Source organism: Lycium barbarum, chromosome 5 (assembly GCF_019175385.1).
Source record: "Lycium barbarum isolate Lr01 chromosome 5, ASM1917538v2, whole genome shotgun sequence".
Taxonomy (NCBI): domain Eukaryota; kingdom Viridiplantae; phylum Streptophyta; class Magnoliopsida; order Solanales; family Solanaceae; genus Lycium; species Lycium barbarum.
Window position 1 is genome coordinate 26469 of NC_083341.1, and position 51012 is coordinate 77480.

Sequence of the window (51012 nt, forward strand, 5' to 3'; positions counted from 1 at the left end):
ACCCATCGTGTGTATTAGCTCATTGACTTTTTGAGATCTGATGGGCCGGCTCCGTTTGCCCTGAAATTCCACCGGTCCGCACCAAACGGGCTGAGGACCTATGCGGATTGCTTACTCGGGGCAGGAGGTATCTTATTTTTTCATTTATTTGGTGTAAACACCGAGGACCCTCTTTTTAGACCATCGTGTGTATTAGCTCATTGACTATTCGAGATCTGATGGGCCGGCTCCGTTTGCCCTGAAATTCCACCGGGCCCGCGACCAAACGGGCTGGGGACCTATGCGGATTGCTTACGCGGGCACGAGGTATCTTATTGTTTCATTTATTTGGTGTAAACACCGAGGACTCCTCTTTTAGAGTACCAATCGTGTTATTAGCTCATTGACTATTCGAGATCTGATGGGCCGGCTCCGTTTGCCCTGAAATTTCCACCGGGCCGCACCAAACGGGCTGGGGAACCTATGCTGATTGCTTACGCGGGCACGAAGGTATCTTATTTTTTCATTTATTTGGTGTAAACACCGAGGACCCTCTTTTTGAGAACCGTCGTGTGTATTAGCTCATTGACTATTCGAGATCTGATGGGCCGGCTCTATTTGCCCTGAAATTCCACCGGGCCGCACAAAACGGGCTGTGGACCTATGCTGATTGCTTACGCGGGCACGAAGTATCTTATTTTTCATTTATTTGGTGTAAAACACCGAGGACCCTCTTTTTGAGACACGTCGTGTGTATTAGCTCATTGAGTTATTCGAGATCTGATGGGTCGGCTCTGTTTGCCCTGAAATTTCATCGGTCTGCGCCAAACGGGCTGAGGACCTATGCGGATTGCTTACGCGGGCACGAGGTATTTTATTTTTTCATTTATTTGGTGTAAACACCAAGGACCCTCTTTTTGAGACCCGTCGTGTGTATTAGCTCATTGACTTTTTAAGATCTGATGGGCCGGCTCCGTTTGTTCTGAAATTCCACCGGGCCGCACCAAACGGGCTGAGGACCTATGCGGATGGCTTACGCGGGCACGAAGTATCTTATTTTTTCATTTATTTGGTGTAAACACCGAGGACCCTCTTTTTGAGACACATCGTGTGTATTAGCTCATTGATTTTTTGAGATCTGATGGGCCTGCTCCGTTTGCCCTGAAATTCCACCGGGCTGCACCAAGCGGGCTGGGACCTATGCGGATTACTTACGCGGGCACGAAGTATCTTATCTTTTCGTTTATTTGGTGTAAACCATGAGTACCCTCTTTTTGAGACCCATCATGTGTATTAGCTCATTGACTTTTTAAGATCTGATGGGCCGGCTCCGTTTGCTCTGAAATTCCACCGGGCCGCACCAAACGGGTTGAGGACCTTTGCGATTGCTTACGCGGGCACGACGTATCTTATTTTTTCATTTATTTGGTGTAAACACCGAGGACCCTCTTTTTGAGACACATCGTGTGTATTAGCTCATTGAATTTTTGAGATCTGATGGGCCGGCTCCGTTTGCCCTGAAATTTCACCGGGTCGGACCAAACAGGCTGGGGACCTATGCGGATTGCTTACGCGGGCACGATGTATCTTATTTTTTCATTTATTTGGTGTAAACACCGAGGACCCTCTTTTTGAGACCCGTCGTGTGTATTAGCTCATTGACTATTCGAGATCTGATGGGCCAGCTCCGTTTGCCCTGTAAATTCCACCGGGTCGCACCAAACGGGCTGGGGACCTATGCGGATTGCTTACGCGGGCACGAAGTATCTTATTTTTTCATTTATTTGGTGTGAACACCGAGGACCCTCTTTTTGAGACCCATCGTGTGTATTAGCTCATTGACTTTTTGAGATCTGATGGGCCAGCTCCGTTTGCACTGAAATTCCACCGGGTCGCACCAAACGGGCTGAGGACCTATGCGGATTGCTTACGCGGGCACGAAGTATCTTATTTTTTCGTTTATTTGGTGTAAACAATGAGGACCCTCTTTTGAGACCCGTCGTGGGTATTAGCTCATTGACTATTCGAGATCTGTTGGGTCGGCTCCGTTTGCCCTGAAATTTAACCGGTCCACCCCAAACGGGCTGAGGACCTATGCGGATTGCTTACGGGGGCATGAGGTATCTTATTTTTTCATTTATTTGGTGTAAACACCGAGGACCCTCTTTTTGAGACACATCGTGTGTATTAGCTCATTGAATTTTTGAGATCTGATGGGCCGGCTCCGTTTGCCCTGAAATTCCACCGGGCCGCACCAAACGGGCTGGGGACCTATGCGGATTGCTTACGCGGGCACGAACTATCTTATTTTTTCGTTTATTTGGTGTAAACAATGAGGACCCTCTTTTTGAGACCCGTCGTGGGTATTAGCTCATTGACTATTCGAGATCTGTTGGGTCGGCTCCGTTTGCCCTGAAATTTAACCGGTCCGCCCCAAACGGGCTGAGGACCTATGCGGATTGCTTACGGGGGCATAAGGTATCTTATTTTTTCATTTATTTGGTGTAAACACCGAGGACCCTCTTTTTGAGACACATCGTGTGTATTAGCTCATTGAATTTTTGAGATCTGATGGGCCGGCTCTGTTTGCCCTGAAATTTCACCGGTCCGCACCAAATGGGCTGGGGACCTATGCGGATTGCTTACGCGGACACGAAGTATCTTATTGTTTCATTTATTTGGTTTAAACACCGAGGACCCTCTTTTTGAGACCCGTCGTGTGTATTAGCTCATTAACTATTCGAAATCTGATGGGCCGGCTCTGTTTGCCCTGAAATTCAACCGGTCCGCTCCAAACGGGCTGAGGACCTATGCGGGTTGCTTATGCGGGCACGAGGTATCTTATTTTTTCATTTATTTGGTGTGAACACCTAGGACCCTCTTTTTGAGACCCATCGTGTGTATTAGCTCATTGACTTTTCGAGATCTGATGGGCCGGCTCTGTTTGCCCTGAAATTTCACCGGGTCGGACCAAACGGGCTGGGGACCTATGCGGATTGCTTACGCGGGCACGAAGTATCTTATTTTTTTTGTTTATTTGGTGTAAACAATGAGGACCCTCTTTTTGAGATCCGTCGTGTGTATTAGCCCATTGACTATTTGAGATCTGATGGGTCGGCTCCGTTTGCCCTGAAATTCAACCGGTCCGCTCCAAACGGGCTGAGGACCTATGCGGGTTGCTTATGCGGGCACGAGGTATCTTATTTTTTCATTTATTTGGTGTAAACACCGAGGACCCTCTTTTTGAGACTCATCGTGTGTATTAGCTCATTGACTTTTCGAGATCTGATGGGCAGGCTCCGTTTGCCCTGAAATTTCACCGGGTCGGACCAAACGGGCTGGGGACCTATGCGGATTGCTTACGCGGGCTCGAGATATCTTATTTTTTCATTTATTTGGTGTAAACACCGAGGGCCCTCTTTTTGAAACTCGTCGTGTGTATTAGCTCATTGACTATTCGGGATCTGATGGGCCGGCTCTGTTTGCCGTGAAATTCCACCGGGCCACACCAAACGGGCTTGGGACCTATGCGGATTGCTTACGCGGGCACGAAGTATCTTATTTTTTCATTTATTTGGTGTGAACACCGAGGACCCTCTTTTTGAGACCCATCGTGTGTATTAGCTCATTGACTTTTTGAGATCTGATGGGCCGGCTCTGTTTGCCCTGAAATTTCACCGGTCCGCACAAAACGGGCTGTGGACCTATGCGGATTGCGGGCACGAAGTATCTTATTTTTTAATTTATTTTGTGTAAACACCGAGGACCCTTTTTTTTTAGACCCGTCGTGTGTATTAGCTCATTGACTATTCGATATCGGATGGGCCGGCTCTGTTTGCCCTGAAATTCCACCGGGCCGCACCAAACGGGATGGGGATCTATCCTGATTGCTTATGCTGGAACGAAGTATATTATTTTTTCATTTATTTGGTGTAAACACCGAGGGCCCTCTTTTTGAGACCCGTCGTGTGTATTAGCTCATTGACTATTCGAGTTCTGATGGGCCGGTTCTGTTTGCCCTAAAATTCCACCGGGCCGGACCAAACGAGCTGGGGATCTATCCTGATTGCTTACGCGAGAACGAAGTGCCTTATTTTTTCATTTATTTGGTGTAAACACCGAGGATCCTCTTTTTGAGACCCGTCGTGTTTATTCGCTCATTGGCTATTCGAGATCTGATGGGCCGGCTCTGTTTGCCTTGAAATTCCACCGTGCCGCACCAAACGGGCTGGGGATCTATCCTGATTGCTTACGCGGGAACGAAGTGTCTTATTTTTTCATTTATTTGGTGTAAACACCGAGGACCCTCTTTTTGAGACCCGTCGTGTGTTAGCTCCTTGACTATTCGAGATCTGATGGGCCGGATCTGTTTGCCCTGAAATTCCACCGGACCGCACCAAACGGGCTGGGGATCTATCCTGATTGCTTACGCGGGAACGAAGTATCTTATTTTTTCATTTATTTTTTGTAAACACCGAGGACCCTCTTTTTGAGAACCGTCGTGTGTATTAGCTCATTGACTATTCGAGATCGGATGGGCCGACTCTGTTTGCCCTGAAATTCCACCGGGCCGGACCAAACAGGCTGGGGATCTATCTTGATTGCTTACGCGGGAACGAAATGTCTTATTTTTTCATTTATTTTGTGTAAACACCGAGGACCCTCTTTTTGAGACCCGTCGTGTGTGTTAGCTCACTGAGTATTCGAGATCTGATGGGCCGGCTCTGTTTGCCCTGAAATTTCACCGGTCTGCGCCAAACGGGCTGTGGACCTATGCGGATTCCTTAAGCGGGCACGAATTATCTTATTTTTTCATTTATTTGGTGTAAACACCGAGGACCCTCTTTTTGAGACCCGTCGTGTGTATTAGCTCCTTGACTAATCCAGATCTGATGGGCCGGCTCTGTTTGCCCTGAAATTTCACCGGTCCGTACCAAATGGGCTGGGGACCTATGCGGATTGCTTACGCGGACACGAAGTATCTTATTTTTTCATTTATTTGGTGTAAACAACGAGAACCCTCTTTTTGAGACCCGTCATGTGTATTAGCTCCTTCACTTTTCGAGATCTGATGGGCCGACTCTGTTTGCCCTAAAATTCCACCGGTCCGTACCAAACGGGCTGGGGACCTCTACGGATTCCTTACGCGGGCACGAAATATCTTATTTTTTCATTTATTTGGTGTAAACACCGAGGACCCTCTTTTTGAGACCCGTCGTGTGTATTAGCTCCTTGACTATTCGAGATCTGATGGGCGGCTCTTTCTGCCCTGAAATTTCACCGATCCGCACCAAACGGGCTGGGGACCTATACGGATTGCTTACGGGGGCACGAAGTATCTTATTGTTTCATTTATTTGGTCTAAATAGTGAGGACCCTCTTTTTGAGACCCGTCGTGTGTATTAGTTCCTTACAATTCGAGATCTGATGGGCCGACTCTATTTGCCCTGAAATTCTACCGGTCCGTACCAAACGAGCTGGGGATCTATATGGATTGCTTACGCGGGCACAAAGTATCTTATTTTTTCTTTTATTTGGTGTAAACAACGAGGACCCTTTTTTGAGACCCGTCGTGTGTATTATCTCCTTGACTAATCGAGATCTGATGGACCGACTCTGTTTGCCCTGAAATTTCACCAGTCCGCACCAAACGGATTGGGGACCTATACGGATTGCTTGCGCGGGCACGAAATATCTTATTTTTTCATTTATTTGGAGTAAACACCGAGCACTCTCTTTTTGAGACCCGTCGTGTGTATTAGCTGCTTGACTAATTCAGATCTGATGGGCCGACTCTGTTTGCCCTGAAATTTCACCGGTCCGCACCAAATGGGCTGGGGACCTATACGGATTGCTTACGCGGGCACGAAATATCTTATTTTTTCATTTATTTGGTGTAAACACCGAGCACCCTCTTTTTGAGACCCATCGTGTGTCTTAGCTCCTTCACTTTTCGATATCTAATGGGCCGGCTCAGTTTGCTCTAAAATTTCGCCGATTCGAATTAAGCGGGCTGGGGACCTATACGAATTGCTTATGCGGGCACGAACTATCTTATTTTTTCATTTATTTGATATAATGGGCCGCTCTCTTTGCCAAATTGCACCGGTCGCACCAGGCAAATATATGAATTTATTTACGCTCCTTATACGCGTGGGAATAAGGAGTTAACAACTGTCAAAGTAGAAGAAGCAGCAAGTGTTGGTAAAGAGCTTTGAATTCTAAAGAACATTGGAGCAGACGTTGCCACCGTTTAAGCCATCAGTTTTTAGACTCTACTTATTATGAGGACTCCATTCAACAGTCTTGGAAGATAAAGACCCAGGGGCCGAAGATGATAATAGGAAGAGCAGTTAGAAAGAGATCATTGCTATCATCATCATCATTACGGTGGATTTCAGTTTGCAGCAGCGAAGCAGAAGTGAATGGGAAGCAGAGAGTGGCAGCCCTTTGGGGGAACGGTGATCATGGGAGGCTAGGACATGGGAGTCTTGAGTCGCGGTGGACCCCGTGTCCTCTTCCTTCTTCTGCTTTCCATAATCAAAGCCTCCGTCAGATTGCCTGTGGCGGTGCTCATACTCTCTTTCTTACAGGTATTCCATTCAATATTCTTGCTACAATCTTCTTTTGTTTCAGTAACGTGGATGATTGATACAATCTGGAATTTGGGGCTCACTTATCTTTGTAAAAAAAGAAAACAGAAAAAATAAAATGGAGTAAGAAACTAAAAGTTAAACTGGGGCTTATACTTTTGCATTTCTTCCAAGATGAGTAAGGCATCACAAATAAGTTTACTTATGGACTACTGCTAGGAAGTAAAATGAAAATGGTTTAGTATTACGAGGGGCGGATTGGATCATATACCTTTTCCAAGTGCAATCGATCGAACAGGAGGAGATAAGTCCGCAATTGTTGCAGGGTCCCGTGCAGGACGCGGATGACTATGATAAGCTAGTAGTAGTGGCACCGTGGCTAGAGATGTAAAAGTAAACATAGATTCCTCAAAAGTCGTTATAGTTAAGACCAGAGATATCAGGATGATCAGAAGAAGATGTAAAGTAAGGTCGAGACTCAAAAAAGTAACATTGGCTGACATAAGGTGCTGATGATACCTCTTTTTAGGGATGGCAACAGGGCGGGGCGGGTTGAAAATAGAAAAACATTACTTTTTGGGGGTGCGGGTGCGGGTTAGAGTTTAAATTTCTGTATTTGCATTTGCTTTGATCTGTCAAATGTTACTTCAAAGGCAACTGAATGCCATTTTTCACAGCACATATACTAACTTTATAAATCATGCGTAAGATTTACAAATAATCTTGATATAATAGCTGACTTAATTAAGACAAGATTTCATTATCATTTCATGTCCAGATAGATAATACTTGCATATGTTATGTAATTAATTGTCATTTTAAGAAGATTCTCTCAAAGTTAAAATAAAGTCCATCTTCTTTTCAAGTAAGGGTCATCACTTTTCACCGAGTAAAAGTAAACTCTTCTAATAAAATAGCATTACATATTGTACAGAGTAATAATTCTTATTTAGTTTCTAATATTACGTTTTCCCGAAAAAACTAAAACTTTTACATATAATAGTGAAGGTAATTTTTGACTTGGGTAAATTAAAACTGACTATTATATTACTTAACTGTAAGTGAAGCTAGATTTATTACGTGAAAGAAAATACACTTAATAAGAGCAAATAAGTAATTTATGATGAAAGCAACAAAAAACACTTATTGTGGTCGGTGGGTGGTTATTGTCTAAAAGGACATTAGAGTCCACTTATTTTTAAAAGGTCAGAGTTTAAAACATTTCAGGGAATGGATCATGACATGGGGATCAACCACACCCGCTGATGGATGCGGGGGTGTTTGGGGGGGGGGGGGGGTGAATGTGGGTAAAAATTCTATGCGAGGCGGGGCGGGTTTAAAAGTTGTGATTGACGAGAGAACTTGCACCATTGCCATCCCTATCTCTTTTGAACTCGAGAATAATTGAGGAAGACACATTTGAGAGCATGAGGGGTTAATTTATCTTTTGCAGGGGCTTATGAACAAAACATGTGCTCCCAAAGACACGAGGGGAAAGAGAGTATAGAAGTGACTGAGGAAACAATACTGAATAAGGATTCTGATTTTGAATGGAAGATGAGAGCATTTGATTAATTAAACAAGAAGAAGTAAGTATTGCATCGCCCCAAAAACACAATGGAACGCGAGATTGAATAAGAAGAGTGCGAGCATTCTCAATGAGGTGTCTATGCTTCCTTTCGACTACTCTATTTTGTTGAGGGGTGGAGAACAAGATGTCTGATGAATAATATCTTGGTAAGTCATAAACTGCTGAAACTGGGAACTAATGCTAGGAAGTAAAATGGTAATAAGCTAAAATACACTGCTGGACCTGGAGTTTTTTATTACGAGTGGCGGAGTGGATCATATGCCTCTTCCAAGTACAATCGGTTGACTAGGAGGAGATAAGTCTGCAGTACTGTAGTTGCAGGGTCCGGTGCTGGACGTGAACCATCTGGGCCTGATGTTGGACGGGGACGATAATGATAAGTTAGGAGTGGTGGCACCATATCTAGAGCCCTATTTATAGTTATATTCTACACAGTACATAACAATCAATATGCTTCTACCAAAAAATTCACTTGACAAGCTGGTGAAAATGGCATTGAGAGAGTTGTTTTGTTTTGCTTTATCTTATTTTGTTTTTAACTTATTTTGGTATAAGGAAAAATGGATCTAAAACTCAAGTCATCCTGATATCAAATCAAATAATGAGCATTGGACATTTCTTGTACCATGTATCCGTAACAGCTATAATTTTTTTTTTTTAAGAAAAAAACAGAGTATTCGTCGGTGCCGATAAGTTTCTGCTAGCGATTTAGGAAATTTCGAGATGCTTGAAAACAGAAAAGTTTTTAGACTCCTATAACTTTTGTTTGTTCATTGTTTTTCTTTGACATTTTACGTTTATAACTTACACGATGAGAAAGCATTTTTGCCCAGTATTAATGGTTATTTAATTAAAAAAATAATCATTTAGATGTTGAAAAACCAAAGTGTTCAGATCTAGAGACAACATCTTAATATTTTTAAATGTCTTAATCTTAATAAAAAAGAATGACCCCTTAATATCCAATAGTGTCATTGGTCACTGTACTCCTAGCACTATGCCACAGGTACGAAGAGGTAGTAATAGCAAATCTTTCATGAATGTGCTCCCCTGCATTAGCCATGTGAATCCAATGCATACTTGATTGGTAGCCACAGTGATACCATATGCTACCTTAATTGTCTGATAGCTTATTGTTCTCAACTGACAACCCATCTTACCCGCCACATTGGTGTCAAATACTGTCAGTAAAGTATGAGTACTCCCAGAATCAATCAAAGTACTAATTGGCATATGTTTAGTATTATCCAGTTACTCCCATTGTTGGAAACCTGCTATTCTATCAAAAAACTTAAATGAAATAATCATGCTTCCAGAGCCATAGCTTCCTCCACTGGTTTGTCCTCCTCGGATACTAATTCCTGGACCTCCTCATCCCCTTCAATATTCCAATACAAACAACTGCTGTGGTGTTTCTGGAACACCAACTCCTCTTCCGGGGATTCATTCTCCTTAGCTAACTCCAGCAGATACAATTGCTTTGTAGATTTGCATTGGTGGTCAGGAAAGAATTTATCATCATAGAGGTAACATAATTCCTTGAGCGTCTTATCATTCAATTTAGCAGGTGTAAGTTTCTTCCCGTTTATTTCTCCCAAATGGGCTACTAGGTTCAGAAAGTTTATAAGCTGATTTAGAGTAGTTATTGGTAGCTAAGATTGCAGGTTTTGGAATTAAAGAGCTACTATGTGTGTTTTGTGCTTAGAGGTTTTTATGCTGGGTTGTATAGGCGGAATCACTGAAGCTGCCTAGTCGGTATGCATGAGTTAAAGAATAGGATCTATGGGATCTCACCAAATCACGAATCTGAGGTTTAAGCCCTTTGGTAATACAGTTGATAGCATTCTCATTAGACATGACAACCTTGCCACAGCCTTATCAAACTTTTATACACCTTAATCTCTCCGGTTTGAGTGAGTAATTTAATTTCAGCAACCCCATCAAAATGCCGGGAGGGAGGAATATTATCAATAGAATAGAACTGCTCAATGTTGTAAATCCAAGATCTGAGCTCAGAACCATCAAATTGAGGAAAATCTAGCTTATCCATCCTCGATAGCCCTAGTGAAAAGAAGAGCTCGATGAACCTCCTAATGCAGCACCTCCGTAACCACCAGAAAACCTCCTAATGCAGCTCCCCAAAAGCCAGGTGGTCCAGATGTCTAGAGTAGTAGTACATCTTGCTGCTGCACCACCATTACCCTGCAGTCCGGGAACGTTTCCAGCTGTCCAAATGGGCCAGTAGTGGGTGAAGAGGTTTCTCCTCCATCATGTTAAGCCACATTCCTCTCTTTCTCTTCCTGTTTACAAGCTTTCGATGGATTTGCTCAAATTGAAGAGAGCTTTGTTCCGAGATTCTACAGTTTGGTCTTGCCTCATAATGAAGTTAGCTAAATCCATGCAAGGGCATCAGTAATACTTTGGAAATCAGAAGCCATCATCCCACAGCATGAGAATCACGGCTCTGATACCAAGTGATACAACTACAGGGATTGTAGAACAGTGAAAAGAAAGGAAAACAAATTTTAGCTAAATTCTAGAGTAATTTAGGATAGATTTCATACATAGATTTCCCAAATGGATGATTATAACAACTGTCCCTGCCAAAATAATTAACTGGGAGGGATAGAACCTGCTAATTAGGAATAATGCCAATGGCTTAATGGAAAATAAACAGAACTTGGATTTAAAACATAGGGAAACATATGGGACTAAAGTGCTAAGTAACGCAACTTCTATCGTTCCTCCTTTTAACTAACTCCTAACGATCAAGTACAACACCACCAGAGCTTGAAATACGACTTTCGCAACCAGGGCCCATATGTTGTTCATCCATCTTAAATTCAGTTCACATCATGAATATTTTCTCTAGCTATTTTATTGTTTAGGGGGTGGGAACAAGGTGGTGAGAATATTTGGTGATACTTTTAGCAAAACGGATATAGAAGATCTATATGGTCGAAACCATCTAATCCAATAGTCAATGCTAACTTTTGTTTTGCCTGGATTTTGATATGCATGTCAGCATCAATAGTCACTTCATTTTCCTTTTTATAATTTTGTGGTCAAACTTGTCCACCAACATCTGTCTATTTTGGTTCATGATAAAACTTGCTCAGAAATAAACGTAATGATAGGATTGTCACTAGGTATTTGACCCAATAGGATCGTCCAGTTCAAACCTATCGCTAAAATAATGTTTTAGATTGCTAATGCATCAGCAGTACCTTACTGACAAATTAATGACCCTCTCTTTTTTGCAGAAAATGGCCGTGTTTATGCCAGTGGACTCAATGATTATGGACAGCTAGGGGTGTCAGATGATAGAGCTTATATAACTGTATGCTATCTTGACCTTTCTTGATACAGTTTCAGAACTTGGATAGGTTAGAACTTGGAAACATAACTTTATCAATCAATTGAACATATTTTTTTAATCATAAAATAAGTATGTAGTATTCTGCTAGGATATAACTTCATCAATTAACTGAATACATATTTGAAATCATGCCGTAATTGTATTGTACCAATGGATGGAAAATGAACAGACTTAAAGGGTGTTCTAGGTCAGCAAATATGTTGAAATTGATAGTTCCGGAAAACTTATATGAAGCTGGTGACAAAATCATACGGCTGAAAAAATTGTTCGCTAAATCTGGGTTCGAACTGAAGAACTTTGATGGAGGAGATGAAAAGACTTATTTCAAAGGAGGGAGAAATGAGTAAAACAGAGAAGTTAAAGGGAAATAACAACCATGGCGGAAGAGATTAGTTGAATAGAAAAGGCTAGGATTTTGTGGTTGAAGAAGAGAAACAACAGGAATAACTTCCATAGGGACATTGACATAATTATTGTTCTGGGGAGGGAAGTAGATGACCTTGTTGCCTGGGATATTATTATTGCAGGAACCACGTGGAGTTGCTGGACTACCCAAAGAAATTGTAAAAGTTTCAGCTGGTTATCATCATTCTTCCGCTATTACAGGTTTATTATGATTGACTTTGATGGATCTTTAATCTTGTAAGCTAAAAAACTATGATTGGGTTTTGCTAGTTCTGATCTTCTGCATTTAGTTATCTGTTTCTGTTTGATGCTTTCATTTTCATTCTTCTGTTTAATACTTAATTAATTTTCTTCCGTTCATTTAATTACTTGCTTCGTTGGTGTTAGAGAGTGCTGGTCTTAGACTTGTATTCAATTGCATCATCCATGCACCACATCTGTATTTAATTGCTTTTATCAAGAAATGGTTATTTAACTTGTTGATAGGATAGAAAGGATTGTTCGTCACAATCCTGCATGTGTACGTTGACAGAAGATTTTCCTTTCTTTTTCTTGTTGCTTGACGGGCTTGATTTTTATGGAGGCTCAACAGAGTGAAGAGGAGGCCTGGAGTTTGAGGAAGCTTGGAGTAGAAAGAGTGGACTCAGTAAGTTGAGAGGTGGACCCGTGAGTAGTTTTAGTGTCTTAATGAATTGAATTGAGAAAGAAAACCCAACCCGACTGAGAAAGGTAGCGACAATATGCAATTAGACTGGAAGCATAAAGATACCATTTACTCAGAAACTGGACTGGAAGCATTAAGGTACCATTTGCCGAGGAACTGGGCTTACCAAAAATCGGATATGATAATGTAAAGAATTTGAGCATCCAACTGAAAGATTAGGACAAAGGGTAGTGTGAGAATTATGGGAAAAATTATATTATTGAAATTATGTATCTACATTATTACATAGACCCCTATTTACAAACACTACATGACAATCGTTTTCCAAGTAGGATACTATATATAAATCCTATTCCTATTCTAACACTCCCCTCAAGCAGGTGCATAAAGTCGTATGTACCAAGCTTGTTACAGATATAATTAATACGAGAACCAGTGAGGGACTTGGTCAAAATATCTGTAAGTTGATCACTCAACTACACAAGTTCTGTAACAATATCTTCGGAGAGTATCTTTTTCTCTAACAAAGTGACGATCAATCTCAATGTGCTTAGTCCTCTCATGTTACACCGGATTTGATGTGATTTGAAGGGTCGCCTTGTTATTACACATATGTACCATCTAACTGATTTCTCCAAATTTTAATTCTCTGTGCAACTGTTTAAGCCATACTAGCTAACAACTTGCTACAGTCATTGCTTGATATTCTGATTCTGCACTAGATCGAGCAACCTCACTCTGTTTCTTACTCTTCCATTCCAAGATACTAAATTACCTCCTACTAAAACACAATAGTTGGATGTAGAACTTCTATCAGAAGGTGATCCTAACTAATCAGTATATGTATATCCAACGATCTTCTCATGGCCTCAATCCTCGAAGAGTAGTCCTTTACCTGGGGTTGACTTTTTATTTCGCAGAATGCGGACAACTGCACCTCAATGATTATCACAGGGAGAATCCATAAACTGACTTACAAGTTACAACACTCACGTGAAAGAAAATATTAGGTCTAGTCACTGTGAGATAATTTAACTTACCAACCGGCCGCTTATATGTTCCAGGATCGCTGAGTGGCTCCCTCTGTCCTGACAGGAGTTTAGCATTCGGATCCATAAGAGTGTTTTGGATCCATAGGAGTGTCAATAGGTCTACATCCCATCGTTCCTGTCTCAAGAATGTCTAAGGCATACCTGTATTGCGAAATAACAATACTTGATCTGGATTGAGCGACTAATCCAGCAACCTCAATACCTAGAAAATACTTCAGTGTGCTGAGGCCTTTAGTGTGAAATGCTGAAAGAGATGTTGCTTTAAATTAATGATACCGTCATGATCATTGCCGGTAATAATGATATCGTCAACATAAACCATCAAATAAAGACAGATTTGGAGTAGAATGCCGATAAAACATAGAGTGATCAACTTCACTACGAGTCATGGCAAACTCTTGAATTACTGTGCTGAATTTTCCAAACCTCTCTCAAGGAGACTGTTTCAAACCATAAAGTGACCGACGCAATTGACACACCAGGTTAGACTCCCCCTGAGTAACAACACAAGATGGTTGCTCCATATGAACTTCCTCATTAAGGTCCATGGAGAAAAGCATTCTTAATAGCCAATTGATAAAAAGGCCAATGGCGGACAACGGCCATGGATAGGAAAAGACAGACAGATGCTATTTTAGCCACGGGAGAGACAGTATCATTGTAATCAAGCCCAAATATCTGAGTATACCCCTTAGCAACTAGGCGAGCCTTAAGCAGATCCACTTGGCCGTCCAGACCAACTTTGGTTGCATAAACCCAACGACAATCAACAATAATTTACCTGAAGGAAGAGGAACAAGCTCTCTAGTACCACTCGTATGTAAAACAGACATCTCGTCAATCATAGCCCGCTGTCATCTTGGATGAGAAAGTGCTTCACTTGTAGATTTAGGGGCGGAGACAAAGGACAAAGGTGAGACAAAGGCATAATGGGATTAAGACAGACGATCATAACTTAAAAAGGGTATAACGGGGGTTAATATTACGAGTGGACCGTATACTTTTTTGTAGTGCAATCGGTTGATTAGGACGAGACAAGTCTGCAGTAGGGGCAGGACCCTGTGCAGGACATGAATCATCTGAGCCTGATGCTGGATGTGGACTACGATGATAAGTCAGGAGTGGTGGCACTGTGGGTGGAGATGTAGAAGTAAATGCAGATTCTTCAAAAACTGAGAAGACTGGTGGCATTGTGGATAGAAATGTAAAAGTAACAGTAGATTCCTCAAGATCTTAGATATGTCAGAATGACCAGAAGATGATGTTAAAAAAGGTTGAGACTCAAAAAATGTGACATCAAGTGAGTAGCAACAATACCTCCTTTTAAATCCGAGAAATAGCCAAGAAAGACACATTTGAAGGCACGAGGGGCTAATTTATCTTTTCCCAAAGACGCGAGGGGAAAGAAAGTATAGAGGTGATTGAAGAAACACTACTGGATGAGGAATTTGATTCTGAATGGAAGATGAGGGCGTCCGATTAATTAAATAGCAAGATGTGAGAACTGCATCTGCCTAAAAAGCGGAGCATGAGACTAAATAAGAAGAGTGCGAACAGTCTCAATGAGGTGCATGTTCTTCCACTCTGCTACCCAATCTAGTTGAGGAGTGTATAGACAGGATGTCTGATGAATGATTCCTTGGTGAGTCATAAATTGCTGAAACGGGGAGGACAAATATTCTCAGGCATTATCACTACGAAATGTACGAATAGAGACACTAAACTGATTTTGTATTCCAGCACAAAAACTCTGAAATATAGAAACAACTCAGAAGGATCTTTCATTGGGAAAATCGAAGTACATCTTGAATAGTCATCAATGAAACTAACAAAATAACGAAAACCTAAGGTTGGACTGACTCTATTAGGACCCCAAGTATCAAAATGGACTAAGGAAAAAAATACACTCTCCATGACTCTCAACACTACGTGGAAGGTAGTGCGAGTGTGTTTCCCAAGTTGATACGACTCCCAATCTAATTTGGACGCACTAGACGAACTAGGCACCATTTTTGTAGCTTGAACAAACTCGGATAGCCCAATTGTTTGTGAATTAAGCCTGGAGGATTTGTAACCAGAGATGCTACGGAGGAATTAGGAGAGGTGTGCCCAAGCCTATTACAATAACTACACTTAGGTCGAGATCTGCATACTTCGCGAGTGTGCCCAAGCCTATTACAATAACTACACTTAGGTCAAGATCTTCCAAACCAACTTCCTCGTCAATTCTTCAAAGATTGTGATGTTCAATTTTTGGATCTCATTAAGGGTTCTAAAGTAATCATAGGACTTGAATTTCCAATTCCCGTGTTTTTGGAGCTAAAAATATCGGATCTGAAAGACATCTTGTGAGATGTGAAGTTTGCAGCCTAAAATCTGGAAAATTAAATTGCCGGAATGTGGAAAAATCAGAAGTCGCAGCCCGATCTGAAAAAAAAAAATCCCGTCACCAGAAAAGGTAGATATGATCTCCGGAGATTGCTCGGAATCAGGAAATAATTACTGGAGTAGGTTCGGAATACTTGGCCGAGCTTACAAGAAAAAGAATCAGCAAAAAAAGAGTGATTAGGAAAGCCTCACACGAGGTAAGTGGGTCAGACTTGCCGCCAGCGCCACAACTTCAGAAGGCACGTGAGAGCGAGTGACTGATCCTCTGCCGGTGCGATTGGGTGGGATTTGGTCGCCGGAGAGTGGGGGACCTTGTGTGGTGTAGGTTTTCGCACACTCACAAAACAGAATATGACGCAAATCAGTCCCAGGAAGTCGCCGGAATGACGCACAGCGACTGTGCTGTCTGAATTTTCTTTCCAGGTGTTTCTCATCGACATGTGAGATTTATGGGAGAAATAGATTATGGAAATTGTGTATCTACATTATGTACCCCTATTTATAGACACTACATGGCAATCCTTTCCCAAGTAGGATACTATATATAAATCCTATTCCTATTCCTATTCCTATTCCTATTCCCATTCCCTTTCTAACAGGTAGAGTAGCGGAAGAACATAATATATCCCTCAGGAGATATTGACCAAACTGATGTAGAATGTCGTATGGCTCTGGTATAGGACAAATGATTTTGTTTTCTGGAACACAAGTACACGACAAAACATTTCTTCAAAACAGTTAGTTTTTTTGGGTATTGAAACAAACTAAAAATAAACCAAAATTATTTCCACAATCACTCACAATTTGAAGTGTTATCACATTGACCCCTTCTTACCAACTTTTCTCATTTTAGCTATATAACTCTCTAAGTATCTGAACTTGTACCATTTTCTTTCAGATTATTTTAGTACTTGTCTAAGGAATATTATTGTTAAAATTTGACGTATGAGGTGGATTTGATAATGTAGGGGGTTTGATTTGAAGTTCTACAAGGAATTGTTTACTACAACAATTATTCCTCACTCTCAAGATAGATGGGGTTGGCTATGAAGAATTGATTACAATTTTAGATTTTGTTTTGGAAATATCTAATCCAGCCTTTTAGGAAATTGTCAGAAAATTCTGGAAGAAATATTTCCAAACCTTTTCAAACGCCAACGAAGAGTGGTAGAAAGAAACAGAGTCCTACAGCTAATAGCACATCACCCTAACTTGTATGACTGTGGCATCCAGTAAGTAAACATTACTTAGTTGTTGCAAACTATCTTCATTACCTTGTGTGCATTGAGTCCTTGCATCTCCGCATCTGGGTATAAACTAGAAAAAGAATTGCATGAGGACCTTAGTGTACCTATGGTATATGGCGCTCCTATTTGGCAGGATGTTATAATGGTAGCTGGTACCAAACCTAACAACTCTATACAAAGAGTGATGAGATATTTGTGTGTAGTTTAATTACATTTGTTTTCAACATATAGACCAATGAGCAGATGGACCCAGGATTTTGACGCATAGGGGGCACCAGTGACCAACAACAACAACAACAAGAAGCCCAGTATAATCCCACCATGTGGGGTCTGGGAAGGGTAGAGTGTACGCAGACCTAACCCCCACCTTGAAAGGTAGGGCGGCTGTTTCCGAAAGATCCTCGGCTCAAGAGAGGAGAACAATAGAGGAAAAACAAGACAAAAGGTTAGATAGGACCAAGCATATCGAAAACAATATGAAAGCAAGGAATAACAAAAACGAAAAAGTCATGGTAGAACAGTCCGGAAAGGAAGGAGCATTAACTACTATAGATAACTAAGATAATCAAAGTACAACGGCCCAACAAATATAAGCAGCAATCAAATGCAGAAATCAAATGGCAATAAACAAATGAGCAAAACTATAACTACTATGGTGAAAGGATTAGCCACCTAGCCTTCTATCCTAATCTGAGTCCTCCACAACCTCCTATTTAAGGTCATGTCCTCGGTGAGCTGAAACTGTGCCAAATCCTGTCTAATCACCTCTCCCCAATACTTCTTGGGCCTCCCTTTGCCTCTCCTAAAACCGTCCATAGCCAACCTCTCACACCTCCGCACTGGTGACCAATGTCTTAATATAGATGTCAATTATTACTGTGAAAGTTTGGCGTGCTACTCTTTAAAAATTAATAATCATGATAAGTTTATTAGTAAAGTAGCAGTATAAAGTATGGTCACTACCCAGTGTAATCCCACAATAGTGGGGTCTGGGGAGGGTAAGATGTACGCAGCCTTACCCCTACCTGGGTAGGGAGGCTGTTTCCGATTGACCCTCGACAACCCTCCTCCTTTATCCGGACTTGGGACCGGCAATGCGAGTGAGCTCACACAGGCGGAGTTTAGCAGTATAAAGTATAAACATCAAAATTGGAAGAAGGAAAATGGGTTTAGAATGGGAAAAAGATTTACTATCTACAAAACAAACTCAACAAAAAATAGCAACAAAATTGCTATAAGCAAGACTCAAACCCAGGTGTCATACAAGGACCAAAGGGACACAACAACCAATTGCGCTAAAGCAGTGGATATCTCTCGGGGGTCCTTTTAAGTATATACATGTTCTTTAAGGTATATACACCATATATATATATATATATATATATATATACATACATGTCTATTCACTTTAATTAGTCAGTCTTTAAGGTTTGTATTTTGAAAATAACTTTTAAAAACATTCTAATTGTTATTATATATACAAAATGTATTTTATGTACCATCACTTTAGTTGTAATTAAAAGTCTTTGAGATGAAAAGAGTCGGACTTTTTTATCATTATCATGACAATGAAAGTTATTCATTGATGTAAAAGAAAAATAGTAAGAATATGAGGGAAATTAATATTTCGATTCTAAATTTTTTCTTTTAAATTTTTAATATTTTATATGTATACCGACAAGTTGATATCCATTTCAATTAAATAACTATTCAGATCCAAACATAAAAATCATTTTGTTGTAAAAAAATCAAAATTAGAAAGATATATGTTATATCATTAATCACCAAATTTTAATTCTGAAATGAAAATATAAAGTAATACATTTTATAAATGTAAAGAAACAATAATCAGAGACTGCAAAGGAGAGTAAATAAGTAAAGTATTGACAATGAAGGAAAACGGGGATAAATGTCACTCCCTCCCTTTACTTTTACTTGTCGATGTTAACATATCAAGGAAAAAAATTCTTCTTCTTATTTTACCCTTCACATTAATTATTCATTTTCAAATCATTTTGAGGCTATTGAGACTATATATCAATAAATATGGATATTATGATAAAATATATGCTTGATTTATTAATTTTCAAAGAACGTGAAAAGTCAAAAGTGAACAAGTTATGTGTAGGAGCATTAAAATAACTTTTGGTGCAAATTTGCATTGCTATTGTTCGTGCTCTCTTCACGTTTAAAGTATTGACAAAGAAGGAAAATGGAGATAATAGAAATAGAAAAGAAGATAAATATAGAATAAAAAATAGAGATATATTTTTAGTAACGTGGCCAAGTAATATGGACGAAGGGAGTACTTCATTTTTATTAATTCTTAAAGAACGTAAAAAGTCAAGTATAGTAATGTGGCCAAGTAATATGGGACGGAAGGAGTACTTCATTTATTAATTCTTAAAGAACGTAAAAAGTAAAAAATGAACAAGTAAAAGTGCACGGAGGAAATAAATATGTGTCGAAGAATCAAAATAGAAGTGCACACGTGTATACACGAGAAGAGAATAAATATTCAGTAATATGACATATATCCACGTGAGATTTATTAATTCTCAAAGAATGTGAAAAGTCAAAAATGAACAAATTAAAGTGCACGGATGAAATAAATTTGTGTAGGAGAATTAAAATTGAATTGCATATGTCTATACATGAGAAGAGATTAAATATTTAGCTAGAACACGAAAATCAAAAGTGAACAAGAAAAAGTGCACGGAGAAAATAAATGTATCGGAGAATTAAATTTAAAGTGCATACGTCTATACATGAGAAGAGAATTAAATATTAAGTACTATGACACATGTCTACGTTAATATGGATGTAGGGAGTACTTCATTTTTATTAATTCTTAAAGAACGTGAAAAGTCAAGTATAGTAATGTGGCCATGTAATATGGGACGGAAGGTGTACTTCATTTATTAATTCTTAAATAACGTGAAAAGTCAAAATGAACAAGTAAAAGTGCACGAAGGAAATAAATGTGTCGGAGAATTAAAATAGAAGTGCACACATGTATACATGAGAAGAGAATAAATATTCAGTATTATGGCATATATCCATGTGGGATTTATTAATTCTCAAAGAATGTGAAAAGTCAAAAGTGAATAAATTAAAGTGCATGGAGGAAATAAATTTGTGTAGGACAATTAAAATTGAACTGCATATGTCTATACATGAGAAGAGAATAAATATTCAACTAGAACACAAAAAGTCAAAAGTGAACAAGTAAAAGTGCACGGAGGAAATAAATGCGTCGGAAATTAAATTTAAAGTGCATACGTCTATACATGAGAAGGGAATAAATATTAAGTACTATGACACATGTCTACATGGGATATAAAAATAGTTGGATAAAGTGTACAAATTATATAGCTCATGGTACAAGAATTTAATGCGGGTACAATTCGTGAAGCAGTGGGTACAAGGAGGGACTGCTGTGTTCGTCCTTCCATGGCACTTATTATATATAAAAATACGGGGTTTTCCGGAGGTTAGTGAGGGCACGTGACCCCCTCCTAATGGGGTGGGTCTGCCCCTGCCAATGAGGCAAATGGATTGCACTCATCAGTGTTTTTATTTTTTTTCAATTGTTTAATTATTTTCTTCTCTTTATTTTATTTTTTCTTTTACATTCTACGTCATTTAGCAGTTTTAGTTTCTTAGCATTCATTCTTTTCTCATAGCCTCTTCATTTTATAGTTCCCCTGATTCTTAAATAGGTGAATCATTTTCATTTAAATATGCTAGCTTCCTATAATAGTCTGTGATTTTATTGCAGTGGATGGAGAACTTTATATGTGGGGGAAGAACACAAATGGTCAGCTTGGCCTTGGAAAGAGTAATAATACCTATACTCTTGTTATGTTCTTTTTGGTTTCTCCTTAAATCATCTTCATTGCTATTGTTGCCCCCAAACGCACATGCAAGTATACGTGGTCGACAAGTAATAAAATAGTGGATCAAGTATTGTTCCCACGAGGACTTGTGATACTTATTCATTAAATTAAACTACTATAAATTATCGAGTCAAGAAAATATGCAAATTGATGTTTGACAATTTTTTTTTTTATAAGGTAAGTATTTATTAACAAATGGGGAAGTCGCTGTATACAAGCCATATTCCAAAAGGAGGGAATTTACACCAAAATATGATTCTCAACAAAAGAGATCCAATCCTCTATACAAATAGGGACCTCATAAGTGCACCAAAAGAAAACTAGAAAATAACACACTACTTTGCAACTTTACAAAATCTTGCTCCACCCTTTTAAATGCCCTCCTATTTTTCTCTTTCCAAATGAACCACATGATTGCTAAAGGGGTTACCCTCCATGCGCGTGATCTTCTCTGCCCCCTTCTCTGGTTCCAACTATGCATAGCCTCTTTCACTGTGCCCGGCATCACCCATTGCGTCCTAAACAGATGACTAACCACCTTGCAATGCAATGAAAGATGACCAACATTTTCGCCTTTACTCTTACACATAAAGCATCAACTGACATGAGTAATCCTCCTCTTCCTCAGATCTTCCGCGTCAAAACCGCACCTCTAGCTGCCAACCATACAAAGAAGCACGTTGCTACTAAATTAACTAAAGTCTGAAAATAATTGATCAACACATTTAGAACGATTTGGATTTCAATGGTAGAAATAGTCTAGAGTCATGGGTTTTATCTAACAATCCTGTTGAATTCTTCAATCAATTACTTATAATTTGTTTATGGTTACCGGTTTCAAAAAATTACTTATAATTTGGATTATCAGTTGACAGGGTTATTTTACTCATAGAAATCTGTCAATTGCTATTTGCCTCTAAATACTTATTTTTCTATGGAATTAGAATTAACAAGAACCCGTTAATATTATCTGTAAAACAATTTAGCAAGACGATTATGTATATTTATATCTTATATGTTCTCTAATTCCTAGGTTCAAGAGCTTTCCCTATTCGATTCTATTGCATTCAAGAATTCCCCTTTTCAAGTTCAATTCAAGATTCATTGGTAGTATCTAATTGTTGGGGAATTCACTGGGGAAACAAAAAACCAACTAACTAAATACAATAAGACATCTAGCTTTGAGCTTAGTTTGGCTAGTTGAGAGACCATTGAAACATCTTGTGTTCCTTTCATTCGAAATACTCCAAAAAATTGGCAGCAGGTATCATTTCCAAATTCTTCTTGATGGCGCTGTCAAGTTTTCAATGGTTCCAGCTTTTAGAAACTTCCCTGATAGTGTTTGGCATTACTCGTCTAATGACAAAAAGGTTGAAAAGCATGTCTCATAAATCTGCTATGTCACTATATGACTAGACGAAATATGTGGTGCAACAGGTGGTGCAGCTTGTCGTAATAACTGAGAGAACAGATCGTCCACGGTAGGAACAGTAGGGCTAGCCAGAATTTGGTCATATGTACCGAGTCAAGTTCAGGAGGTAGCCCAGCAAGTGTCAAAATATGTTCTAAGGCTGCTCCAATTGTTTGCTAATATTTGCAGCAACGGGCATCAACTCATTGAACTCTTGCTTCACTTCCTGAACATGTCCAAGATAGGTAGACATATCCAAATCCTTCTTTTTAAGGTTAGTGGACCAGGAAATCACGTTATAAAAACGAGGATGTCTTCTGTGTATAACCCACGAGCCTTTTCCCAAACTAGATGCAAGTCTGGAATGGATGAAATAGAGGCATCAACTTTGAATCAATAGATTTCCACAACAAGCTACACAATTGATCATCAAACTTTTCCCATTCTCCCCTTTCCTTTTCATTAATATCCTTAGCTTGTTTAATTAAGTGGTCTTGAGCACCTTTTCCCTTGTACCATAATTGAACAGAAGAAGACCCACGCTATTTATAAAAGGTTTTGTGGTGATAGAGTGATTCAAGTTGCTTGAAACTATAGTTTTAGCACCAAAATATCTGATATGAAAGACATGATGATGGTTCAAAAGGAAAATTCAACCAAATATCAAATATATGATGTAGATGCCGCCAGAGTGCTAGCAGTGTCAAAACATAGAGTAAAAATCTGGCTGAGTCGAAAATCTGAGACATAATCACCAGAATCGCCGGAAAAAGTTATCAGAATGTGGTGGAATTTTGATGGGTAGGCTCGGACTGAGAAAGCGAGTTCCTGTTAAGAAAACTTCTCTCGAGAGAACTGCCTGGAAGGTAACTCGCGTCGGGGTGTGGCTGGATCTCGCCAGATAATTATTCCCTCTTGATGGCTCATGGGAGGTCCTAGACGGGTGCGAGACTAACTGGGGTTTGGTCTCATGTGGGTTCTGATCCTATTGGCGATAATGGTATATGCGCATTACCCCTGGGAAGAAAGGAAGCCTTGGAACAGTGGTGTAGGTATCGGAAAATTGCTCGGCAAAAGAATCTCTATTACAATGATTATTTTCTCACAAAAACGCTCTGATAACATGTGAGAAAAACGAGAAGGAACGAAAACGCTGCTTGATTATTTTCTCAAATTATTGGGGTTTAAACAACTATGTTTATGTCCTAATATAATTATAACGAGAAAATCATATCTGCTATATTTACACTAATTCTAGAATATTCACTGGATTCTAACAGAAGTGCAAATCAAAAAGCAAAAAGCAAAAATGTGAATAAACTAGACAGAAGAAAGGAGAATATGAAGGAGAATATGGGCTCTACATTTTGCGAGGGCTAGGGAACCTGTTTTCCCTGAAAATGGCATAGGGAAGGAACCTTTCCATGCGAACAGGAGGGTCAGCGAGACTGCTGGCTGGAATTTGACCTCCGGCGACATCGAAATTGGAGGAACTAGGTTGGGGACTGCTCGGAATTGTCCAATTGGGGCTGGGAATGGAGTTTCTGCTGGAAATACCAACTGTAACAGGTTGTGTGCCCAACCGCAGGTTCTCAACAGTCGCTCCACAGCTTTGCCGGTGATGAGAAAAACACCACTGAAGGCGGGGGCTGGTTCGGAAGCCCAAAACGTTGTGATAAATGCTCAAAATGATAATTTGGGTGGTTCTAGCTCAAATAATCAGTTAATGGGTGTTGATGAGCTTGTTTTGGCGTCCAAATCTGATTCTACTTTGACAAAGGCTGCTGGGTGTGCTGATAATCATGAGATTACTGAAGTAGAAGATGAACCCCAACTTTGGCTTTTGTGGAAGGGGAACGAAAGCTTCGAAGTGGGCGGAAGAGAAATACCTTAAGTTTGCAAAGTTCTTGGGGGCTTCTAGCGGGAGGATGGAAGATCAAGTCATTGGCCTATTCTGTTGCATTGATCCTGAGACGATAGGGAATGTCGAACTAGCGGGAGAGAAGCAGTGTACCTATTGAAGAACAAAAGGGGGAGGTAGTATTGTGGTGTACAAAAGGAGAAATAAGGAGCTGAGGGGGTAGGGAAGGGGTTAAGGAGGGAAAGAATAAAGTAGTGTCTTGATGGATTGCAAAATCATTAGTTGGAGTGGGAGGGGATTGAATGATTCCTAATAAATGGGACATCATTAAAACAAGCTTTAGGGAATGGGGGTGTATGTAATATGTAATCAAGAAACAAAATGAACACCTCTGACAGATAGTATTATTAGAAGTGTGTGGGGAGGTAGGTGGGGTGAAGTATGATTATATTCCGGCTAGGGGAAGTGCGGGAGGTATTCTTATTCTTTGGGATGACAGAAAGTTGGAGTGTATCGAGGTTAATAAGGGAGAATTTTGGTTAGGAATGCGGTCTAAAAACTTCGATAATGGAATGGATTGGGGTTTCAGGGTTATCTATAGAATAGACCTGTAGGGGAGGGTTCAAAGAAGACTTTTTGGGATGAGTTAGGTATTGGTATGGGGAAATGGGATATACCTTTTTTTTTTTTTTTTGGGGGGGGGGGGGGGTCAATACTATAAGATTCTCGGAAGAGAGTGTTGCGTGTAGGGTGGTGTCGAGGGCCATGGAGGAGTTTTTGGAGTTTATTAACAATTTTTCTCCGATTGATTTGCCATTAACAGGAGCCTATTTACCTGGTCTAGATCAGAATCAGAGGACTCATCTTCTAAATCGAGACTAGACGGATTTCTAGTGTCTACTTCTTGGGAGGAGTTGGCACCCAATGTGATACAGTTTGATGGAGCAGAAGAAAGCGAATGAGATCTCCTTTTAGATTCGAGAACATGTGGTTGAGTGTAGCTCGTTTCAGGGATAGAATGGTTGGATGGTGGAGGGGAGGCCTTCTTTTAGGCTTGCCAAGAAGTTAAAATTGCTTCTAAAAGACATAAAGGTATGGAATAAAGAGGTGTTTGGGAGTGTAGGGGTGAAAATGAGGGAGATTATGCACGTAATAGGGGAACTTGAGAGGGTAGAAGTGAGGATGGAGCAAGAAGAGAGCAAGAAGGAGAGGAAGATGTTTGAGAAGGGAGTTAGCTGATTTGGCCGTGGCCCAAGAGGTTAGTTGGAGACAAAAATTGAGGGCGTTATGGTTGAAGGAGGGGGACTCCAATACAATTTTTTTTCATAGGGTAGCAATTGCCAATAGGAGAAAGAACTACATAGAGTCGGTGGAGGTAAACAGGGTAAACTATGTGGGGAAGGAGGAAGTAGAGAGAGCAGTTATTGATTTTTATAAACGTCTATTGAAAGAGGAAGCAGGCTGGAAGCCTTATTTTTTGTGTTTTGGGGGGGGGGGGGGGTGTTAGGTCTCAATCAAATAGGGGAAGAGTGCGAGTGGCTAGAAAGAGCAATCGAGGAGAAGGAAGTGAAAAAGGCGGTGGATTGTTGTGCAGGGACAAAGCCCTGGGTCCCGATGGTTTCTCTTTGGCCTTCTTTTGGTCGTGCTGGAATGCGGTCAAAACTGATGTGATGGACACAATTAATGAGTTTCGAGCAAGAGGTGAATCCGAGAAAAGTATGAATGCTTCGTTCATCGTCATCATCCCCAAATGGGAGGGGAGCTACGAACATGAAGGGCTATAGACCTTTAGTCTAGCGGGAAGCATCTATAAGGTTATTTCTAAGGTGCTTTCTATTAGACTTAAGAAGGTGCTAGATGAGACTGTCTCTACTTCACAAAATGCTATTGTGGAAGGTAGACAGATTTTTGATACAACATTGGTGGCAAACGAAGTGGTGGATTCTAGGAGAAAGCAAAAAGTGCCAGGTGTGTTATGCAAACTTGACCTTGAAAAGGCCTACAACCATGTGAATTGGAGGTTCTTAGATTTCATTATGCTACAACTGGGTTTGGGGAGAAGTGGAGGAAATGGATTTATTTTTGCATCTCTTCAGTGAGATTTTCTGTGTTGGTTAATGGTAGTCCGCGCGGTTTATTTGGGAGTTCGAGGGGTTTAAGACAAGAAGACCCTCTATCACCGATGTTGTTTATCTTAGTTATGAAAGCTTTGAGTAGGATGATAGATATAGCTGTCTTGGAGGATATTTGAAGGGCTTTAATGCTGCAGTTGGAGGTCTAGGGGCAGTCTCGGTGTCTCACTTGTTGTTCGTGGATGATACCTTGATTTTTTGTGATGCAGTTGAGACCCAGTTGAATTATTTAGGCCAAGTCCTTACTTGGTTTTAGGCGGTGTCAGGCCTCAAAATTAATTTGAAGAAGTGTGAGATTATTCCTGTTGAGGAGGTTAATAACATTGGATCTCTCGCGCAAGTATTGAATTGTAGGATTGGGACCCTTCAGACTACCTATCTTAGAGTACCATTAGGTGCTTTGAACAAGGATCAAACAGTGTAGAATCTGGTTATTCAGAAGGTTGAGAAGAGACTACCAGGGTAGCAGAAAAGATACTTGTCCAAAGGAGGGAGGGAAGTGCTTATTAAGAGCACGTTGTCGAGCATCCCCACTTACTACATGTCTTTGTTCCACGCTCTAACGTCGGTCACCGAAAAGTTGGAAAAGATTCAGAGAAATTTTCTATGGGATGCCGACAGATGGGGCAAGAAAAGTTTCACTTAGTGCGATGGAGGTTGACATCTCCTAAAAAATGGGAGGTCTGGGAGTTAAAGATTTAAAGGTTTTTAACAAAGCTTTATTGGGTAAATGGTTGTGGAGGTTCGGGGTGGTGTTACAAGCTTTGTGGAGAGGAGTGATAGTTGATAAATATGGAATTTCGGATGGGGGTTGGAGAACTAGAGATATCACTTTGCCTTTCGGTTGTGAAGCTCTGAAGCTCTTCATCAAACTAAGGCATAACTATATTTCTGATGCAATTCATAATAGTCGTAGAAGAAACATGGCGTGGGGAGAATCATTAACATTCCCGCACGTAGAGAGTTAGTCTTACATACCTTAATCGCTCCTAAACTCGAAGAAAAATCCAATCTTTGGAGAAGAAGCCCAAAAACTTTCACTTGAACCTTTGAGAAGGGTTTTCTAACCTTAGGTTGGTAGCATAGGATTTCACTTAGAATTCATGTATAATCATTAAAATTCACCTAGGAATACATAGGAGTGTTGCACACAAAAGAAGAGAAGAGCTGAAAGTAGTACTTAATGAATAAAGAAGAGTACTAGTTAGTTAAGTTAGTTAGGGTGACCTATTTTGCTATTTCCATGTATGCAGACTAGTCCCCTTGTTATTATTTATTTACTTATTAGTATTTACACATAAGTCCATTAGTTGTTTGTTTTCTATTGGCTGATGGAATAGTTAGTTACAGACCAGCTGTACCAGCTGTATATCAAACTGTTGCCAGCCCTTTCTTCATCATCAATGAAAATATCTCTTTAGTGTTAACCTAGAGTAATTTAGCTGTAGTTTTTCTCTGGTTTTGCCCTTCGATTTCTGCCATTGGCAACAGTGGTATCAGAGCAAGTTCTTGGCTCTGTGGAATCGATGGCGACTGAAATGCAGGAGATGCTTTCTCTCCTCCAACGAATGTCTATGGAGATGGCAAATTTTACCATACGACAGGATCAATTGGAGGCATCCCATGAACAAGCTTTTAAGAACCAAGAGCAAGCTTTGCAGGTACTACAAGAAGCTGTTATCGATGGAAAAAGGCAGGAAAGAGATGAAGAAACACCAATTGTTACAGGTGAGCTATATTCACCGGTGTTCCTTTTACATTTGGAAGTTTGTCATCCCCTCTGTCCTTGACACCATTCAATCCTGCTCACTCTCAAAACCCACACAACTATATTCCCCATGTCAATCCCGCTCCTTCTCGAGCTCCTACTAGTCAGGCAATTAATTCTCTCAACCCAGAAGCAAGCAGGTTTAACCCTCAAGGAACAAGTTCTGCACAGATCCATGATATCCAGTCCTCACAACCTATCCAAACTTCTTTTGGACAACCCCAAAACTCTCAAATCTACCCCAGCCAAGGCCAGAACTCACAAATTCCATATAGCTCAGATATGCCTTATCAAACCAACACTAATCAGTACCAAAACACTTCTTTCAATATCCAAATTCCTTATACCCAAGGTGTGCAATACCCCTCTGCTCAATATGCTCAACATACTCATACTCATGTACCACCTCCTCTCTATCATCAAATACCTTATGCTCCTCCACCTATATTCAATCTCAGCCCCCAGTACCCTCTAAACCACCAGCAATTCCAAAACCAGCAGTACCCTTCAAACCAGCATTTTCATAATCAGCCAAATAGCAATATGTCTATGCCTATTCCTGCTTTCACTAAATACACAAAAATTGAATTTCCCAAGTTTAATGGAGAAGATTTAAGAACCTGGCTCTACAAAGTAGAACAATTCTTCTCTGTTGAGGATGTTCCTACCCATCAAAGGTTGAAGTTAGTAGCCATTCATTTTGAGGGTGATGCATTGCAATGGCACCAGGGTTATTTGAAGGGCATATCTCATTTACCATCACCAACATGGAAGGAATATATTTATGCACTGTCTGATAGATTTGGGGCTGAATACACTGATCCTATGACTGAAATAATGAGGGTGAAACATACTGGAACTGTAAAGGATTATCAATCTTCCTTTGACAGTGTGATGACTAGAATCAACCTACCTGTGGAGTATGCAATCAGTATTTTCTTAAACAATCTTAAACCTGAGCTTAGTGATGCAGTGAGGATTGGTAATCCGTACAGTTTACCCCAAGCTTACTACTTAGCCAGGTTACATGAATCAAACTTTAATGCTCAAAGTAAAGCTATACTAGGAACCCATACTGTTCAAGTGACCACAGCTGCTAGAAGACAAATGGGAGGTGGATCAAATTGGCAAAACAAAAACAGTCAAGGAAGTAATAATCAAGGGGGTAACAAGAAGCCAGTTGTAGCCACTTTTAATACTAATAGGAAGAAAAAGTGGTTGACCCCTGCCGAGATGGATGAAAAGAGAGCAAATGGACTATGTTACTTCTGTGATGAGAAGTTTGTACCGGGGCACAATTGTAAGGCTAAAAGGCACTTATTCTCAATAGAACTGGAGGAAAGTGGAGTGGTTGCTTTAGATGATGTGAAACTTGATGAGATTTTGCTGGACGAAGAGGAAACAATTATAGATCCTATTGAGAATTGTGCTATCTCATTACAGGCTCTTAATGGAACCAATGGATATAGGACTCTGAGAGCGAGGGGCTTCATTGAAAAGAAACCTCTTAATATTTTCATTGATTGTGCATCAACCCACAATTTTATAGATGTGGAAGCAGCTAAGAGATTGGGATGTCACTTGAACAAAATTAATGCTCAAGCAGTTCAAGTAGCTGGTGGTGGAGATATTCCAACTGAATATGTTTGTAAAGGGTTCGAGTGGTTAATGCAAGGAGAAGTGTTCAAGGAGGATTTCTATATCTTCCCAATAGGCAACTGTGACTTGGTTTTGGGAATCAAATGGTTGTGTCAGCTAGGTGATATGATGTTTAACTTCAACAAACTGTCAATGGAGTTTTACTATCAAGAGAAGCCAGTTAAGTTACAAGGGATTAAACCAAGTTTTAAGGAAGTAAAATCCATCTCAATTGATGAATAATCACCTGAGGTGGCACAAATATTCATGATCAAAGGTTAAGGCCAAAGCAGATTCTGAAGAAAAGGACACAGAAAGAAGTGTTGAACCAGCTGTGGTGTTAGAACTGTTAGATGAATATCAAGGTTTATTTGGTGAACCACATCAACTACCTCCTTCAAGAGGAGTTTTTGACCACCATATTCCTTTGATTGAAGGAAGTCAGCCTGTCAATGCAAGACCTTACAAGTATTCTCCAATACAGAAGGATGTGGTTGAGAAGATGGTCAAAGAAATGCTTGAACAAGGAATCATACAACACAGTTCTAGCCCATATGCTTTACCTGTGGTACTGGTAAGAAAGATGGTTCATGGAGGCTCTGTGTAGATTATAGAGCCTTAAATAAGCTGACTGTCAAAGATACATTTCCAATTCCCATTATTGAAGAACTTCTTGATGAATTAGGGGGGTCTCAAATCTACTCTAAAATAGATTTGAGAGCTGGATACCATCAAATAAGAATGAATGCAGCTGATGTACCTAAAACAACCTTTCAAAACCCATTCAGGACACTATGAGTATTTGGTCATGCCTTTTGGGCTAACCAATGGTCCATCAAGCTTCCAAGGCCTGATGAATCACATATTTCAGGAACATCTAAGAAAATTTATTTTGGTTTTCTTTGATGATATTTTGATCTATAGCAAGAATGTGGAAGAACACTTACAACATCTCAGAATGACATTTGATCTATTGGTGAAAAATCAGTTGTTGGCAAAGCAAAGTAAATGTGTCTTTGCTGCTTCAAAGGTGGAATATTTAGGACATTATATATCAGCCGAAGGAGTATCCACAGATCCAAAAAAGATTGAAGCAGTGCAGAGGTGGCCTGAACCTGTTTCACTCAAGCAGTTAAGGGGATTTTTGGGTCTGGCTGGATATTATAGAAGGTTCATCAAAGGTTATGGGGTTATGAGTAAACCTCTAACTGAATTGCTCAAGAAGGATGGGTTTGGATGGAATGACAAGACTCAGGAGGCATTTGACAAGTTGAAGGAGGCTCTCACTTCAGCACCAGTATTGGTACTTCCTGATTTTTCTCTTCCTTTTATTGTTGAGACAGATGCTTGCAATTTGGGAATTGGAGCTGTATTAATGCAACTAGGACATCCCATAGCTTTTCTCAGTAAAGGGTTGTCAATCCAACATCAAGCAATGTTAGTCTATGACAAAGAATTATTGGCTCTTGTTATGGCTGTTAACAAGTGGACACAATATTTGACAGGAAGGCCTTTTGTGGTCAAAATTGACCAAAAGGCCCTTAAATTTCTGTTGGAACAAAAACTACACACTGGAACACAATTAAAGTGGATAGCAAAGTTGATGCAATTTGATTTTTGCATTGAATATAAGAAGGGTAAAGAGAATATGGCAGCTGATGCATTATCAAGAATGCCTATGGTGGAACTGGTTTCAATGACTTTTTCCACTATCAAGACTGAGTTGTTAGACATGATTATCAAGAGTTGGGAACAAGATTCTGAACTCAAGAACCTTATTCAAGAACTCATGGAAGAGAATGGTGAAGTAAGGGGGTTTACCTTCTTGCATGAGCAACTAAGGAAAAAGGGGAGACTGGTTATCGGTGCTGATGATGCATTGAGGAAAAATATCATGCAGTTGTGGCATGATTCATCCATTGGGGGCCATTCAGGTATGGATAATACTCACAGGAAGATTGTTGCATTATTTTATTGGAAAGGAATGAAGGAAGATATTCAACAGTATGTGAGAAATTGTGACATATGCCAGAGACACAAGTATGACAATGCACCTTACCCTGGACTTTTACAACCACTACCAGCAGCTGCTTGGGAAAGTATAAGTATGGATTTTATTGAAGGATTGCCTAAATCAAAAGGGAAATCTGTCATTTGGGTAGTGGTGGAGAGACTTACCAAGTATGCTCATTTTGTAGGGTTGTCCCATCCTTATTCAGCTAATGACATTGCCAAACTTTTTATGGAGCACATTTATAAGCTTCATGGGATGCCAGCGGATATAGTAAGTGATAGAGATCCGGTATTCACTAGTAAGGTTTGGCAAGAACTTTTCTCTATGTTGGGAGTCACTCTCAATACTTCAACTGCTTATCACCCACAAAGTGATGGACAGACTGAAGTGGTGAACAGATGTTTGGAGACATATCTAAGGTGCTTTTGCTCTGATTCACTAGTGGACTGGTTTCTTTATTTAGCTGCTGCAGAATGGTGGTACAACACCACCTTCCACACCTCCATTCAGACCACACCATATGAAGCACTCTATGGGCAACCCCCCCCCCCCCCCCCCCCCCCAATTCACTTGCCTTACATTGCTGGAGAGTCATCACTACAAGATGTGGACAGAAGCTTGCTTACTAGAGAATTTAAATTTCAGTTACTACAACATCACCTTACAAGAGCTCAACAGAGGATGTCAGATCAGGCTAATAAGCACAGATCAGACAGGCAGTTTAAGGAAGGAGATTGGGTATATCTAAAGGTTCAACCATACAGACAAGTGACTATGGCTGGACATCATTTTACTAAGTTGTCTGCTAAATATTATGGCCCTTATCACATTCTCAAGAAGGTGGGAAATGTAGCTTATAGGTTGGCCTTGCCATCTCAGTTGATGTTACACCTAACTTTCCATGTTTCCCAGATCAAAGCATGCCATAGCCTACCTGATAATATCTCACATCCCCCAGTACCTGATCTAGCAAGCCCTTATTGTCCCCAACCAGTGAAGATCTTGGATAGAAGGATGATACAAAAGGGGAGCAAGGCAGTTCCACAGGTTCTAATTCAATGGGATCAACTAACTGAAGATCAAGCTTCTTGGGAAGATTATCAAGCCTTAAAAGTGAGGTTCCCTTCTTTTGTTCCTTGAGGACAAGGAACTTCTTAAGGGTGAAGGACTGTTGCACACAAAAGAAGAGAAGAGCTGAAAGTAGTACTTAATGAATAAAGAAGAGTACTAGTTAGTTAAGTTAGTTAGGGTGACCTATTTTGCTATTTCCATGTATGCAGATTAGTCCCCTTGTTATTAGTTATTTACTTATTAGTATTTACACATAAGTCCATTAGTTGTTTGTTTTCTATTGGCTGATGGAATAGTTAGTTACAGACCAGCTATATATCAGACTGTTGCCAGCCCTTTCTTAATCATCAATGAAAATATCTCTTTAGTGTTAACCTAGAGTAATTTAGCTGTAGTTTTTCTCTGGTTTTTCCCTTCGATTTCTGCCATTGGAAACAAGGAGGGACTTACCTTGATGTATAAGGATGAGGAGAAGGGAGAATGGTCGTTCTAGGGCTTGAGGATGTGAAGAATGAAGTGAAAAAGCCAAAAAACGAAATTTTAAAGTCGTTGTCGGGCCTATACTATACCCACTTAAGGCTCATTTTAAGGTCCGTAAATTAGATTTACGGCCCGTAAGTCTCTAACAGTGTGTTGTGATTTTTGGGCATTTTTACGGCCAATTTTACGGCCCGTAAACCATTTTAATGGCCCGTAACCGCTGCTGTAGGTCGGTAGAACACTACAACAACAACAGAAGCTGGTAGAACATTGTTTAGTGAAATGTCCATAACTTTTTGTATAGATATCCGTTTGGGCTCCACCATATATGAATCGAAAGGTATTTCAAAGGGCTACAACTTTCATGTTTTAAGTTTTCTCAAATTCCTTATAGATTTTTCCGGATACTCACTTTAAGTGAGACCTGGTGTAAACTCACTTGAAAACATGCTCCATAGAGTTGCTTCCGACTTTACTTAGCCCAAGGACTCTTCTTATACCTTTTATAGGTTTCAAACACTTCTCACACTTTCCATATTGGTTTCGTTATATCCCCATCTTACGGGTCAGCCTTAGCTCGAAGGCACGAGGTGTTGCATGTATAGTCGAGTTTCTCTCAGTTGAGGAGTAGTCTCCGTTCCCTTATTTTCTTTTTGGTGCACACAGAAAGTTCCTTTTATTTCTTGACAAGGTAACAGTCATAAGGTTCCTTGTTATATAGACAAATGGGCGGAGTTCGTAGAGAATCATATCGTTTTGTAAACTCTCTACCGTTTTGGTATCTCTCTTATATACGGTTGTTGTGGCCATGTTTATGACTGAGAATTCACTTACTTGATCAGAAAAAATAACTGACCAAATATGACAAAAAGATCAAGTAACACAACAAAATCAGACAAAGCAAAAAGATAGTCCACCATATCGTCATCCAATTGACTTGGGCTTAAGGATTTCATTAACTACCATAAATTACTTTATATAACTCAATTTTGTACAATCATATGCAGAAGCTGCTATGGTACTGTCTATACCCAATAAAGTCGAATGTTTGAACGGAGTCACAATCAAAATCATTTCCTTAGGCTTCGAACACTCAATTGCTGTAACAGGTATGAGATCTAATTTGTAAAATGCTTCTTTTCATAATAAAAATCCAGGATCAAATATGTTATTCTGCTATTAGTGCCTGTTAAGGAAAAAAAAAATATGTTTTGCTCGCTGCCTGAGTGACCATTGTCTTCGTGTCATCACCGTGTTATCTTTTTTCTGGCCAGACAAAGGTGAGACTTTGAGTTGGGGTGGGGGACGATCAGGAAGACTTGGTCATGGACATCAATCAAGCATTTTTGGACTCTTAAAAAGTGACAGGTTAAGTAGATGGTTAATAATCCTCTGCATTTTGCATGAATTGATTTCTTTTTTCTGGTATTATGAATTAGTATCAACATTATTCTTACTCTTGTTTGATGATTTACTCTTGTCCAAAATTAATTACAAATTGAGTTATTTAATGAATAAATGGGTCTTCTCATATTCTCGGATAAGAGAGGATGCCATCAGTGATAGCAAACTCTTCTACTTTATCATGTACTTTGCATTTGTTTCTTCTTCCCTTTGAACAATCGATCTTTTCTTGTCTTTGAAAACAGTGAATACACACCTCGACTTATTAAGGAACTTGAGGGGCTGAAGGTACTGGCATCTGCGATGTCTTAAAGTTTCAATTATAGACTTCTCTCTTCAGGCTGTCAAGAGTTTTTTATACATGCTTCATAGCTGCTGGTTTATTTTGACAATTCTAGTTATGTGTAAATAGGTTAAGAATGCGGCTGCTGGAATGTTGCATTCTCTCTGCATCAGCGGTAACTCTTTGTGATTTGCCAAAAGCACTTTGATCAGTTGATGTTAAAGAAAGGCCTCCATTTTATTTTTTATCCTTTTTATTATGCCACAGAGAATGGATCAGTACATTTTTTTGGTGAAAGAGCAAATAAGAAATTGGTAAATATCTATATACTAGCATCATGCAACTTTTCTTTTATTTACATTGGGTGACGTCCACTTTTATTTAAAATTTCAGGGCTATAGTGAAGCATCGAATAATTCGGTACCATCTATGGTAGATGAACTTCCATATTCTGAAAAGGCTGCATGTGGAGGCTATCATACCTGCGTTATTACAGGTAATTTATCTGGTTGAATATCCGCTTGATTTCTATCTTTGAGAAACAACAAATTGAGTATTTGAGTCCTAAATCTGAAATGATCTATATTTGGTGAAACAAATGTTGGTGTAGGATTATTGTCACAGTTAAACTAAGTTGGCATAAATGAGAGGTTTATCTAGTCTTACGCACAGTTTTTATGCTTACATTTCCACTTTGTCATGCACCAAAACCTTGGTGGACCGTGGACGGACCCAGTGTCTTAACTTTGACCCTGCGAACCAACCTTATATGACTTATGAACATGATTCATGCATGAGCGGAAATATAAATTTCTTATGAAACATTTTTTTTTCTTTTCGTAAAACACTTTTCTTCAGTAAAACGCCTTCTTTTTAGAGACTTGCGAAATTACATATACGAAATAGTAAATGATGTATGTCATACGAGGCCTCAAATAGGAATGACTATGTCTACGGAGCCTCTATGTCAATTGAATAAAAGAAATGTTAGTGACAAGGCTTCAGCAATGCCAAAAAAGAATACGAATATGTGTATCTAACAAAAGAACGCCCTGAACATGAAGTGGGGCTCACCAAGATGCAGCGCCCCCAGCAAAGACTGTGCCGTCCTGAGGATCAATAACCTATATTTACGAATAGATGCAGCGCGCCAGCGCCCCTGCAAAAGAGATGTGAGTACATAACGATGATTGCTCATATGCATCATAAGCTTCTCACCTAAATTGGAACAAGAACATATAGTATGAAAGGACAAAATGCAATTTAAAGTAATAACCATATCGTTTATTTCATAAAGCATATAAGACTTTAAGCTTTAAACAAACTATACTTATTATCTTTGGTTGGAGTCCCTAATCATTGACATAAACAGTACCCACCATGTGTACCTCATGGTGATCCGACCTTTAGCCCGAGATGAATTTGGCGTATCACCATAATGTCGTATGAATATTGACAGATTTGCTAGCAAGAACATAACCCCAATCAAGGGTGACTATCTAATATCCCAAATCAACTGGTACGACCATAGTCCTACAACAGTACATGTAGCTCCGAGTATTTGATCCTCTTTTGCATGTACCTTTTTAGTTGACTTAAGAATATTCCCAAAACATTTCCTTTCATTTGGCACATTTGGCCATAAATTATTAACTGTTTAATAGCCACATTTCATTCATAAACACTTCATAATCATTAACATTTGTCATTTGAGAAACTATAAAGTCATATTCAATTTCCTTTGAAAACGTAATACTAAAGTCATTATCATTTAAACCTTTGAAGCGTTTAAAGTCATATGAAGCATAAATAATTTAAGTCATAAACATTTGAGGTAAAACATGGATAGCTTATAACTACTTGTCGCCCACAATAATACACTAACAATTTAGAAGACATTTCGTCACACAATCATGTTTTAGAAGGCATGCAATTTCGGGAGACAATCTATGGAAGGGTTCATCTCAACATACCTTCAATGTTCTTCTAGCTAACAATTGTTTATAGTATCTCAACCGAATCGACAAGAATTAATCTGCAAGTCACAATGGATACTAGCCGTCAATAACCCATTGGGTTCTTTATAATTTCAATTCATGTCATAAAGAGACGCGTAGGTTTCCCCTCAAAATATCCCATGTCGGCAGCGGCGGACTTGCTCGCAGCTGCGTAATCGCGCTCCTGTGGCAAAATCTTCACAGAGGCGGACCAAGGTCAAACCACTAGTCTTTTGCTATTGCGGGCATCCTCTCCCTAAAGCGCATCCGCAAGGGCGGGAGCTCCTTCCCGCCTGCGGGAACACCAGAAACAACAAAAATCTGATTTTTGACTCTCATCACCCGAAGTCTCAAGACCTCTCCGGAACCTCCCCGATACAAACGAAATATGCAGACACATGTAAAAATGCGCTACGAACACGCTCACATACCCGGAATTCCCAAAAGAGGTCTCATTGACCAAGTCAACCCCAAACGGGCAAAAACCAACGTTCCAACCAAATGACCGAAGTGCCCTCAAGACCCTCTGGAACTGAACCAAACACTCAAACAGCCTATATTCGACGTTCTGAAGCTAATGGAACCGACAAAATTCCCTAAATGACACAAATACCCCCGATGATGCCTAAAGTCAACCTAAAACTTAAAGATTCTTCAACTTAGCAATTTTCCAACTTTAGATATTTCGGATATCTCGGGAGTTGTGCCAACCTCACCCACTACACAACAATCCAAAACAAGCAAAGGGACGGGTTCACAAGGGAAAAATAGGAAAAAAGGAGAAAACTACCAAAACGATCTAGGTCATTACAAGTAAGTTGTTGGAATGAGCTACACCGTCGTGCGTAGCTACAGACCTGGATGCACGGAAATTGAGGTTTTTTGTGTAGAAATTGAGCTGTGTGTGTAGCTGAGGCTTTCTACTTGTAGGAACTGTTCCCCACGCATAGCTTTGGCTTGGGGTGCGTGGCTACACATGTCTCGTGTAGCTGCTCTGCTACCCTTCAGTAAAAAAACGTTATAACTCCTTGTAGAAATGGCCAAATAACCACTTGTTTGAAGCATTGGAATACTAGACTCAAAGGCCTTTAATTTGATAGGTAATTCACCACATAACTCTTAATATCTTAGATGGTCTGCTCGTTTGATGTTTGGTTATGTGCAAGCTTAGTTGAAACTTTAATCTGTTGCGTAGTTTCAAACGTTGTTTGGCTATAGGTCTCTCCTTAGACCCTAAATCACTTCCAATACACCTCTTACACTCAGTATCATGTTCAAGTAGTGTAATATACTTGTAGCATCCTTGGCACATAAAAGGTTAAATATAATCATTGTTGGCGCACTTTAAGATCTTAAAATCTTATGAAATTTTCGGGATCACCACACTTTTTTGTGGCTGTCCTTTTATGTCGACATCAGAATATGCATCTATTTTGTGTGGAAAAAAAAAATCTAGTTTGTTGCTCTACAAGTTCAATGCTTGACAATTAATTAATACTTCAAATCCGATAATAATGCATGCTAGGCCAACTTTAGTAGGTTGTCTGCATCTTTTCTGCATCTGTGAGGGTGTACAAGGTAGTTGTAAAACTTGGAGATTGTAATCGACATCTTAATTATGAATGTTTAAGCAGTTTAGAGCAATTATTTTGCTTAAGTGACTTTAAACACGAGCAACTATTGATCTTGTCAAAAAAATATGAGCAATTATTGAACACAATACAGAGCTATTGTGTGTTCGGTATGGAGGAAAATGTTTTTTGGATACTGTTTTTCAATTTTCTCATGTTCGTTTGGTCAAAGATTTAAAAAACATTTCACCCCACCACCCCCACCCCAACCACCTCCCCCCCTCGAATTTTCTATTTCATATATTTTTTTAATACTTTTATAATAAAAGGAAAAAAAAAATCTTTACAGCCCACCCCACTCTAACCCCCCCCCCCCGGGTCGGGTCCTGTTCACCCCTCCACCAGCCACCCCACCACCTCCCCCCTCGAATTTTCTATTTCATATATTTTTTAATACTTTTATAATAAAAGGAAAAAAATTCTTTACAGCCCACCCCACTCTAACCCCCCCCCCCCCCCGGTCGGGTCCCGATCAAATTTTCTCTTTCATATATACTATTTTACTTCTATAAAATATTGTAAGGGTTGGCGTGGGATGGGTGGTGGTGAGTTTTGGGGGTGGGTACAGGGGGTGCGGGTGGGTGGATATTATCTGAAAAATATTTTCCACTAACCAACTGAACATGAGAAAATAAGTATGAAATTCTCTTATTTTTCAAGAACATATTTTCCCTGGAAAACATTGTAAGAAAGTGATTGAGTACTCTGTTAAATTTAAATGTAAAGGTGGTTGAGCTATGTTGGGTTGTCTTAGAAGGTTTCCTCAACGGAGGAACCACTAGGTTTCTAAAGAGAATCAAATTTTATGTCCATGATATACGTTAAGTGTATGTAAAAGACGTGCAATCTGGAACTTATTCATCCAAGTTAAACATACTTCCTTAGTCCCAATTTATGTCATGGTGTTGACTGGGTGCAGAGTTAAAGAATGTTTGGAAGACTTTTGAAGCAAGCCATGGATATTTGTGTGGCTATAAATCAATGTCTTTAAGGGTAAAGTGGGAAGTTTAAAGTTAAATTTTTAATAAAGGTGTCATTCTTTTTGGGACTGTCTAAAAAGAAAAGAGTGTCATATAAACTAGATATAGGAGTATGTAAGTTTGGGCTTTCAATTTACTGTATTTTATAAGTTAACGGAAGTATGTTAGTATTCTTACGACGTAGCTGCAATTTTCCTTCATGCTACCTTGGTCTCTTTGGTGTTTTAATGGTTTCTTCTAGATAAAAGCATCCAGAAAATTATATCTAAAACAAGTAAATAAATTGATTTTATATGGAAGAGGGATTCTCTATCTAGTAGATTGCACTACTTGCCTTTAAGTCCCTGCATGGCACAAGGATAGTTAACCCAAGTGCAGCTGTTTTCTGCAATGACTTCATTTAGTTCAATCGAGAAATAGAAGCAATTGAATAGCTTCTCATCTGAATAGAAGTAGGGAATAATTAGATGGTACATTAAATGTTAAAGACCAAAGTTGGACATTTCAAAAGTATCTTCTTGTGTGAACCTCAATTAATCCACTGGGTACTTGCTATCTCTCACCAGAACAGGTACCAGGTAACTCTACCTACCAAGACTTAGGCAGACGGGAAGGGTTTAATCCTTGTATCTTCCTTTGCTTCTATGGGAGATAGCCAAGCAGAACTGACCATAAATTCGTTTTGCCTCATTGTATACTCTATCCTTTACCTTGCAAGGATGGTATTTTGAGTAGTTATCAAGAGAGAGTTGAATGCTCTACCTTCTTCCCTAAGAGAGCAAGGGAAGAAGGGCCAGAAAGCTGGAGCCAAATTATGGCGATTTGAAGGGACCCAAATCTGGCTTTGTTTTTTTCTTTTTAAGTTCGAGCTTTCCTATTCTTATATTGAATTATAAGATCTTTCGTGTTCTAAAGGAGAAGTTGCTCTCCTTTGTTTTATTTTAGTATCCCACTCAGGTTGAGGGAAGGAGTTGTTTTTTCCTTACACGGTATTGAGAATGCTCGTCTCATAAGCTAGCATTTGAGATTTAGGCCCAAGATCTATTTTCTTAACATAGTATCAAAGCAAGACCCATCCTTATTCTTGGTTGCCTAATGTTGGGCCTTCATTTTATGTGTTCAAGCACCAGATGTCCAGGGCATGCAGGGTAAATATCTCACATTGATGTAGGGAATAGGTGGTTGTTTCCTTATATGAAATTGGGTAATCCTTGCCTCATGAGCTAACTTTGATTGTTGAGTTAGGCCCAACATGAATTTTGTTAATAATTTTCTTGATGTTTGACCTCGAATGAGGCAATTTAAATATATGTTCAAGTGCATTATTTGGAACAAAAGGCTACTTTTTTTGTAAGCTTTAACTTTTTTATTTACTCAGTTTTTGTTCGTAGGTGGCCGAGAACTGTACGTGTGGGGCACCAATGAAAATGGGTGTCTTGGTATTGGGTACTCTTTTATTGCATTGCTTGATAGTTGAATTTGTTGGATGGTAGAGTCATCCTTATGGATTCTCTTTTTCATTTTTTTAATTTTTATGGTGTACTTTTGGTGTTTGCTTATGTCAGTTCTACAGATGTCGCTCATACACCTGAAAGAGTTGAAGGACCATTTTTGAGGCATTCAGTATCTGAGGTTTGTTTTTCCATATAGAATTTCTTTCCAATTTTTTGGTGAACGCATTGCTTTGGATACCTATTCCTATCTGTATAAAGTAGGTAAAGAAAGGATACATATGCAATTGCGAAGCTCATGTATTGAGAAAATGCAACCTACTATATGTTATTACTAGCAAACTCTATCGGAGGGGTTTGATTGGTTTGAAAAGATTATGACAGTCATAAATCTTACCTTGTTGTGTTGACAGGTATCCTGTGGTTGGAAGCATACAGCTGCAATTTCTGGTACAACAATCATAGTAAATTTAACTTGCATATGTTTGCTGTTTTGCATAGATGCTAATAAACGTCTTTGTGTTTGTTCCCCATCTTGAAAGCTATTGATGCATTCTCCATACTCTTCCACTTAACCAACAGTTCTTTTGCTGAATTTTCTGAATTGTGTTGCAAACAAGCATATACTTCCTTTGGGAAATTAAGTTCCCTCTTTTTAATCTAGCAACCTCAATCCCCAAAAGGTACTGCAATTTCTCTAGATCTTTGATCTCAAATTCTTGTTCTAACAACTCCTTTAATTGGATCATCTCTTTGTCATCTCCTGACATTACCATGTTGTCAATGTAACCGATAAAAAGAGTGAATTTACCCCCTTTTGATGTCTTATGAAGAGGGTGTGATCGGCATTGCTTTGTTGGTGACCAAAAGAGACCACCGCTTTAGAGAATCTGTCAAACCAAGCTTTTGGGGATTGCTTCAATCCATACAAGGTTGTTCAGTCTGCACATCTTTCCCAGACTTTGTTCAATATCAAATCCACTCCATAAAGAAATGCATTCTCAACTGCTGTAAATCCAATCAAGATTAACTGCCCATGACAAAAGTATTTTGATATTGTTCATCTTTGCAACAAGGGCAAGCTCTCATGATAATCAACTCCATAAGTTTGTGTGAATCCCTTAGCCACCAATATCGCTTGGAATTTTTCGATCAACCCACCAGCTTTATATTTCCCAGCGAAGACTCATTTGCAACTTATTAACTTCTTTGTCTCATGGTGAAGTGACGAGTTTGCAAGTCTCATTTCTTTGTAGTGCCTTCATTTCTTCAATCATAGTTTGCTTCCGTTTAGGATCTGCAAAAGCTTCCCTCTAATTTTGGGGAAGAAACACAAAAGAGATAGATTAAGCAAAGGCTCTATAGGAAGGAGACGAGGAACGATAGGAGATAAATTTAGATAAAAGATGTTTGATACAAGATTTGACTCCTTTTCTATGAGTAATAGAAAAATCTAGGTCTTTCAGGAACACAATTTTGTGCACTAATATAGGAAAAACTTGTTTGATGAATTATCACATTAAACACCAGATAGACACCAAATCTTTTATCCATGTAATTTGTGCCATTGTCAATTCGCAAGATTTTATCTTAGCCTCAATTGAGTATAAGTCATCTTCTGAAATAGATGAAAGCAACAGAAAACCTCACCATTTGCCTTTAACAGATACACCCAAGTTCATCCTAGTGCAATAAGCAATAAAGGTAGCAAACTATCGATTTTCAGACGAAGAAACTGTTTTGAGTAGGACTCCATCAAAATGAATAATCATAAAAGGAGTCACAACAACATACCTAGTATAATCCCACAAGGTGGGGTCTAGGAAGGGTAGAGTGTACGCAGACCTTACCCCTACCTAGGGAGGTGGGGAGGCTGCTCCGATAGACCCTCGGCTCAAGAGAAGTTGCCAAGACAACAATAATAATAGGCAGTAATAACAACATATAATAAGATAAATGCAGTTAATGAAAGAAAGAAAGAAAGAAACCAACAAGTTATCATAGAGATCTAAAAAAACAAGCGAAAGAATAAAGATAATAATACTCCTAGTACGGAAAGAAATCCTTGCGGCCTCCTACTAGCCCTCTACCCTGATACTTGACCTCTACACCCTCCTATCAAGGGTCATGTTCTCGATAAGCTGAAACTGTGCCATATCCTGCGGAATCACCTCTTCCTTGGACTTCTTTGAATTATCCCTCCCTCACCTCAGGCCCACCACTACCATCCTCTCACACCTCCTCACTGGCGCATCTCCTCTGCACATAGCCAAACCATCTCAACCTTCCTTCCCTCATCTTCTCCACTACGGGAACACACCCACCTTGTCCCGAATCACTTCATTCTGAATCGTATCTCTCCTGTTATGCTCGCACATCCATCTCAGCATTCTCATCTCTGCTACCTTCATATTATGGATATGAGCTTTCTTCACTGACCAGCACTCCGTCCCATACAACGTAGTCGGTCTAACCACCACTTTGTATAACCTTCCCTTAAGTCTAGGCGGCACCATCTTGTCACACAACACACTTGATGCGTGCTTTCATTTCATCGATCCTGCTCCAATACGATGAGTGACGTCATCATCAATCTCACCATTTCCTTGGATGGTCAACCCTAGGTACTTAAAACTTTCTTTCTTGGGGATGACCATAGTATCAAGCCGCACGTCCTCGTCATCTACGACTACAAGTATCACGTCACACGTCACCGAACTTGCACTCCAAGTACTCTGTCTTAGTCCTGCTTAACCTGAAACCTTTCGACTCCGGGGTTTGTCTCCAAACCTCCAACCTCGCATTAACACCGCTTTGCGTCTTGTCAATCAGCACAATTTCTTCGACTCCGGGGTCCGTCTCCAAACCTCCAACCTAGCATTAACACCGCTTTGCGTCTTGTCAATCAGCACAATGTCATCTGCAAATAACACACACCATGTAAAAAGAGTAGTGCTTCTATTATCAAACATGTCCACGATGATCAGGGAAGAACTCGATACAACAACTTAGTTCTTTGGTGATGGAGCTAACATGTAACATGTAGAGGAAACTCAGGTACATGAAGAAGGGATTATCTTCATGATAATGTAATATCGGGGGTGCATAGTATCAAACTCATGTCATAACAAGTGAATTCTAGGAATCCCATAAATCTTCTTTTCTTCTTCTTTTTTTTTTTTTTTTTTTTTTTTGAGGTAAAGGTAACTAAAAGACACAGGAATCCCATAAATCATCATCAGATGCAGTAGGCTGATTATCCTCTCCATTAATATAACCAAGCAGTTTTTTAGATTTAATATAGAACGAACAAAATCTTGACCGCGCAAGATATATAGCAGCCATATTTAGTTTCACATCAGTGATTTGTGGAAGAGAATTATTTCCATTGGTTTCTTGTCCCCCTTAATTTTAATAGGACTTCAAATCAGAAAATAGAATTTCCTATAATTCTAGAGGGGAATTATCTTCAAATCAATCCGCCAGAGAAGAAAACTGGAAAAAATTGCTGGACAAATCTGTCTCGCCGAAACCTTAGCTTCGGTGATCGACAAAATCTGAAACTTGGTGGGTAGGCTCGGAGTTGACAAGCGAACCCAAGCAAGAAAGAATCTCGTAAAGATTCTGCTGATCTGCAGATAGCTTCAAGGAGGAAGAAAACTTGACCTCTTTTTGAAAGGCAAAAAAAAAAAAGAAAAAAAAAAGAGAGAGAGAACCTTAACGTTGCAACAGAGTAAAACTCACCTCAAAAGGCATCAACGGCTCTGATACCATGTAAATTTTGAGAAAGAAGAAAAAGTTTCTTTGTATTTCAGTATGTAAAGGAGGGTTCATGAAGGGTATTTATACAAGTGAATCCTAACCAATTAAGGAAAAGACAATCAATTACAATAAAAGTATTTTTTTTCCTATAATTACGCTATGAAGAAGAAAAATATAGTCTCCTGAAACCATACTGATTGATTAGCACCATCAACATTGTCTATCTCAAACATATTCCTTGTGCATAACTTATTCTTGAAGATGATAGTAGGGAGATAAGTGGAGTGGAAACTATTAATTAGATGTTAGATGATGAACAATAAAATCTGAAATTCTCTGCCTTCTTTTTTATCAAACTCTACTGAAACTCATTGAAGCTATTTTTAGCTTTAACATGGATCATGGTTGTGCAGACTTACAAATGGTACAAGTAGCACTCATGGAAGATAGAACCTCAGATGTTAGGGAACTCTTAAACGTTTTATGGAAAACAAATTATTGAATATTGGAATGAAATGGACTCAAATGAAGCGGAATGAATGCTTGGGGATAGAGATGTTCATTGTTGCTTAAGACCATGATTGTACTCTCTTCATCAAACAAAATTCGAATTTGAACAACTATCTCCGGAGCATCTTCATATCTGGTTGACCCCCGAAAGGTCGAACTTTGAGAGCTGACCTCTTTGATTCCTTACTCTTCATGTCTTGCTAATGAAACAATACATCAAATTTGGAAGCTGGCTTTTTATAGGTATCTATAACATTTCTGTGGACCATTGTTGTTCTCAAGGCTGTTACCATAAAAACCTAATTAAAATTCTACACCCGTCATTTCCTAGTGACAAAGTGGGTTGAGAACTGGAAATGGTCATGTTATCTTCTTTTATGTTGGCTGTATTATTAACTAAAGAGAACCTCAGAAGATACAACAAGGACTTGTTCCTGAAAGCAAAGAGGATTGTTAAATTCATTTCTCTATCGTTCTAATCTCGAAAGAAATTAAACTTCCAAGAGGAGGAAATTTCGTCCTGCTCAAATGTTGCAAACCTAAAGATTTTCCATTCTACAGTTTCATATACGAATCCCAATGTCCCATTGATACCTAATTTCGTATCCTCGGTTTTCTGCCGTTGCCGTGTTCCTCTATCCTGATTGTGGCATGGTTGTGGGCTGCGAAACTCTCACGCTTCTGTGTAGTTGTGAAAGTGCCAATTTACTGTTTTACTTCTCTACTTTTCAGTATTTAGTTATTCATTCGTTGTCAACAACTATTTGGTTCTATTTGTTCTGGCATTTGAATGATAGTATTTTCACATCAAGTGAGTGAGCTATTTGGTTTACTCACGGTTAACTATAACCTCCACATTTGACCTTCAGGAGGAAACGTTTACACTTGGGGATGGGGAGGCTCCCATGGAACATTTTCGGTAGACGGACAATCTTCTGGCGGACAATTGGTATGTTCCCTTAGACTTTAAATGAAGTTATGTTTTTATGGACTTAAGTCTAAACTAGTCAAGACATGAAGAGGAACTGTTAGTGCAACACGGTAAAAGGTCACTTTAGTTCTAAGTCGTTTGCTCAATGTCACATCTTTAAAAATGGTTCAAAAACCTTGCTAAATTGCTTCTTCTTTCTTCATTTTAGCTCTGGCTTTATTATCTTGTTGCTTTGTGGAAGTATTTTTAATACTTATGGACGAGCAGAGCCTTGTTTGATAAATCAAAACATTTTCACGAAAGTGGCAACTTCCACTTGGTTTCCGTCTTTGCCCATTTTCCCTTTTGTTTTAAATCTTTTTCCCACTTCCACTATTTTGTTTTTTCCTATTTGACTTCAGAGTTTTAAGTGACTTTTTCTGTTGCCATAGACTGGGTATCCTGGATGTGTGGGTTGCTTAAACTTGCCTAATATAAAGTGGGTTTGTGCAGGGTCAAGGAAATGATGTTGATTACATTAAGCCTACAAAAGTCAACTTTCACAGACATGTAAAAGCTTTGGAAGTATCATGTGGGTTTAATCATACGGCTGCTATACTTGAATACAGCTAAATCAGTATCGTTATTTCTCTGCATTCTCTCTCTCTCTCTCTCTCTATATATATATATATATATACACGCGCACACACAAAAAAACTTCTAGGAGGGGAGAGCTCCTTACAGAAGGTTCAGCAATATCAGAATGTGATTGCCTGTCGTAAGTTCAACTTCACGTTCACATAAATAAGCAGTCTGTTATGCCAGCTATATACTCCGCCGACGCATGATTATAGGATCCTCTTCTTTTCTTGAAGTTTTTCTCGTCTTACTGACTTACTTGTAACCTTTATGCTGAACCTGTTTATACCCAGTTTGTGCCTTATAAATCGTACTACCTTGTATCAAATAAAATATCCATTGTACTTCTTACTTCTTGTCGCACTGTTATTTTCTCCTCCACGTACTTTCTATTCATGGATGGCAACATAGGCGATCTTTTATCTGAAGTGTCTTTGTTCTATCTCTCTCTTGAATGTCGGCTGCCTGCACTTGAAGCTCATCTTCCCTGAGCTTTATAGCTGCACAGCAGGAGATTACAGCGACCATTGTTTAGGGTTTGAGTGCCCATGAAGAAGTGACAGTTGTTCAAGTCTTATGCCTGCTGGAGCATGAGGCCAAAATTATGGGCGAATTAATTTATTGAAGGCCAAAAATTAAAGACCAACTATTTGAGAGGCAAAAATTAAAGACCACCCCAGGATAGGGGCAATCGTGCGAATTGAGCAAAGTACTTCAAGAAATATAATACCAACCTCAAGAACATTATAAGGTCTTAATTTTCTTAAAAGAAAACATATTTACTAACATAATTCATATTTTATATCTTGACATATTTGAATTCTAACAAATAAATAAATGCATTATACTACTATAAAGTAAAATTATAAGAAACAAAAAAAAAAAAAAAAAAGTAGTTGCAAGTTAGAATAACAGAATTTGATTCTTGAAATTGATAATTTGATAATCAGAATAAATTTCATTGTCTCAATTGTTTGCAGCGATGCTTGAGAATTTGAGAAGAATGCAAAGACAATATAATCTTAATTTATTCAAGGCCTTTCATCCTTGTTTTTAGAAAATAAACAACTTAGTCAGAGGAAGAAAAAATAAAGCACACAAGTTTTATTATGAGAAATAAAAAAAAAAAAATAGAATGTGAATTAACCATCTGTCATCATTAATTACATTGACTAAATAATTGTCTTTTCTTTTTTTTAATAAAGATTCTATACTTTTTACCATAAATATTAAAATAGTATCATCGTGGAAAAAAAATGGGACCTTGAAAATATGGGTGCTTAAATCCATTGCTTTAATGCAAATTCTCCAACTTTAGGGAGATTCGTGAATAAAGAGATTCTAAATGAGATCGCGAATAATTCCGTTATAATAATTCATAGTTAGATATATTAAGTAAGAAAGCATTATATGCGTATATTTGTGTACTTTGAGCAGACAAATATAACATCAATTGGATAATATTATTTGAAAATTACAACATATAAGCTTAGAATTTTGTGAACATTTTTTATGAAAAGCCAGAGATGGAAAGTTGAATGTTACAAAACAACCATGTTTAGAGTAATATAAACAAGAATCACAACAACGTTAACATAAAATGATCCGAATTTTATTTTGCCTTATAATGTATGTTCAGTCAGATCTTTTTCCTCAAACTCTGTCGATAAATTCTTGGTTTCCTTTATCATGCTCCCACAATTTAATCCATTCAATAAGAATATATTGAATTCTTTGGGGCATTGAGTAAAGAACAATTACGCAAAGATACCAATAGCTTTGATTATGTTTTTTTTTTTTTTTTTTTTTGAAATTTTTACAACGTAAAATAAAATAGAATGATGGAAATAGAATAAATGATCAACTTCTTTATAGGCTAAAGCCATAAGCGACCCTATTAATTTGTCTTTCTTTTTCATTTTTATACTAGAACTTGGATTTGTTCTCATTAAACACTTACAGTATTAAAAAAAATAAAAATCTATTAAGACACTTTTAGGATAACCATCCAAAAAAATATGAAGTGTGTGTGATACAGTCGCAATAAGGTGGCAAAGTGGCTAATTAAAGGAGCACATGTGAAGTTTTGACCTAGTAAGCCTCCAATGCCACTCGAGGCACCCCATGTTTCAAATGTGTCACCTGTATTAAGCTTAAACATACCTGGGGTGGTGGCTGCCACTTAATATACATAGGAGTTAATTTGGTATTGGTCAAGTACGAAAATTCAACAGCTTGTTGAACAATACTATCAGATTTTAAAGCAAATAATATAATCCTCAGAGATTTTTCTGTTGTGAACGATCTAGATGTTCAAAAGACCATATGCTAAAAAGTTTTTGTATCCGAATTTTTTCGGAAGAAGAGAGGGATGGAGAGGGAGATGTGGAGAAATAGAGAGATAGCAGCATTAGAAGGTGTGGTTGCAGATCTGAAGAAAAAATGGCGATGGTGGTACAAGAGATGAGGTAACCGAAAAAAGAAAAGGAAGAGTCAGTGGTGGCAGGAGAGAAAATATTTGCAAAATAGAATAGAAAAAAAAAAAAAACATTGACCAAAAATAATCTCTGTCGCTCATTTTAGTGTTTTACACACACTATGTCATATCAACATAAAGTATTTAATAGAACACTCTTTTGAGTAGTGTAAGGGGTAGTTTGCAAGATGTATTAGAGAAAATAATGCATATATTAGCTTTCTGTATTATTAATGGTATCCTTTTTCAATTTATGTATAACTAATACAAGTATTAGATATACACCATTTTTGATATTATCCTATGTATAACTAATAGTCATCTAATACATAGCAAACTATAATATTAGCAATGCAATGGCTTTTAATACATGCATAAGCATGACTAAAGACACAATTGCCCCTAAAATCTTTTTTCAATTATTAAATTTGAAGATATTTTTGTAAACAACCAATTTTTTTTTAAAATTATGCAATGCATGTTATTAATACACCAAAATCAAATAGTGAGTAAGAAATAATCTCAGCATTACTAATAACAATATTACTAATATACCCCTATACAACATTATTCTTATACACCCTACCAAACATCCCCTAAGGGCTCGTTTGGTACAAAGGATAACGATAAATAATCCCGAAATTATATTTGAGATGAATTTATTCCACGTTTGATTGGGATAAAATGATGTTATAATTGATCCCGAGATTAGTTATCTCGGAATCGAAGTGTTATTTTATCCCCGTGAAAGGATGGAATAACTAATTTCGGGATAACTTATTTCCAACCAAAAGACCCCTAACTGTATTAGCTGAGATATCCCAGCACTGGCTGTGGGATAAATTTTGTACCATGTTTGATAGAAGATATAAATTTATCCTGGAATAAATTTATATCTCGTATCAAATAAAGTATAAAGTGTATTTCAAACTTAAAGATGAGATATCTCATCTTATCCCATTAATCCTAGGATAATTTTATCCCATGTCCTAAATGGAATAAATTAGTCCCAAGAAATGAAATAAATTAGTCTCAAGATTATAACCCTGGAATAATTTTATCTACGTACCAACCGGCCCTAAGGGATAGTTTGGTATGATGGATAAGCAAAAATAGTGATGGAATAAAAATTTAGTACTACCTTATCTTTTATTTAATTAATAATCGTGGAATAAGTTATCCCAGAATTAAAAATAGTGTTGGGATAACTTATACCCATCAGAGGATGGAATAGTTATCCTGGGATAAGTTTATCTCAGGATAAAACAGTAAAATTGACTAAAATAACCCTGAGGTTCTCAAAATTCTTTTTCTACTACATAATGGAAGATATTTTTGTAAACAAACAGTTTTTTCTTAAAAGTTATGCAATACGTGTTACTTTTAGTACAACGAAC

The 51012-nt window shown here is 38.8% G+C and overlaps 1 protein-coding gene across 5 annotated transcripts; it reads left to right on the forward strand.

Moving 5' to 3' along the window:
* The first annotated feature begins 6083 nt into the window (after positions 1-6083).
* On the forward strand, positions 6084-47495 carry LOC132639962 (ultraviolet-B receptor UVR8). 5 transcript variants are annotated; one of them, XM_060356339.1, is made up of 16 exons: positions 6086-6572; positions 11427-11503; positions 12070-12148; positions 21080-21139; positions 28093-28329; positions 34580-34681; positions 34847-34940; positions 35222-35264; positions 35389-35434; positions 35527-35573; positions 35653-35755; positions 41259-41313; positions 41433-41499; positions 41732-41768; positions 46460-46539; positions 47014-47495. In XM_060356339.1, exons 1-16 carry the CDS (start codon positions 6314-6316, stop codon positions 47131-47133), a joined length of 1506 nt encoding a protein of 501 aa, XP_060212322.1. In that variant the 5' UTR covers positions 6086-6313; the 3' UTR covers positions 47134-47495. The 5 variants fall into 5 exon arrangements, 4 of the variants coding, with proteins under 4 accessions (XP_060212322.1, XP_060212324.1, XP_060212323.1 ...); XR_009582128.1 differs by lacking the exon at positions 47014-47495 and having other exon boundaries at positions 6084-6572; positions 41246-41313; positions 46460-46495; XM_060356340.1 differs by lacking the exon at positions 28093-28329 and having other exon boundaries at positions 6092-6572.
* Positions 47496-51012: the final 3517 nt, after the last annotated feature.

Excerpts from the sequence above, each read along its gene's own strand:
- LOC132639962 (XM_060356339.1), top strand. The coding sequence starts at position 6,314 with ATGATAATAGGAAGAGCAGTTAGAAAGAGATCATTGCTATCATCATCA. Across the intron at positions 6,573-11,426 it reads TCATACTCTCTTTCTTACAG|AAAATGGCCGTGTTTATGCC; the intron begins GTATTCCATTCA and ends TCTTTTTTGCAG. Across the intron at positions 41,500-41,731 it reads TGAGGCATTCAGTATCTGAG|GTATCCTGTGGTTGGAAGCA; the intron begins GTTTGTTTTTCC and ends TTGTGTTGACAG.